We start from the raw sequence: 72089 nt of genomic DNA, 5'->3' as shown, positions 1-72089 counted from the left end.
CTATACAAATACTCACAATAAAGTAGACAAAAGAGATGAAGAAAAGGGGAATGAGGAGCACAATCACAATGAGTATAAGACATCACTAATTTTGAGGAACAAAGCCCCTAATCTAAGGATCTTAACTCACTCAAATGCATGCAAAGGCACACAAAACAAGACAAAAAGGAAACAAAAGACAAACAAAAGGTAACAAAGACAAAAGACAAAAGACACACAAAATATTAAAAAGAAAAAGAAAAGACATCAAGTCAACTAGCCCAAAAGACCTTGATATGAAAATGTCTCAACCACTAATATCATTCCTAAAAAATGCCAACTTAAGAACATTAACGATCACATAAAAGAGCAAGAACACACATCATCCATGAACTACAAATAGAAACACTATGAGCTCATGAGAAGAAAGAGAGAGAAACATGGATGCACATTCTAGATGTGTTTTTCTAGGTAATCTATGAGAAGAAGAGAGAGGGGATGGATACACATTCTAGATGTGTTTTTCTAGGTGATCCATATTGGGGAGGAGAGTAGGAATAGTCTAGCTATGGTTTTCTAGTTCCACTCATCTTCGTGCATGTGTACAAGTGATGTCTAGTTTCAAGTATATAGAATCCCATATAAGAGTTTGTTTTCTCTGTTTTCAAGCATGTTTCAACCTGTTTAAGACATGTAATGAAAAAAATGCAAATATCAAGGGACAAGTCTACTTCCAATAACATCTTGTATAAGAGCTTGTTTTCTCTGGTTTTAAGAATGTGTAACCCCATATAAGACTAATATATGTCTGGTTTCGAGGACATTCCATGTAAGAATTTGTTTTCTTTGGTTTTGGGAATTTGTACCCCATCTAAGACATATATCAATGTTGCATTTGGTTTTGGGCATTAATAATCTCATGTAAGAATTTTTTTCTCTAGCTTCGTGAATGACCACCCCATTTAAGACATGTAAAAATATAGTACAATCTAAAACAAAGAGGATGATATGTATGCCCTCCCCTTAAGATGTCAACATAGCCCTATGCTGATGTCTTTTAGGAAGCTAGAAAAAAGGATACCCACCTTCAACGCCAAGGATATATCCTTCAGGAAACAATGTCATAAATCTAGGATAAAGAGGGAATTCTCTTATAAGTAAGGATAAGATAGTTGAAAACAAGATATCTTACAACAATATAAATATGATCCTTGGAGGAGAAGAGATATTTGCTCAAAAGATGTCTACCTCCAAGAGGATATCCTAAACAAACATATCATCTTCTACTAAAACAAGGGAAGGAGAAATACAATGTATACATTCCCCCTATTGCTAGGTAAAAGGGATTCTTGATGAAGGATGACACACTTTTGACCCAATGTGAGGGGTAAGTTTAAAATAGTTATACATCGCCAAGTGAAAAAGAGGTTGTAGCCAAGGACATACACCTCTTGCATAAGAGAGAATCCTTAAGAAAACAACAACTTCACACAAGGAATGACATCAAATCATTAGCAAACACCACTCAACAAAAGAAAAGTGGATCCTTAGAAAAGGATATAAGAGAGAGATCATTGTCCCCCAAGCGTAAGGACAATGAGAAGAATTACGCATCCTTTAAGGAGAGATTAGACATAAGCCAATTCACAATGTACTCGCATGAAAGAACATTTAATGTAAGAAAAAATATTAATATATGTAAAATGAAACTCTAAAGAAGAGGTAATCTTCAAAGAGAGAAGAGAGAGAAATAAACATAATGAAGGATCACATACTCCCCTAAGGAGATATTAATCATAAGAGACATACCGTTCTATATATAAAAATGCAACCCATAAAGGGAATAGTGAAAGCCCTAGATAGAAACAAAAATGAATAATGTTGCTGCCCCAAAATGTTTGCAATTAAAAAAGAATCACCTCTTAGTATAAATATACCCAAATTAAGTTAATTGCTTGTGTCATAGGGTGACGAGAAACATGAAGGGTGAATAGAATGTTAAGGCACTACTTTCTCACCAAGAAAGAGAGCAAGATCAGTTGTGTGAGATATGTGAGCCTTATCATATAGATCTTGAACAAAGGTTTTAAATGCTTTACACTTTCCAAGAGAATGAGCACAAGTACAATGAAAAGAACAATTTTCATTACCTTCCTCATGTTTATTAGGGAATTTTATGAAAGGAAAAACAATATTATTATCATATTTCAATCTCCTAAAGATTTTAGTAGCTAATTTATCTTGGTCATTAATGGGAATAGGCCTTGTATCTTGATATCTAGGACAAGGATTATTAGAAGAAGAAAGATTGTCATCTATGATTTTAACAGTTCCATTATCAACTTGTTCTTGCATAATTTTGTAAAAATACGGACAATCATTAGCATGATGGTCATGAGTTTGATGATATGAATAAAAATAAATGTTTGAAGAAGAATCACCCTTAGATGGATGACAAGTCTTATGTCTTTCAAGGTAATCCTTAAAATTTTGAATTCTAAGGAGATCATCCATAGGGGATTCATGTCCTAGACCTTTGGTATTATCTTGTGTAGGAGGGTTTATAGGGACTCTTATTCCTTGTTCAAATTTTCCAAGTCCTTGTCTTCTAAAACCTTGTTTTGATATTATGTTATAGCCACTTATATAAGAAGTTTTTAATTGAGAAGAAGGAGGAACATTATAATGTATCTCTTTGAAATTTATAGTGTAAGTGTATTTAGAAGGAGCAAAGGGAAAAGCCGATGAAAAAGGAATATCTTGTGTAGGAATATTTTCCTTTCCATCATCATGCATAGCCTCTTTGATGGGTTGGGAAGGAAGATCCTTTTCATCTAAGGCCTCATATTTAGTTAATGTTATGTTGGGAGATAGATCATGACTGAAATGCATAACAACATCTTCTCTACAAATGTTTTAAGGACTAAGATAGGCTCTAGGAGAATAAGGGGGATCTAGAGAGATTGACACACCGATATCTTGATCCCGCCCCCTTGTGCTAGGGTATGTGTATGTGAAGAATAGGGTTCCATGTTGCTCTTCAATTCTTTCTCTCCATCAGATAGATCATTGATAGGATAATTAGTTTGTTCTTCATTCACATTAAATACCCTAGGAGAGGTACAAGTATTAGATTTTCCATTAGCATCTCTAGGATTGGGATCTACAAAAGCTTTGATGTAATCTATATATATAATGAATTTTCCTAAAAATATCATAATAAAACAACATGCACTATAAATAAAATCTTTGAGATCGAACTCTTTGAAAGGAAGGAATTTGGAAATTGTAAAAATGCAATATGCTAAAGTTATATGAATGAAAAGAAGCAATGTGAAATGAAAGAAACCAACACATGATTATGATAAATATAAGTAAAAAGAAATGTAATCATATGTGAAATAGAAAATAAATCAGATCTATTAAGTGCTATTATAAATAATTAAAATCAGATTTGAAAATGAAAGTGATGAATTATGCAACCCACAAATCCAATTAACCAAAATAAATTAGGATTTTTTGTGAATAAACCTCTAAAGTTATGTAATTTGATTCAAATAAGATCTATGAATGTAAATTTGAAATTTAAAAGATTCTCAAATTGGATCTGAAATGATTAAACCAAATTAGATAACTCACTGTAAGCTCAATTTTAGAATTAAAAATTAGGATTTTTGTTGATTTAACCTCAATTTTTTTTAAAATTCAATTGGAAATTAAACTTGTAAATATAATTTTGAATTTAAATTGCATAAACACTCAGAACTAAGAACATAAATCATAATTAAGGGTGTAATGAGTTGGGTTCACCAAATTGTAATGGTGACAAATTAGGGTTTCCACCCAATTAAGGTAAAAATAGCTAATTTTAGGCTTAGGAACCACTACATTAAAGAGGGGTGAACCCAAGGGATCTAGCCATGAATAAAAAAGGATAGGACTAAGAAACTTTCTTGGATTCACTGGGTTTGGAGATTGATACCCTCTTTTAAGTTGAATTGTTGAAATGCTGAAATTAGAGTAAATGTGTTGGAATTGAAGTAATTATGCACAAACAGTGAGCTACAATTGTCGGATCAAACCACAAACTTGGATTTGAGTAATATAAGAGTATTCAGACCAATTTCTAGAAGGAGCTCCTAATTTGTTGAGACTAGAATTCCTGTTGCTCTGGTCCTTCGCACTTTTCATTGACCAAAGGGGAACTTGTCTGTCTTTGTAAATAAAGCCAATTCTGAAGATCATAGCTCCATACCTGTTCTTGCGCACACTAGAGAAGGGAAATAGGTTGGGAATAGGGGTTTGCCTAAGTCAAACCGTAGTTTAGGAATTAACCTTGAATGAAATATTACAAATACTGAAATAAATAATAGAAAGACATAACTCAGATCTACAATTACTGATAATGATGCTTTTCTTCTTGAATGTAATAAAAAATGTTGTATGAAATGGCATGGACATGACAAAACCCTAATAAAACACACACATGCTTGCATATGAATGATGTAATTTTTACTCCACAATATTTGAATGAATATTATGTAACCTTGAAGATTTCTAAAAATTATTAATGAACACTTCATAGATGCTTTGGGTCAAATGTAGATGAATACTTATAATTCCTGGATGAAATTAGGTTGATCAAAATTGTTTACGTATGAGATCCTAAGTCAATTTATCGATTAGGATGACCTCCAACGGTCATATAGACCCACCAATTTCATTTCCTATAGGAGAGATAGGTCCCATCCTTCTCTTGAAAATTGGGCCCTATTGAGAGGAACCAGGGCACTAGGCACTCTAGTCCCAGAGAGGTGGACACCCCTCCAGAGAATCCCTTGGTACGTGTATATGGAATTAGAACTCTATGTTGGCAAATGCACACTCCAATGAGACATTGTAGGTGATTGAAGGTTTTGTCATTGATGGAAACCTTACAATCCTATGACACCGGCAAGGCATTCCACCGGCACTAGCAAGATCAGAATCTACACCGACACTCAGACTACCAACACCGGCAGTAAAAGGAAGCATACCGGCACAGGAAGCCGACATGAATTTTATTGATCATTTATTTTGTTTACTATTGTAAAAACAATATAAGATGACTTGGCATGATGTAAAATGACTCCTATATAAGAGAGTTCATTATAGAACATTGTAATGAGGTAGGATTATTATGGAAGAATGTAATTAGGTGAAATAAGGCAGACCTATTATGTGAATTATAGGTTAAGGGTTTATGTAAGAAGCACAGTAGAAATTGGTACTAGATCTGGCATTATAGATGCTATTTTGAAGCAGTACAAGACATTGAATTTATATAATCCATTTTGTAAGTCAGTGAGACTTCCCATTTTGTATTTGAGTAGTGAGCTCTAGGCACTTGGCCTTCCTGCATGTGCAGGCCCCTCTTGTAGTAGTAATATTCTCTTATTGGCCAGCAAGTGAATATTGTGGGTCACAAATCCCACTGAGGTTTTTCCCACACCGGGTTTCCTCGTTAAATCATTGTGTTATGGTGTGTTTTTCATGTAGTTGTTTATATCTTTGTTTATTGCATTATTTTCTGCTTACCGGTACACAGTTTAAATTGCTCTACATGTTTTAAGTTAAGAAATTCTAACTACCGATTAGATACTGATTCACCCCCCCCCCCTCTCAGTATCTATGGGAATCCTAACAATTGGTATCATAGCATGGTCCTCTATTTTCAGTAGCCTAATAGCTTGAGGAAGATCTTGACACTGGTAGACATGGAAAATTTGATGAAGCAATTGGAAGCAGCTCTCTCAGATTTTGATATAGAAAAATTGAAAAATATCAAACTTGAAGATGATCTAAAGGCATCTCAGGAAATTATTCAAGCACTTCAAGAAAATTTTACCATTGCAAGAAACAAGAGAAGAGAACTCTGTGAAAAAATGCAAATTGAGGATGATGAAAAAGAAACTCTTAATGATATGATCAACAAGCTAAAGCTAGAGAACATAACAACAAGGAATGAGATGCAGGATATGACTATGAGATTTTGTAAGGAAATTGAAGATAGAAAGAAGAATGAAGAAGATTTGACTAAAAGACTAAGTTATGCAGCAAATGAGAACACAAGACTTTGCTATGAAAATGATTTGTTGAAGACAGATCTGATGCACACACAGAATGATTCAAATGAACTGATGAGGCAAAAAGAAATCCTAGAAAGAGAACTCGATACAAAAAATCAGCACAAAGAAAAATTAAGGAAAAGCTCTGAAGAACTTGGTGACTTGTTGAAGAATCAGAAACCTAAAGGTGACACTTGTGGAATTGGCTTTGAAGTTGGTGAAAGCTCTGGTACTGCAAACACACAAGATCATAGCAAACTGGTAAGACAACCTACTGCTTATAAATTCAATGGAAAATGCTTTAACTATAATAAGTATGGTCATAGAAAAAATCAATGTAGATCTAGAAGTTATCAGAATACCAATACACCCACCGGTCAATGTTCAAAATGCAACAAAGTTGATCATAATTCTGAAAATTATAGAATGAATGTGAGATGTTATATTTGTGGAAGATTTGGACACTTATCTAATCAATGCAGAACACAAACCGGCATAGGTTATGGAAAGGCTATTCAAAAAAATAGTGTGACTTGTTATGCATGTAACAAAATTGGGTATATTGCAAAATTTTGTAGAAGCAAGTCCTCACCGGAAAACAACAAAGGTCCTAGCTTGAAAGGAAAAGAAAAAGTTGAAGAAGTTAAGCATCAATTTTCAAAACAATGGATCAAGAAATCAGAACTGAATGTGGATAGGAATACTCCTCCACCAGTAGAACCAAGTAATACTCCACCGGTAGAACAGAGTAGCACTCCACCAGCAGGAGTCTCTTCATCCAATTGAAGAAATTTCTTTGAGGGTTTGGCAATAAATGTGAAATATGCTATTATTCCCTCGGTTGATGGTGAAAAGTAGTAAATTACTTCTAAACCGGCAAATAGAGTTAAGTGATTACTTAACCGGCATGCATTAAATGAGGTAGTTGGCAAATTAACATTATAAATTAGTGGTTTTGGCTCCATTTTACTTCAGTGAGCATTCAAACATTCGAAGAGTGCGAAATCTCTAGAGCTAAGGCATTTCAAGCAAAGAGGCAAGGCATTTCAGTAATCAATCTTTCAAAGGTAGAAAAAGGTATTTATAATCATGGCATCCTACTCTGTACCTGAATTCATAGCAAACCCTACTATTGTTGAAGTAATCAAGCACCCTAGGCCCGTATTTCAGCTAGTTCCTGAGATAGAAAAAAAGGATGATAATATAGGTGCTTTTTCCCAAATTTCCAAAGGAGTTGTTTATGTAGAAGACCCTAGAATTTATATCCATTGCCATATAGAAGAATTAGGAGATGAAGGAATCAAGAACATGTACAAAACTATTATCTGTGATGATTCCGGTAATGTAAAAACTGAACACCAAATTGTTGAAACCCTAGGATACAGAAATCCTCAGCATTCTGGATTTCCCCAAGGAAGTTATAAGGATAGTGTTGAGTAGAGTACATGGTGAATTCTGTTGGCTTGATTCAGTTCATAAAATTACCAAGGAAGTTGTGAAAGCTATAACAGGGTTACCCTCCACCGGTAACAGACCAGACAAAACAAAGAAGGTCTCAAGTGACCTGGTAATAAATCTAACAGGTGCAATATCCGACAAAAGTGCTCAAGACATGATTAATGAAAATGTGAAAATTGATGTATGTGAGTGGTTAAAAGATGAATTGATTGATAATCTAGGAAAGATCAAGAAGGATAAGAAAGGGACATTTAGGTTTGGAAATTTACTTGTATGTCTAAAGCTACATATAACAAAATAGGTTCCCGGTATAGGCAATAAAAACCTTGGATTTGACATACCGGTAGGAAAATAGTTAACTGACTTATTGAACAATATGGGTGAAAACAAGGAGAAGAATATCAATGAATATTTTCTAGCACTAAAGGCCAAAATAAACACCAGAGTTCTATCACAAAAAATTGTGGATAAATATAAGGATGACATATGTTTTGTGATCAAGAAAGATGAGATTTGGATGGAAGCAGTGATCCCAAGAATAATTTGGGTTACTAAAATGGGCTATGAGACCGATGACCACATCATTGAGACATATGCAAAAGCCCTTCTGGAAGCACCCAAGGAACCTAAGGAAGAAGTATTTGGCAGTGCTAAAACAAATGAAAGCCAAATTCAATACAAAAAGAGAGTGAAAAAAGTAGAAGCAACTATGAGGAGAGGTTTAAGACAGGCAAAGGCTATCAAAGAGGATGTACTAAAACAAACTAGTATCACTGAAGATGAGTTAGAGGCACTACAACCTGAAACTCACCTTTCACCAGTAGCTACTTCATCAGAGAGTGATATGCCTGCAGCATGTAAAAGAGTTGTAAGGAAAAGAGAACCTTCACCGATATCCACTCCTTCACCAAGAAGAACCAAGCAAAAACAATAGGTAGTGAGGTCTCCGGTCAAGAAGACAACCCCTAAGAAGAAGAAGTTGACACCAAAGAAGAAGACTCAACAAAATATTGCTCCAATTGATAGACTGTTAGATGAGATCACAGAAGAAGGAAAATTTAAAAACATAAGCAAATTGTATGACTCACTATCAGCTGATGATAAAGAAAAGGTTGAAAACAATGTTATTTTACACTTGGACATATACAAGAAGTTCTTAATGCAAGTTGTAGATGAACTACCAGATGAACTATTCAAGAGACTGGAAGCAAGAAGACAAGCCATGGTAGAGCTTGACAAGAAAATCAAAATTGAAAAATTACTTGTTGTCTACACAATTAACTCTCCAAAAGAAATTGATGATCTAATTGTTGTGTGGGGGAAAAAGTGACACTAGGCTAACATGTCCTAATCCTACCTTTTGACACACATTGTGGAATACGAAAGAGCCTAGAGGTATCACACAATTGGCTACTTCTTTTGTAGAAGAGAGAGCCACGGGCTACCTATTAGGATTTCTATTCCTTTGTTGTAATTGAAAGATAAAATGATACAAGTTCAATTCCTAATCCCAAAGTGCAAGTATGAACTAGTAACAAGATTGCAAGATTGAGATTAAGTGATGAAAAGCTATAAACACAAGGATAAAAAGAGAACGCAGATGCGTACCTGGAGTTAAAATTTGAGTGAAAATGTTCGGGACAGGGGCACAGGCGCCACTATCCTGATTCTGCTCCTGAAATTGTTGTTTTGCAACCTGAAAAGCTGTCGGAAAGTGCTGAAAACTTGTTGTCTAACAGAAGGACTAGGGCGCCCAGCGCCCCTGTCCCAGGGACCAGGGCGCCTAGCGCCCCTGTCCTGGCAGGACCAGGGCACCCCACGCCCATGTCCTGGTCTTTTGCCCAGAAATTTGGTGTGAAGTTCTATCTCAATCCGCTTTCGTCGGATCTGCAACTTGCGGCGTCGTCCGAATCCCGAAACCTGCACTTATATCTGAAAAGGTACGGTGGGCGGCTATATAGGGTTTTGCCTTAGTCAAACCCTCGCTTTGGTGATTTCCACCTCCATGAATAGCCAAGTTGTATTGTAAAAGTAGTGTGTGTGCAGACCTTGTGTGTGTGCAAGATCCTAAAATGCAAGTAAGCAAACTAGGGCAACCTAGAAAGTAAACCCTAATTGCTTGTAAATGATAATGTAAATACTCCAAATCAAGATGTAAAGAGATATAAAGCATGAATACAAGTAATATAATGAGGCTTATGCAAAGACATGAAAACAACATGAAATCATACCCAACCCCAAGGGAGAGGTACAAGCCAATCCTCAGTCGGTGATCCCTTATTGCTCTTCAATGCCTTCAAAGCCCTAAATGGATGAATGAAATTGATGAATGCTTGATGGATGGATGTTGAATGTTGTTGAAGTCTTCAAAGATCTGCTCTTTCGCTGCATAGAAGGTCCTTGAAACCAAAATTCGGATCCTTTCAAATGAAGAAAGAGAATTCTTATATATGAAACCCTAGGTCTTAATTTCAACTTTTGGCCAGCCTAGAGATTGAATCTCCCGCCAATTTCTTGGGGTTAAGCTTTATTTTATGATTGGATTCCACTCCTCAAATTTTGGGAAAAATGTCCGCGACCATGTGCACGCCGGGCGCCATGGTCCTCTCCGGGCGCCATTGTCCCGACAACTTTTCACCAAATTTTCAGGGTCGTCGGATATGATGATTTTAGAGAGAATCTCGAAGTTACAGGTGATTTCAAGATGTTTTGACCCCCGAAATCAAGCCCCCAAGTTCAAAATAGGACCTAATTAGGGTTTTTGATTAAATGATGTATTGGAGGAATAAAATGAAAGGGGCACACTTTAATGAAAAGGGCCCAACTTTATGATATGGGAGATGATAAAATAGAACCTTAGACCTAATTAATTTAATTAATTAAGTGCTAAAGGGGAAATGCAATGCAAAATGCAAAATGCGCCAAGGCGGGTGCTAAACTAGGTGTGAAATTGTACCACCCTAGCAAGTGCGTACAATTTACGATGCTACATTTAGCCCCCACTTTAGCGGTCATATGAACACTACGTGCATATGCAAGCTAAAGTACAGAAAAGTAAACATTATTTGAAAAAGGATATATCCATAAGTTGTCGAATGAAGCCCCCAGCGGCATCTGCAGTACTCAGTTAAGAACCACAACCTACAAAACCACATTTTAGATCACAAAATCACCTAATGCTTACTAAGGAAGGTGATGAAAATTCGAGGGTAGCTATATGCCCCCCCCCTGTTTTAGCTTGCTAATTTTAGTGAGTTGAAACAGGGTATCATGTTTACCACTTTGAATTGTTAAAGAATATTGATAACAAATGCTCACAAGAAGATTTGATATGAGATCAAAAACTAATGGAGAATCATTTGGTAAGAAAGAGGAATAAATCTCAATTCCAACACAACAAAGAGTGTGAGGGTTTGAGAGTTCTCTAACACAAGATGAAGCATGTAAATGGAAACAAAATGCAAAGAGAAGAAAAGAAAGGAAAAAAGCATGAATACACACATTGGTGATCCATGAGAAGAATAGTGAGAGAGAAAACATGGACTTCTCGCCCCTAGATCTTGTCTAGGTGATCCATGGGAAAAAGGACATGGAAAACTAGCCCCTAGAGTCTGTCTAGGTGATCCATGTAAGGGAGGAGAGTGAGAAAGTCTAGCCTTATGCCGCTAGTTCCACTCAACCTCGTGCATGTGTGTGTAAGTGAGGTTAGAAGCACCTCATAGGAGTCTATGCCCAAGTATGCTACAACCTGTATATGTATAGTACAAAAGCGTGACATCTCGCTCTAAGAGTCTGTGCTCTGGTTCCGAGAATAATCACGTTGTATAAAAGAAAAATGGAGACATCTCGCTCTAAGAGTCTGTGCTCTGGTTCTGAGAATGACCCATTGCTCAAAAAGTGTAATGTTTATGTCATAAGCAAAGTAGAACAAGGATACCTACCTTCATCACAAAAGAAGATACCCCAAAAATGCAACAATGTCATAGATCCAAGCAAGGGAGTTTTTGCACTCTTTAAGAAAGGATAAGATAGTTGAAAAGGGATATCTTGTAGTATGTATAAAGGAGATCCTTAGAGGAGAAGAGATCTTTGTACAAAAGACACTTATCCCCGAGAGGAATTGTCTTAGACAAACATCTTCTAGAATAAGACAAAGAAGAGAATAAGAATGCAATACTTCCTTCTTTTGCGAGGTGAAAGTGATTCTTAATGAAGGATGACGCTCTTTTTAACCCAATTAGGAGAGTGAATTCATTATGGATGTATTTTACCAAGTGCAAAAGAGGTTGTAGTCAAGGACTTACACCTCTTGTAAGAGAGAATCCTTGAACAAACAACAACAAATGCATACAAGGAATAACATCAAGTAATAAAGTTCACACCATCCACGAAAATAGGAAAAAGTGGATCCTTAGATAAAAATAAGAAAAGATCATTGTTTCCCAAGGATAAGGACAATGAGAAGGACTTACACAATCTTCTAGGGAGAGATTTAGACATAAGAAAAATGTACTACATGCTCACATGAGTTCATGCAAGCAAGACATTAGTGTATGTAAAATGCTCCTCACAAGAAGTGGGTAAGGTAAGAAAGAGAATACACATCTTCTCCCATATCTAGGAAAAGAGGATTCTAAAGAAAATATGATCAATATTTCCACATTATTACCCCATAGGAACAAGAGATAACATAGAAAAATTAGGCTATTATGTTGCTTCAAAAATATGATTGCACTTGAAATTGTACCATCATGAATGACAATGAGCCCCCAGTAAATGAGCTACCAATGTCACATAATGATGAGCAACATAATAGCCATTAATGTTATTTAAAGACATGATAGATTGAATGAGGTATTTGAATATGACATGCTGAATGCTCAACTATAAGTGAGATCAAAAACATGTATAAAGTGATAGAAATTGAAGAAGGACAGTTAGGAGAAATCTTAGAAGAAAGATGAGTGTAATTTATTAGAGCCTTAGCCCTGGAGGAAAGGACTTTATGATGAATAGGAGATAAAGATTCATAAGTGGATTTATAAATTTGAGGGGATTCATAAAGAGATTTGTTCATCACCAAGATTTCCTTATGAGGGGAATGAGAGTTGATAGAAGTATAAGATGATTTAGTTGAAGTGAGATCATCATCACTACTAAATATAGCATTCACACTGAGAGATGGTCTTTTAGATGCTTTGGTGGGCTTAGAAAGATTATATCCAAGTCCAAATGAATATTCATGCATGTTATGTTCTAAAGGAACTTTAACTCCTTGTTCATTTGCGCCACAACCATTTCCACTATAGCCACTCTTAGCCAAAATATGAAAACCACGACCATAACGATTAGCCATTTCAAAAAGAAAAGGTGGTTTTTCATAAGACAAAGAATCAAATTCTTCAAAATTAGAGGTGTGAGGAGAAGAAGTTTGAGAAGCAGCCACGAAATTATTGCTCATAGGTTCAGGTAAGACTGATTGATCTCTAGTTTCTTCCTTCTTTTTAAGTTTAAGCTCTCTAGGAGGAACCCTATACTCACCTACGAAGGTGGGATTGAAATCAAGAGATCCCCAATCATCTTCTACGAGAACCTTCTCAGGATCAAAAGCCTTTTCATGTGTAAATTCAAGTTGAGAAGAATCTTCTTCAGGAACTTCAGACTCAACCAAAGAATTTTGATTATCAGAGGGTAATGATTCATCCATAGGTATCTAGTTTAACGAGTCATCACTAGAAGAGGAAGGCTTAGAAGAACTCCCTTTGGAAGTAGATGTTTGCAAACAAACTTGAAAATTAGTATCACCTATCAAGGTATATGTCTTATTATTATAAATAAATTTAACTTGTCTATGCAATGTAGAGGGGATAGCTTGCATACTGTGAATCCAAGGTCTCCCTAATAACAAGTTGTATGTTAGATTTCCCGACATAACATGGATAGGAGTAGGCAAAGTAACAGGTCCCACTGTGATGGGTAAGGTGATAATACCTAATGAAGACTTAGCCACATTATCAAAGCCTCGAATGGGACGAGAGTCAGGCTCAATAAGGGATGTATCCACATTCATCTTATGCAACAGATTAATTCTACACACATTAAGGCCAGAACCATTATCTACCAGTGTTCGTCTTATAGCAATGTCATTTATGATAACCACAATCATCAAGGGATCATATTGATGTTGAATTTCACTAGTAGGCAACTCATCTTGTGTGAACACAATTTGAGCTTTAGGATTCATCACAGAGTTAACCAAAGACACTATATTACTAGATGTATTAGGTGGAGGAACATTCAAATCTTTCAAGGCATCTTGTAACATTCCATGATGAGCGGAAGAAGTTTGGATCAAATCCCAAAGGGATATCTTAGCAGGAGTAGTTTTAAGTTGTTCTATGAGATCATATTCCTTACCAAGAACTTGTGAAATCCGAGGAGCTTGAGGAAGAATAGGTTGGGAAGGAGGAAGTGAAGTTGGGGTAACTGGAGGAGGATTAGGTTGCCTATTATTTCTTGTGTTATAGGTATGAGCAAACGCATTATAACTCTCTCTAGTCAGTTGCTTAGCATACTCATAAGGGCTCTTAGCAGAATAACCTCCTTGCACAGTAATAATAGGTTTCTTAGGAGTGCAAAAAGAATCATTAGCATAACCACCTTGAACCACTAAGATAGGCTTATTTAAAGGTTGAGAATTTTGAGAAGGACAAGCACCTTGGACAGTGAAGAGAGGTTTGTTAGGTGTTTCATTCACACGTATCAAATTGATTGAGGATGGTTTAGAGGAATGAACAAAAGTGTTGGAAGAATTATTGATAGTCTTCTCTTGCACTAAAATCTTATCACGGATTAAATCAATTTTAGGAGAAAGACAAGGGGTAGGCATTGATGTTCCAGTAGGAAGAGTAATACTAGGAAAGGTCATATCATCCTCTATCATCAAAGGATCTACATGGGGAATAAACTCTCTAGGAGAAGGATCAACATTACTCTCTAAAGTCTCACTTTTGAGATGGAGATCTTTGAAAGAGATGTTAACCATCTTGTTTTGAACTAGGGTTTCCTTATGAGTAGAACCAAGTTGAGGAGAGGGAGATGCTTTATTTTTAGAGGGAGAATGATTGAGATTCAAGGAAGGTGAGAAACTATCAAGGGAGTTTTCAATCTTGATTTCATCCCCTTTGGCTAGGGGTAGAGAATAATCTATACCTTCTTCTAATGGTTCATCCCAAATAGTGAGGTTGTTGAAAGGAATGTTTGAAGTATTGTCAATTTCGGGAGAGGAGATAACATTGTTTATTAATTCCTCATCCTTAGGAGGGAGAGCATCAATAAATGTGTTAAAATATCCTCTTTCTTCAAAATATGTTCAATATGATCTTTAGGGGAGAGAGAATTAAGGAAATTGCTTTTTATTTCATCTTCTTTCTCTAAGGGATGCTTATGGGTAAGACAAACTTTAGGAGAAGGGTAAGCATTTATCATTAATTCATCATCTCTAGTGGGAATTTTGTTGGAAAAGGAAATGCCATCACTAGGAAATGTAGGGATAATGTCATTTTCTTGCACAAAAGGATCCTCATGAAGGGAGCGTTTTTTAGGAGCCACAAGGTCATCAAGGGCATCATCCAACAAAGCATGATCATATCTATTAAAAGGTTTATCTTTTGATTCAAAAGGAGATATCTCTTCATAGAGGGGATCATTGAAAACAACCATGTTACTAGATTTAGTGGAAGAGTTGATAGGAATGTACCCTTGAGAGGAATCATTCGACTTATCTTTCTCATCACAACGAAATGGCATAGTAACAATGTTTATGAGTTTTTGGTAAAATGAAGGTTTGGTATCTTTAGGTTTTAAAAACTCATCTAACTCATAATCATCACAAATATGAACATCTTGCAAATAAAAATCTGACATTTTGAAATAAAGATTGCATAAAACTTAAACACACAATGCAAAGAAACCAAAACACACTCTTTCTTTTCCTTCTTTTTTTTTTTTCTTCTTTTTTTTTTTATGAAAATGAAACTTAAATGAAACACGCTAAATATAGATTTAGATCTAACAAATGTAATGCAAGAGAAAGCAATAATAAGATTCACATCGGGTTCACCAAAATGTGTGGGGGAAAAAGTGACACTAAGCAAACATGCCCTAATCTCACTTTCAATCACACACTTGTGGAATACGAAAGAGCCTAGAGGTATCACACAATTGGCTACTTCTTTTTGTAGAAGAGAGAGCCATGAGCTACCTATTAGGATTTCTATTCCTTTGTTGTAACTGAAAGATAAAATGATACAAGTTCAATTCCTAATCCCAAAGTGCAAGTATGAACTAGTAACAAGATTGCAAGATTGAGATTAAGTGATGAAAAGCTGTAAACATAAGGATAAAAGGAGAACGCAGATGCGTACCTGGAGTTAAAATTTGAGTGAAAATGTTTAGGATGGGGGCGCAAGCGCCACTGTCCTGATTCTGCTCCTGAAACTGCTGTTTTGCAACCTGAAAAGCTGTCGGAAAGTGCTGAAAACTTGCTATCTGACAGAAGGACCAGGGCGCCCAGCGCCCTTGTCCCAGGGACCGGGGCGCCTAGCGCCCCTGTCCTGGCAGGACCAGGGCACCCCATGCCCCTGTCCTAGTCTTTTGCCCAAAAATTTGGTGTGAAGTTCTGTCTCAGTCCGCTTTCATCGAATCTGCAACTTGCGGCGTCGTCCGAATCTCGAAACCTGCACTTATATCTGAAAAGGTATGGTGGGCGGCTATATAGGGTTTTGCCTTAGTCAAACCCCCGCTTTGGTGATTTCCACCTCCACGAATAGCCAAGTTGTATTGTAAAAGTAGTGTGTGTGCAGACCTTGTGTGTGTGCAAGATCCTAAAATGCAAGTAAGCAAACTAGGGCAACCTAGAAAGTAAACCCTAATTGCTTGTAAATGATAATGTAAATGCTCCAAATCAAGATGTAAAGAGATCTAAAGCATGAATACAAGTGATATAATGAGGCGTATGCAAAGACATGAAAACAACATGAAATCATACCCAACCCCAAGGGAGAGGTACAAGCCAATCTTTAGTCGATGATCCCTTATTGCTCTTCAATGCCTTCAAAGCCCTAAATGGATGAATGAAATTGATGAATGCTTGATGGATGGATGTTGAATGTTGTTTAAGTCTTCAAAGATCTGCTCTTTCGCTGCATAGAAGGTCCTTGAAACCAAAATTCGGATCCTTTCAAATGAAGAAAGAGAGTTCTTATATATGAAACCCTAGGTCTTAATTTCAACTTTTGGCCGACCAAGAGATTGAATCTCCCACCAATTTCTTGGGGTTAAGCTTTATTTTATGATTGGATTGCACTCCTAAAATTTCGGGAAAAATGTCCGGGACCATGTGCACGCCGGGCGCCATGGTCCTCTCTGAGTGCCATGGTCCCGACAACTTTTCACCAAATTTTCAAGGCCGCCGGATATGATGATTTTAGAGAGAATCTCGAAGTTACAGGTGATTTCAAGATGTTTTGACCCCCGAAATCAAGCCCCCAAGTTCAAAATAGGACCTAATTAGGGTTTTTGATTAAATGATGTATTGGAGGAATAAAATGAAAGGGGCACACTTTAATGAAAAGGGCCCAACTTTATGATATGGGAGATGATAAAATAGAACCTTAGACCTAATTAATTTAATTAATTAAGTGCTAAAGGGGAAATGCAATGCAAAATGCAAAATGCGCCAAGGTGGGTGCTAAACTAGGTGTGAAATTGTACCACCCTAGCAAGTGCGTACAATTTACGATGCTACAATTGCATAAGCTAATCGGTCAGTATTCTCTACTGCACACCAACATATTGCACTAATGGTTGGAAGAATAAATGAGGTTGCAGAGGAAACTGCTAACGGATGGGATATATTCCTTGTGGAGAAAGAAAAACAGGAAGAGTATAGGAATCCCAAGCCTATGAAAGTTTATCAAAAGGACAAGGATAAAGGGAAAGGCAAGATTGGTGGTCCTCCAAGCTTAAAGATAACTGATAATTTACCCCCACCGACTCAAGATACTCCACAGGTACAAACAACCGAAGATCAACCAATAGATGACAGTATGGATGTATCACAAGAGGATACTAATCCTGACTCTAAGGTACTATACACTGTGGATGTTGATACTCAAAAGGTCAATATTGTGGTGCACAAAGACACAACCGGTAAGAAGGATATGGCTAGTGAGCCACCGATAAATGATAAAACTGATAACACACAAGAAAAACTAGCAGATGATAACACAGGACAACAGGCAAAGACACAAATAGAGCAACAAACAGAACAACAGGCTGAGCAACAAGCTCCAAAAGAGCAATAGGTAAATGCAGAATCAGTGCCACCGGCATCTAGTGAACAAGGTAAACCAATGGTTAAGGAAATGGAAACACAGACTGACCTACCAGAGGTCACTACAAGCAAGGATAGTGCTCCCACTGGCGGAATTCAGTATGTTGGTTCCTTTTCTACAACATTTAAATCAACCAATGTAACTAAAGTTCCTTTAGATTCTTTGAAGAAAATAACAGATTGTAGTTCACAGGCTTATAAAGTTATAGATGACACTCCCAATTTTGAAGATGATAGCTCCAAAATGCAATGTAGATAATAAGGATTCATTGATTCAACTTGACACTTTGTCTAAGTATATTACTGACAACACAGTGACAATTGAGCAAATAAAGGAAGATGCATTCAAAGAGAAGTTAGAAAAAGAAAAATAGAAATTCTTTGAGGATCAAATAAAGAAGTGTACAAGGGAATTTGATACACTTCTACCAGAAATATGCAGCACACTTAAGGAATTCAAAACTTTGTATAGAGACACTTGCAAGACAAACGTTTTAACAGTTGACATTGACAGAAAAATAAGCAAGATACAGGAGGAAACTAATAAGCTAGCTGACAATTTTATTAATTCATCTGATTCATTATCCATTTTTGAGAAAAAGATAACAGGTTTTGAGGAAGAGTTACTAAAGTTAGAAAGAGAAAAGGAGAAAATAAAAAGCAAGGCTAAGGATCTGAAATGGAGATTAAGTCCAAAGTTGGACTACTTAGCATGTTTAAGGAAAGAAATATCTGAAGTATTAGTATAGGGACAGAAAACACTGGCAGAGCAAATGCAGCACCTCACCGATACAATTTAAAGAATAGAGGGAGCAATAAAAGATAGTAAGAAGTTTCTTGAAAGCCTAAATTTAATTTTGGTGGATCTTTCTCAAATTGTAACCACCTGGTTACAAGGTTGAGACAGAAAACCACACTCTATTGACACCTTGACAACATTTGTCATTGATGCCAAAGGGGGAGTAGTGGAATGAGAAAATAATCAGCAAAGGACTCGTCTTCTCAGGGGGAGTTCATACATTTTTGGTACACACATTTTTGGTAACATATTTTTGGACACACTTTTGAATTTTCTCATGAGTGTTGCCATCAATGCCAAAGGGGGAGATTGTTGGAAAATGCACACTCCAATGAGACATTGTAGGTGATTGAAGGTTTTGTCATTGATGGCAACCTTACAATCCTATGACATCGGCAAGGCATTCCACCAGCACTAGAAAGATAAGACTCTACACCGGCACTCAGACTACCGGCACCGGCAGTAAAAGGAAGCATACCAGCACAGGAAGCCGACGGGAATTTTATTGATCATGTATTTTGTTTATTATTGTAAAAACATTGTAAGTTGACTTGGCATGATGTAAAATGACTCCTATATAAGAGAGTTCATTATAGAACATTGTAATGAGGTAGGATTATTATGGCACAATGTAATTAGGCGAAATAAGGCCGACCTATTATGTGAATTATAGGTTACGGGTTTATGTAAGAAGCAGAGTAGAAACCGGTACTGGATCTGGCATTATAGATGTTATTTTGAAGCAGTACAAGACACTAGATTTATATAATCCATTTTGTAAGTCAGTGAGACTTCCCATTTTGTATTTGAGTAGTGAGCTCTAGGCACTTGGCCTTCCTGCATTTGTAGGCCCCTCTTGTAGCAGTAATATTCTCTTATTGGATAGTAAGTGAATATTGTGGGTCACAAATCCCACCGAGGTTTTTCCCACGCCGGGTTTCCTCATTAAATCATTGTGTTATGGTGTGTTTTTCATGTGGTTGTTTCTATCTCTGTTTATTGCATTATTTTCTGCTTATCGGTACACAGTTTTAAATTGCTCTACATGTTTTAAGTTAAGAAATTCTAACTATCGGTTAGATACTGACTCACCCCCCCCCCCCCCCCCCCTCTTAGTATCTATGTGAATCCTAACACTCTAGAGTTAAAGCACTAAATGGACCCATATAGGAGATGAGAGAGAGACACACTAAATTTGGGGCACAATCATGAGGTGTAAATTGGTCGGGTGACAATTTATGATGCTACACTATCTATTTAGAGCAACATGTAAGACAATCTTGGAAGAGGAGTTACTCTTCCAATTTCAAAGAGTGTAGTTTAATTAGTTTATTAGAAAAATGGAGTTACTCTTGTTTTCATGAAATTTTTTACTTAGATTCATATGGTCATCTTGACCTTTGATTGTGCCCCCTTTTGATCATATTTTTTTTTCTAAACCACAAGCGGTTTAGAGGATGAAAATACTTGTATATAAGGTTTTCCATAATAGTTTAGTGCTAGTTCACCTTAAATGATATATATTTGTAATTTCAAATGGCTAAGTATCATTATGTTTTCAAAATTTTCACAGTCCTAGGATACATACTTTGTGGTGGTTCTCAATATATTCTAATACTATTTCAAATATTTTATAGTGGGGTGTATGTTTGGTGGTGGTTTTTTAAATAAAATGGTTTAACACACATGTATATTGTGTCATATTCTCCTATATATTAAATGTTTTATCTTGTTATCTTCTTCTTCTAGGTTTATAGATCCATACTTATTTTTAATATGAATAAATATAATTAATTTCATTTAATCCTAATTAAGTGATAACAACTATAAATCCTACTGAGAATTGGGTGATATAAACCTATAGAGTCTTTATAGGACGAGTTTGTCTACAAAATATAATGTTGTGAGCTTTAGGTAATGCAGTTAAACTTACATGTTGGTTTACATATTGCATATTTAGGGAGTTCATGAAATTCCTCCATGTAACGCCTACTTTATAAAGGTAGATATTTAACTCCCAACTTAATAATATCATTATGCATTTGAAATATTGTGCTCATGCAACATGGGGATTTACATGTAACTTTGAATTTTATTGAAATAATTATGTATTTGCAATTCACTTATTAAAAAAACATGTAATAATTATGAAATCCATACTGTAAAGGTATTACTATATCCTAGGAAAGTAGAGAACCATCTTTTTTTTCCTAAGTTTATTTATTTCATGCACTCTAATAGAAAATAATAAATTTAATGCCACATGAAGTAGATGAAATTCTCATAATAATTGCATCTAATCATTAAAAATAATTAGAGAAAGTATAATAAGGATCTAAATACCTCAATAAACTACTAGTTCACAAACTCATAACAATTTTGGAGTCATCTAGTCATAATGTATCTACTTAGAAAATATTGAATTCATCTTAACCTATACCAAGCTCTTGCAAAGGAAAATGGGTTGGTGAGTTCTAACTATTTGGAAAGATTCTTTATAAGCATATACATCTCTATGTTCTAGATGGTTATGTTCTAGATGGTTAACCATATTATAAACTCATCAAGAAGCACATTACACCAAAATATCTTAGAGGCACTTTCATATTACCAAGACATTATAAATTATTTGATAATGCTTACATGTTTATATGTTGAATTCAAATCCTATATTGCAAACCCTAGTTCCAACCACAAAACCCCATATTTACAATTAATTTTTTTTTTAAATCAATGAAGAACCACCAAATATGCAAAATCATAAAATAAACCAAAGGATACCTTAATAAGTTGATAAGAAATTAAAAAAATCATAGTAGAGCTGTAATATGCACCAATAGGTTTAGTAGATACTAACATGTCAATAAAAAATAGAAAATTTCATGACCCTCATCACATGTCATACATTTTAGGCTGCTAACAAAATCTAATTACATATTTAAAATAAATATTTCAATCGCCCACATTGGAAGTATAAGCCTTTGTGTTATGGTCCATACACCATTATTCTTGAATCTAGTGGGAATTCTTTTATTCTCAACCTTCTATAATACTTCAGCTTACACACAATAGTTAACATGGAACTCTAAGTTATGACATATTTTATCTCTCCATTGAAGTGTGTGACTATCTAGCATCTTATGAAATTAGACCTAACACATCTACATACAAGTAGGAATGATGTCATCAACACAACTACCACTAATAATTTACATGGCGCCCATGAAATCATGTTAGGTAGTCAAAGCTCAAAAATATATAGATTAGGCCAAGTGGTACATTATTCAACACTTACATGCATAAATTCTTTATCTTACTATTGATAAAATGGGTCCCACTTCTCCTTGAGGGAATATGAATTATCTAAACATAGCTTCATGCATCCTCTTTAAATTCTTCATTGATGCAGTAAACTTAAGTGAGTATACACAACATAATTTAATTACATACCTACATGCAACATTATCCTTGTCTGGATCCACTATCATGCACAACCATGTAGTACTATTCATGCATATTTTATCCTTGCACATAGGTAAACACATGTTGGTGTCTAATCAAACCATTAATGTATGACACATGGAGAATTTCCATGGACATGGTATTCTTCCACATCGACATGAGCCACTTAGTAGCCTTTGTACCATATAACATGATTAGATAACTAGCTCTCCATATATCTAACACATGATGACATTCATTCCACATATTGCTACATTATATCTAGAGCTCCATAGTTTTGACATCTAACATCACCATCCCTCCTAGGAGACATTTCACCACACACACTTAATAATTTTCAACATATTTGTTAGACCTATTTGATGAACCAATTTTATAAATACCCATTTTATACATTATGAAAATTATAATAGGCATATAAAATTATAATCTCACCTCTCTATATATTTCCCTATTCATTTTATAAGTATAAGTGATATATCTACTATGATCGTTCCACATTTGAATGCCTTAGTTTGCATATATGTTTCTTTTAATGAATTATATGATCTCGTTTCTTTACTGGCTAGTGTATAGGGTCATCCCTATTTTATTTTCAGAATCACATCATGTTTAACTTATATAATTTAAATTAATTTAATGTAATGCTTAGTTGGATTCTAGATGGAGGAACATACTATTAAAATTTCAATGAAATAATTCAATAATGCTCTAAATAAAAGGGTATAATCTAGAATAGTGCCTTGGAATCTATAGATTGTATGTTATTAACTCTAGTGTAGTTTTGCACCTATTAAATTGATCTTTACACCTAAAAAAATGGAATGGCATAAAGAAATAAGTCGAGACCTATAAAATTGAACTAATAAAGAATTAGTAATTATAAGGGTTTGTCAAATCTCATTATACCTATGTCCAAAGTGGCATAGTGTAAAGAGGAACCACTAGGGGACTTTATAAGAAAGAATTCATTCTACTTTATCATATGCCCTAGGTAACTAAGTTAAATGTGGTTAACTAGGGTCAAAGATAGAAAACAAGCATGCAACATACTTGGAATGATTGTGTAAATAGATGATTAAATTATTACTATGATTCTCACAGTGGGAAAAAACATTAACTAAAATAAGATAGAACATAAATCAACATAAATATATGTGAAATTATCTCACAATGGCTAGTAAGAAAAAGTAAAAAAAAAAAAAAAGGTATAAATTTGATTTTTAATTTAAAATTTAAGGGTTTAGATCGATTACTATAAAAATGAATTTATTCAACTTTGCATCTAATACATGGTAGTGAATGGAATATATGTTATCAATATTCTTGATTTGGTAAAGTGTTACCATTGATGTCAACAGTGTATCCCTATTGCAGGCTATCCTAGTTGGACCTATCCGGGTTAGTCTTGATGATCATCTTGGTTTTGGCTATGATTCTGATCTGATATGATTAGATCTCTGGAATCAGTTTTGGATGCTTACTCTGGATGGTTCTCTATTTTCCATATTCTGTTAGTTCATGTTTTGGTGCTCTGGTAACTATCACTTATGTTCCTGGTTGGTATTTCCCGGTACTAGTTATCTTTACCGGTAAGTGATATTTGGTGTTTTGGTCAGACTATTTTGGTCTGGCTTATGGAATTTGTTTCTATCATGTTGAAAGTTCTTCTTGATCAGATTATGAGTGTTTGGTGACTTTTCTTTGGTTGGCATGTTGTTATGGTGGTCCTATTTGGATCCGATTAGACTTTCTGTGTTACTTCACTAAGGGTTTCTACTGGTTGGTGAAGCGTGTTGGATTTTGGTCTTAACGAAATTTTCGGTGGATGAAATTGTTTGGTTACTTGATTTAGGTTCATGCTATGTAATGTAAATCATAATATTGGTTTGGTGATACTGTGTAATGTAATTTTTGTTATTATGGGTTTATGGGTTTAGGCTTTAGCTGACCTTGTCAATAAGGTTGATGATCTGTATTTATAGGTGACTTATTCATGTAATTCATATATTGATCGATGCATGGATGGGATGGATGGTTATGTCTAAATTATCAAAGTAAGGTTTATGTGTGAATAAGAGATATATCATTCGGTGAATGCTTTTGTATTGTATGACAAACATCGGTGCTTAACTGGAACTGTATCAAGCATTATGAGATGCTACTTTCACAATTCATTTTTTCCGGATTGTAGTCCGATGTTTTTGTAAGTCAGTGAGACTTATTTTTGTGATAAGCAGTGAGCTCTAGGTGGTTGGCCTGATTGCAAGAGCAATCCCCATTGTAATTTTGTATACTACTACAAAAGTATTATCTGATTGTGGGTAGGGTTTCCCACCATAGTTTTTCCCTCTATCAGGTTTCCATGTCAAAATATTGGTTTTGTGTGTGCAGTGCTTTCATGTTCTATCCCTAATTGTATTGTTTTCTTTATGCTCTGGTTTAATGGTTTTGATATGCAATAGTTCTGATTTCTGATGGTAAACTGATTTACACCCCCCCTCCTCTCAGTTTACTCCCAGTATCAGATCTATCTAACAATTGGTATTAGAGCAAGGTCCTCTCAGCAGAATCTTAACTTCTTGATGAGATATGATGGCAACTGCATCTAGTTCTACATTACATCCCTATCAAAAGGAGATTCCCATATTTGTTGGTACAAATTACAAAATATGGAAGGAGTGAATGAAGATTCATCTTAGATGTCTTGGAGCTGAAGTCTGGGATATAGCGGAGAAATGGTATATACCTCATGATCCTAATTCTAGAACACCGATACCTATTGATGAATAGAAGAAGGCTGAAAATGATGTCAGAGCTAAATAAGCATTGTTAAGTGCCCTATCTAATGAAAAGCTATTGAATGTCATTGAGTTGGAGAATGCAAAGTTGATTTGGACAAATCTTGAAACACTTTATGAAGGTGACTAGGCTGTAAAAATTGTAAAACTTGAAGGTTTCTGAGTAAGGTATGAAACTTTGAAGATGGAAGAAGATGAGAAGATAAGTTCTTCCATGGATAGAGTAAACGAGATTGTTATGGGAATCAAGTATTGCGGCGGATTAGTTAGTGAGGATGAGATAGTGTGAAAGGTTCTGAGAGTTCTACCCCCAGCTTATAAGATGAAGGCTACTACAATCAATCAACTTCAGACAATGTCAAGTATCCCTATTACAAGAGATACAATGCTTGGGAAATTGATTGTTTTTGGGCTTGAGGAACTTGGAGATCAAAGTGCTACTAAAATTGAGACTGCATTTAAAGCATCTACCTTTGGTAAGAAAAAGATATATTGGAAGGAGATGTATGCTAAAGATATGGAGGACATTGAAAGAGAAGAAAGAGAACTTGAAGAGCTGGAAGCCTTGATTTCTAGAAGAATTCCTAAAGGACTAGGTAGAAGGAAGTATGAAGGGAAAGTCCCTTTTAAATGTTTTTCATGCAATAAGATTGATCATTTTTCTTCTAGATGCTTTGAAAGAGCTGCTAAGAATCATGAAAGATTTGTGAAGAGTTATAAGCCTAATTTGGAATATCAGAACATACCTAGATTCAGAAGGAATAAGGATAAATCGTGCTATTATGTTGGTGGTGATGATTTTGGTATTACTAATGATGATGATGAACCTATGAGTGGAACCGATAAGGACTGGGTTTTTATTTCTATCAAGGATGATTCTCTAGGACCTGTCATTGAAACAACTCATACTGAGGAAAAGGCTTTAGCTGTTAAAATTGAAGAAAATGATGAATGGGTTATAGATAGTAGATGCTCACATCACATGATTGGTGACAAGAGAAAATTTCTATCACTACAAGAATTTGATGGTGGATTAGTCAGATTTGGAGACAACAAGGCATGTAGGATCAAAGGAAAGGGAACAATATCATTGGATGGTAGGACTAACACTGATAATATTTATTATGTTGAATACTTAAAGCATAATCTTTTAAGTGTAGGTCAGATGGTGGATATAGGATTTCATTTACAATTCAAGGATGAAAAATGTAAGATCATCAATCGATCTGGATTGAAAAATGCTTTTGAAACTCAGACCAAAGGAAACATCTTTCATTTGAACTCAAGTGAGAAAGATTGTTTGATTACTCAGATTGATGAAAGTTGGTTATGGCATAAGAGGATGTGTCATGTTTTTTGATTGCATAGTGAATATCAGTTCAACATAAGCTGATAGAGATTTGCCCAAAAATTTTAAACCTCATAATCCGGTATGTAGAGAATGTCAAATGGGTAAGCAAGTCAAAACTTATTTTAGAAGCATGCATGATAAATATAATAAAATTCTTAATCTTATTCATACTGATCTATGTGGACCAGCAAGGACTAAAAGTTTTCAAGGTGATATACACTTTATGTTACCTATTGATGATTATTCTAGAATGATGTGGGTAGCATTTTTGAAAGAAAAATCTAAAGCTTTTGAGAAATTCAAAATCTTTAAAGCTATGGTTGAGACTGAGACAACTTTCAAGACAAAGTGTTGGAGATTGAATCAAGGTGATGAGTTTACATCCGGTTAATTCAACAACTTTTGTGAGAAGAATGGAATCCAAAGACAACCTTTTGTACCTAGGACTCCAAAATAAAATGGATTGGTGGAAAGGAAGAACATAACCATATTGGATGCATCAAGGACTATGATGACAAAAGATAAATTGTTTGATATTTATTGGAGGGAAGTTGTCAATACAACTGTATACACTTTCAATAGAGTACACATAAAAGGTGATACCGATAAGACTCTTTATGAATTGTGGTTTGGTCATACTCCTACTGTTAGATATTTCAGAATTTTTGGAAGTAAATGTTACATTAGAAGAGATGATGCATTGGGAAAATTTGATCCTAGAAGTGATGAAGGGATATTTTTGGGTTATTCTACCAAGAGAAAAGCATATAGATGTTATAAAAAAAAATTGAATAGGATAATAGAGAGAATAAATGTCAATGTGGATGAACATGGTAGTAATCAGATCAGATCAGATCATAACTATGGACCGGAAAATGAATTTATCAGACCTAAATCGGTAATGCATGAAGCTGCTCAGAACATTGAACCTATAAATCTGGTAACATCAGAAAACTCAACTATGACAGAGGAACAACAGAAAGAGTTAGTAAATAAAGAAAATTCAAAGACTCCCAGGTATGTGAAACTAAATCATTGTGAAGATCATATCATTGGAGATAAAAGAAAAGGTGTGATGACTAGGAGAAGGCTAGCTACTGAAGAGGTGTTTTTTATTTCTCAAATTGAACCAGAATCATTTATTCAGGCAAGTAAAGATGAAATTTGGATAAAAGAAATGGAAGAAGAATTAGATTAGATTGAAAAGAATAAGACATGGGAACTAGTTCCTAGACCTAAAGACAAGAACATTATTGGAACTAAATGGGTTTACAGGAATAACTTGAATGAGGAAGGTCAAATTATGATGAACAAGGCTAGATTTGTTTGCAAAGTTTATTCACAGGAAGAAGGAGTTGATTATGGTGAGACTTAGGCCCCGGTTGCAAGAATTGAAGTGGTAAGAATTTTCTTACTTATGTTGCACACAAGAACTACAAAGTATATCAGATGGATGGAAAATGCGCATTTCTGAATGAAGATCTTGAAGAGGAATTCTACATTGAGCAACCTGATGGATTTTATTTATTAGAAGACAAGGACACGATTTGTAGATTGAAGAAAGCTTTATATGAACTAAAACAAGCCCCTAGGGCATGGTATGCTAGATTAGACAAATATCTTTCCAAGCTTGGCTTTAGCAAAGGTAATGTTGATAGTAACCTATATAAAAAAATTGAGCATGATGACATACTGATCATTTAATTCTTTGTGGATGATATCATATTTGGAGGAGAAGATAGTCTATGGATGAAATTTGCTAATGATATGAAGAATGAATTTGAAATGTCTATGATTGGTGAGATGAATTTTTTCTTAGGTTTGCAGATTACTCAGACTGATAAAGTTATTTTCATTTGTCAAACTAAGTATGTGAAGGAGTTATTTAAGAAATTTGAACTTGAGAATTCCAAACTTGTCGGTACTCCTATGATAACTAGTTGCAAATTGTCGAAGGATGATGAATCCCCTAAAATGAATCCAAGTATATGCAAATCAATGATTGGTGCATTGTTGTAATTAACTCAAACTAGACCTGATATTATGGATGATGTTTGTATTGCCTCTAGATCTTAGTCAAATCCTAGAGAAACTCATGACATTGTTGTTAAGAGGATATTCAGGTATTTGACTGGTACAATAGACCTTGGGTTATGGTATCCAAAGAATGATGACTTTATATTATGTGCATATATAGATTCAGAGATGTGGATGATAGGAAGAGCACTTCTGGCAGTGAATTCTTTCTTGGGAAGAATTTAGTTTCATGGCTTAGCAAGAAACAATCATGTACTTCATTATATACTCCTAAAGCAGAATATGTAGCTAGTGCTACCAACTATACTCATATTTTATGGATGAAACAAATGTTAAAAGATATAAGGGTAAGTTGTGATGATCCTATTGTTATTCACTATGATAATACTATTGCTATTGATATGTCAAAGAATCTGGTATTTCATTCCAAATCAAAACACATTTATATAAGGTACAATTTCTTGAAGGAAAAGGTTGAAGCAAAGGAAGTTGGATTGGTTTATGTACCTACTAGGGTGCAGATTGTAGATATTCTAATCAAACCATTGCCTAAAGATACTTTTGAATATCTCAGAGATCAGTTGGGGGTTACCAACCCTCCAGAAGAGACTTAGAGATGCAGGAATGCATCAATCCGGTAAGCTTATCAGATATTTTCTTTGATCCATGTTGATGAGATGATGCTACTACTCAGGGGGAGTAGTTATCTATTTGGCTTAGTATTTTTGACTTCATATTCATCCTTGACTTCATATTCATCCTTTTTCATTGATGTCAAAGGGGGAGAGGTGGTATTCATGTGAAAATCATTCATATCTTTGAGGGAGATTGTTGGCATTCCTTGGCACTTGGATTTTTTTCACATTCAGTGTTGCCATCAATGCCAAAGGGGGAGATTGTTAGAAATATGGTGGATTTGGTTAAGTGTTTTCATTGATGTCAACATTGTATCCCGGTTGGAGGCTATCCTGATTGGACCTATCCCAATTAGTCTTGATGATCATATTGGTTTTGGCTATGATTTTGATCTGGTATGATCAGATTTTTGGAATCAGTTTTGGATGCTTACTCTGGATGGTTATCTATTTTCAATATTATATTGGTTCATTTTTTTGTGCTCCAGTAACTATCGCTTATGTTTGCAATTGGTATTTCTCTATACCAGTTAGCTTTACCGGTAAGTGATATTTGGTGTTTTGGTCAGACGATTTTGGTCCAGCTTATGGAATCAGTTTCTATCATGTTGAAGGTGCTTCTTGATCATATTCTGAGTGTTTAGTGACTTTTCTTTAGCTGGCGTGCTGTTATGGTGGTCCTATTTGGATCCGATTAGACTTTATGTGTTACTTCACTAAGGGTTTCTACCGATTGGTGAAGCGTGTTGGATTTTGGTCTTAGCGGAATTTTTGGTGGATGAAATTGTTTGGTTACTTGATTTAGGTCCATGCTATGTAATGTAAATCATAATATTGGTCCAGTGATACCGTGTAATGTAATTTTTGTTATTATGGATTTATGGGTTAAGGGTTTAGTCGACCTTGTCAATAAGGTTGATGATTTGTATTTATAGGTGACTTATTCATGTAATTAATATATCGATTGATGCATGGATGGGATCGATGTTTATGTCTGCATTATTAGAGGAAGGTTCATGTGCGAACAAGTGATATATCATTTGGTGAAGGTTTTTGTGTTGTAGGGAAGACATATGTGCTTAACCAGAACTGTATCAAGCATTAGGAGATGCTGTTTTCACAGTTCATTCTTTCCGGATTGTAGTCTGATGTTTTTGTAAGTCAGTGAGACTTATTTTTGTAATGAGCATTGAGCTCTAGGTAGTTGGCCTGATTGCAAGTGCAGTCCCCATTGTAATTTTACATATTGCTGCAAAAGTATTATTTGATTGTGGGTAGGGTTTCCCACCATGGTTTTTCCCTTTACCGGGTTTTCCCCGTCAAAATATTGGTGTTGTGTGTACTGTGCTTTCATGTTCTATCCTTCATTGTGTTGATTTCTTTATGCTCCAATTTAATGATTCTGATATGCATTAGTTTTTATTTTTGATGGTAAACTGATTCACCCCCCCCCCCCCCCCCCTCTCAGTTTACTCCTAGTATTAGATCTGTCTAACAATATATAAGGGTTAAATTTTTTTTATAAGAATAATTGATAAAGGGGGAAAGACAAGATGATATCATTGACTAAATTTCATTTCATAATACACCACTTATAGAATATTTGCACCATATAAAAGAAACTCAATTTAAAGTAGGCCTAAAACTTAAGGGAAATGGTATTTCTTTATGGTTTTCAATACTACAAACATAAACTAATAGAATATAAAATATATCTTAATCAATATAATAAATATAATTAATTATTAATTCAAAGTAAAATGATAAAAATTATATATAATAATTATTACATAATTATTTTAAGTAGATAAAATGGGAAACAAGAAGAATCCCAACCCTATTGCATAGTGATCCTAGAGGTTTAGTAAATAAAAGGCCCACACAGAGAATTAAAAGAAAAAATGATAGAAAGACAATACAGTAAAAACATCTAAAATATCACTAGAGAATACTATGAACAAACTTAGACTTACCCTAGGGGTGGAAAAATTATCTAGTAATAAAAAAGGAAATTATATAGCTCATTTTTATTAGTCTTCTCATTTTTGTTTCTCTTCTAGATAGAGCTTTCAACAAAGTGGTCATCAAGCCTTTTCCATTTTTATTTCTCAAAATACTAAAGGAATAAAAGTGTTGTATCAAACATATACATTACCTCTGTGCTAAAATTGAAAACCTAATTTATCTTTCCTTCAAGAGTAGTTATTTTATCTTGTAGGGATGGTAGGGTTTTAATATTGGATTTATAAAGAGAATATATGAGATCTCCTTATTGATAGACATTTCCTTCTTTGAAGTGTCCTTTAAATTTTATATGGATTATATAGTAGTATAAAGTTCATTCATTTTGTTAAAGAAATTCATGCTAGTCTTCTTCACAATAGTCTTTCCTAAGGTGGCATGCTTATAATTAACATCATCAAATTTATCACTCCTACCAACATCAATATTATCATCAAAATATTTGATGAAATCCTACGCATCCTATGAGCTTAATAAATTATCATTAGACACGTTGATTCCTTGATATTGAGACTACTAGGCTGAGTAAAAGTTATAACCATTGTCATCTTACTTGACCTCCTCACTCCTAAACCCTAAGCCTTTTTCTTTTTAGTAAACATTGGTTTCCCACTTTTCTTTTTAAAACTAATTAATATCGCCTCAAGTATTTTCATAAAAATTAGTATAGTTCCACCCTTTTATATCTTGTCAACATTGTTCTTAGAAGTGATAGCACCAAGAAAGACTTTTTCTTATTCTTGTTCATGAGATGAAAATCTTCTTTTTCTTGAGAGAAAATTCCAATAGTTGGACCTACCTTAATGGGTGTAGATATCTCTAGAACCTTGGCCCAACCTTAGGTTTCTCTAAGGGTACAAACAACCTTAGGGATTTTCACAAGAAACCTTTTATAGATTGAAGGACTAACATCCTCTTCTTTCTATTTATTCCGTTCATGAGACTAATAAACTAGCAATAGAAGATCCTTCCTTAGGAGATACAAAATTAAGAAGGGGATTAATGGTAATTTTTATTTATATTTATAATTTTAATAGCTTTATAAATAACAACTAATTCATTTAAATTTTATTATAATTTTATGAAAACATAGTAGTCTTGTATTAATTATCCATAAAATCAATAATAAAGTTTAAGTTATAATTTAAAATAAATATAATATTATATTGGCATATATTATTTTGTAGTTTAAACATATTTGTTTAGATATATCATTCATTTATTTTACATAGTCAAACTTAATTAATAAAAATTTAAGATTATAGTATTTCTATTGTTTTAGATTCACCATTTAATATGAAATTTATTTAAAATAGATAATTAATTTTAGGATATATTTTATTTTATATATTCAAAATCTTCAACATAAGTTGGTGGATTACACCATCCATCCACCAAGTTTGAAATTGGTAATATAAATTCCTAAATAAAATAAAATAAAATAAAGATATGAAAAAGATACACCAGTAATATTGATGTGTTTTGTGTTTTATGTAGGTATGAAAAAAAATAGTCGTGTACATGTTAATTTAGGCAAGAGAACACACAACAAAAGAAGAATAAGGAAATTGTGATTGAGGAGTATGAGGATTCTTTTGTGAATTTTCTACCCTCTTTCCTTAAAGTTTTTGGTTGTGAATTTTCTACCCTCTTTCCTTAAAGTTTTTGGTTGTTTGTTGTTGATTTTGAAACTATTGAATTCTTATATTTTTCTACACAATAGTTCATATGTAATTTTTTGTTATATTATTTATTTATATTTTTTTATTTCTCTCAGCTATAAAAAAATATTCTTTTTATATTTTCTTTTAATTTTTATAATTAATCTATTTAACATAAAAAATAATATTAAAAGAATACTCAAATCTATACATTTGAGTTTTTAGAATCTTAGTTACCTAAAATTAAAAAAATTTCACACAACAATTTATTCATATGTTATTCTCCAATTTATTTAGTTGTTGATACTAATATATGTATTATGTTTTCAAATAGTCCAAAAAAATGTACAATCAAATCATAAGAAACAACTATTTATAATAATAGTACTCACACTTTGATGAGTGCATTGTCCAAATAATTAACACCAACTTATTTAAACTTATCCAATAGATAACATTTAAAAGATGCTCTTTCTTTAACTTATATAGAAATTGATATGCTACATATCTATACATTTTAGACCTGATTTCAAGTTACAACAGCAAAGAAAAGTTAAAATGTAATGTATCACACATGCTAGAAGTTTCTTGGTATGAATCCTAATATTAATACGTGGTTGGTGGCAGGAGATGGATTACAGAGATGAATCAACAAAAAGTAAGCCAAAGAAAGCAAGAGAATTGATATTTAGTATAAATGATGATATGCCATATATGTAAAGGGTGCAGGTTCCAAATTTTACCAGAAATGCAAAGTGGGGACCTCACTCACATGGGTTTACAGGTGGTGTCCTTTTGGTTCTTGTGCAGTGTCATGGAAGTCGATTCAAAGTACTCTAAATTCATTCAAAGTAACTTCATCTCCCACGTAGTATCAATTCTCTTTTCAGGAGTGCCCCTTCACAGTACTCACCCCTCTCCTCTCTGCACTGTCATTTTCTCTTTGCCCATTTTCATCTCCTGTCTTTACTCATTCATGGAACTCTCCAGAGTTTGCTGCTAAATCATTATCACCGTTTAGGAGAGATTATGATGATGTGCAAACTCTGCATTGATACAACTCTTGAAACCAACCACCAACTGTGAAAACCCAAAAAAGGATTTCTGGTTAAACCCATTGAAAGAAAATCTATGCCCAACATGTTTCCACATTGAACCAGAGGCCCCTCACTTTGGTTGAGATTGTTGGATTTGGAGGTGCATAAATGGATAAAAGTCCCCACTTTAGTTTAGCCCCATTTAGCAGATTTTTCTTGTTTCTGCCATGGATTTTGAGTTCTTTGATTCTGGCCAGTTCTGTGGGTCAGTTAGCTTACATAATCATTTTCTTTTGCAGAAGTTTTTTGAATTGTGTGGGGCAGTCAAGCTATAGAATCATGGGCCGGGGAAAGATTGAGGTAAAGAAGATTGAAAACATCACAAACCGTCAGGTGACCTTCTGTAAGCGCAGGAATGGTTTGAAGAAGAAAGCTGAAGAACTTGCCATTCTTTGCGATGCAGAAGTTGCTCTTGTCATTTTCTCCACCCGAGGAAAGCTTTTTGAGTATTCCAGTCACGGGTACCACCGTTTAACCCTTTCTTTTCTCTATGTTTAGCAATAAATCTGAGTAAATTCGAAGTACTTAGCCACCAATTCATTAAAAAGTGTGATAGATTTAGAATACAAGCTTTTGTCAATCGGTTGAGATGTATCAGACTAGTTCTTGAGATGTATATTAGCTTCTAGTTTGATGGCGTGGCTTAGGGAATTTATCAGACTCCTAGACAAAAGCATAATTTGGTGTTAATGGTATTAATGAAGTGAGATGAGATATTCTGCACTAAGTACAGGTAGATTATTAAGTCAGTCAATGCATCTGAACAAGCAGTCCGTCATGCTTGCTGTTGGTTTTGGTTTAGACTCTAGTTTTTAATGTTCTTTTTAGCTCTTTATTACGATGATGATGTTCTTTTTAGCTCTTTATTACTATGATGGATCATTTGTTTCTGGATTAGATTATGTAAGCTCTTAAATTTTTTCTAATTTTCGATTATTTTGATAATGGATCACATGTTTCTGGATTAGACAGTGTAAGTTCTTATATTCTCTTTAGTTTCGATTATCTTGATGATGGATCACTTGATCCTGAATTAGATTGTGAATTTTTTAATGTTTTCTTTAGCTCTCTATTATCTTAATGATGGATTACTTGTTTCTGGATTAGACTCTGTAGTTTTTATTTTCTCATTAGCTTTTTATTATTTTAATGATGGATCTTTTATTTGTTGATTAGCCTGTAGTTTTTATATTCTCTTTAGCTTTCTATTATGGTGATGATGGATCACAGAGTGTGATCCAATACGATAATAAAAAAGTTTGCATGGTGTAACCCAGAAACAATAGTGATCAAGAGTGTGATCTGATGTTGATGAAAAAATTTACAGAGTCTAATCCAAAAACAATAGTGATCAAGAGTGTGACATTGATGAAAAAGCTTACATGCAGTCTAATCGGGAAACAACAGCAATCAAGAGCGTGACATCTATGAAAAAACCTTACACAAAGTCTAATCCAGAAACAACTGTGATGAGGAGCGTGATCCAGAACATTGATTGAAAAACTTAGAGTTAATTTAATCCAGAAAGAACAGTGATCAGGAGTGTGATCCCACATTGATGAAAAAATTTAGACATAATCTAATCCTGAAACAATAGTGCTAGAGCATGACATTAATAAAAAGAACATTGATAAAAAAACTTAGACATGGCCTAATCCTGAAACACAACAATCAAAAACATGATATTAATAAAAAATTAATCCAGATACAACAGCTATAAGAAATGTAATCCTAAACATTGATGAAAAAACTATTTTAATCAAGAAAAACAACTGTATCAGAATTATGAATGGTGAAAATCCTATCTCATTAATTAGTGCATCATTACAACCTAATAACAGACAGATTAGAAGACTTTTTTGGTTCTATTTTTTGTGTCTACTGTTTCACTGCTATGCTGGGCTCCGCTTTGACAGATCATCTCGCAAGTATTCCGGAAAAAACATGCTACTACGATTTACGCCATACTTATTATTAGGTAAAACATTCTCTACATTTCAACAGGAAAAGTTGGCTACAGTGCGGTATCTGAATGTGAAATACCGCTTTTTCTCATTTTACTGTATGCCGTTGAAAACGACTAAACGAAATACCGCTTTTATGGTTTCACTGTACATCGCTGAAACTTCGAACAAAGCTTTTTTCGCTGAAACCGCTTTTTCTCTATTCTTAACTTGATTTGACTGTGCAATTTTTTTCTCTTTCGCTTATATTTCGGATCGTATTTTAGGCTTCATCATAATAATGAGATAATAAGAGAAGAGATAAAAGAATATTCTATTATTTAACATATTCGTTTTATTTCAAGTTTCAGATTATATTTCATGATTATTAAATGAAAAGAGATTAGAGATACGAATATTCTGTCATTTTCATGGGTAGTTGAATCTATTATTCGATCATACTCATCATCAACATTCTGTTCAAATAAATAACTAGGCGGATATATTAATTCCACTCGATAAATATCATCAATAAACTGGAGATGAGGAATCAATAAGGAAGTTGATATGGCTAATGAATCTTCTTTAGAGTTTTGTTCTCTAGGAATAGTTTCAATAGAAAATGCATCAATATTTTTAGGAATTATTTGTTGAGCAGGTGGCCCCATGAATATTTTTCTTTGCTGCTTATTTTTAAACAAAACATTTTAATTTCTTATTAATAGTATTAATACTAATTTGTGCACTTAAAATTTGAAAAACAAATTGTGGAGCCAAGTGGCACTTTTGTTAATAAGCAGTCATGCTTATTTCCAGCCCCACCTTTTCTTCCATGGCTTATTTTTAATTCCTAAACAATAGCTGCTCCACCAAAGTAGGGAAAGATTCTAAATGATCCTTTTTGTCACAATTTTAAAGTTGCATGGGAACACTTAACTGCTTAAATTTAAGCAAAAAATAAAGTTAAACAGCCGCATGAAAACATGAGGTAACTCATTGTAAGTTCATTCTCCCTTTAATAAAAACTCCTATTTAACAGCATAAAGTAGTTGATCTCCAGTTCGAGTCACACAGATCCTAATATTTCAGAAATACTGTAGACGAATTTTTGCTACAACAGATATTTTATTAACCCAGATTGATGATCTATTAGACCGTAAATCTTGTGCTAATCACAGAAAACGTATCAACTTAACCTTAACTACAGTTTCTTGTATGAAACGCTAGAATTTGATATTTAGTAAAAGATTTGGTTGCAAATATTGATTTATGACAGTTTGCAATAATGTTTTTTTTTTTGGTTCAGATTTTAAAAATAAATATTTATAGCTAATAAGTAAAATTAAATTATAATATTTTCACTTTAAGATGATGCTAAGTTTAATGTTATGTTTTAAAATTTAATATTTATAAATATTAAAAAATAATTGTAAAAAAATATTTAACTGAAATTTCTTTATATGATAGATTTTCTAAAGTTATTACTATTAAAATATTAAATTTTTTTAAAATATTTAAAACTTATAAATATTTGTATTGTAGTAAATGCTAGGTTTTTAATATTTATAAAATATTTATCTGATATTAAAGAAATTTAAATTTATTATTTAATGATATACTATATTTTTTGTCTAGGATGAAAAAATGGTTAAAAGTTACAAAGCTCCCCTACTTTGATCTTTTAACTTTCATGAATTATGAAGAGATTTTGATTGTGTGTTCTTAGTCTATATGAGACTAAGGTTGAAATATAATAATAATGTGAAATAATTAAATAAAAATAAATAAACCTAAGTATTTTTATTCCTATGCTAATGTGTAAGAGGAAATGAGGATATAAAATAAATATTTGCTTCCAATGAAGACAAACAAGAATATGTGCATACTAACAATAAATTTAAGAGATCTATTTTTTATTATGAGTAATAAAAGAGTGTGAAAACACAATCTTGGTGTCAAAATGTAAAAATAATAATAATAATGAATTCAAAATAAAATTTAATGAAATATAATAATATTTTGGAATAAATTAGTATGAGAATAAAATAGGAAATTTATGAGTCAACGTAGATTCAAAGAGAGGGTTATCAAATGTGGTCTTCGCTAAATCAAGAGGATTTCAAATGGAGAGAAACTATTTTAAATAAAATGAAGACAAAAGGGAATGTAGTTCACTCGAGAAAGAGAAGAAGAGAAACTACTTACATTATGTTTTCTAAATTAAGAAGAATAATAAGACACTATTTTCTCAAATCAAGATTTTGACTCAAGACAAAAAATCCTTTGAGAAAGAAGGAAAGGAAAATAAAATGAATGAGCTCAAAAAGAGGGGCAACAACACCATTGCTTCTTTTAAGAATAGAAGAGGAAGAAGATTTATTTCCTTTAATTATATTAAAAGCTATGTAAATTTGAATGTACTAAAATGTGAGAGTAATCTTATTGAAAATCTCACGATGATCAAAGTATTATGTAGGAATTAATATATAAAAGGTTATATCCAACAGAGTTTGAAATGGATATGATAAATGATGGAGGGAATCCACCTTGATAACTAACATAAATTAAATAGTTTACCTTCTTCTTCAACTTCTTCAACTGGGTAAACCATCATGAAAACTTCATACTCTAGCTCTGCTATCTTTACTTCTCCAACCATACAACAATGCAAAGATTCCATTTTATCTTCCAAAAGATATATTCGCTCTATGAGCCATAGATTCTCCTCCTTTAACCTCAAAATTCTATTGTTCTGGTAATCTTCCCAATTCTGGGTGTCACCTTCCTTAATTTCACCTTCACTTGCCTCGGTGTCCTCTTTTTCAGTCGAATCTTCATCATTTTTCCACCCATCCCACCAATGTACATGGCACTTCGTTTTATCTTTTTCTTACACCACTTCACTTCCTTGCGAGTCTAAATTTCCAAGAAATTCATGGATGACATAATTAGCTTCATTAACCAAAATCTCACACAAAGGTGAATCAAAGATAGGATAAATGACTCCCACTTCATCATGAAATTATCCATAGTCACAAGACCAAAACATGAGAGCTTGACACCACTCTTCCTATTTTATTCTCTCTTCCATATCACCTTCTTCCATCTTCTTTCATCTCTGCTCAATCACTCACTAAGATCTTATACCAATTGTTAATTTAAACGAGCAAAGAAAAACATAATAAATAGCACAAAAGAGTAGAAAGTAAATTAGACAAAGACAACAAAGACACGAGACACGAAATTATAGTGGTTCACCATAAAGGCTATGTCCACTCAAGCGAAAGTAAATTAGACAAAGACAACAAAGACATGAGACACGAAATTATAGTGGTTCACCATAAAGGCTGTCCACTCAAGCAAGGAATACACTTCTATTAATCAATACCAACAATACAACATATGTGGGCAGCACACAACCATTTATACAATCGTATTCAACTATGAAATGAACAACTAGGAGAAGGCGGATGGTCTTGTGACCGTTGGTCTTCACATTCCCAACATATCTAAAATAGATATATTATATCTTTGTTGGTCAAATAGCTTTTAGTTTGATTTGAGATTTACAAAAGAGGTATGATAAGGAAAGAATTAGAGTAATACCTCTTTAAGTAATATAAATTGTAATGGATAGAGATATACACTTAGTAATATAATAATAAAGCAATACACAAAGAGGAAATTGGACTTAACATGATATTTAAGTATCTTTTGAATTAGAGGGAGTTCGACATAGTATTGCAATATTTATTGAATTCTATAATTTACACATATAATCAAATAGCTGAGGCCTATTATATTTGAAGTCTATTGTGGTAGATTGTAATTCATTCATTACTAATCAATATAAATATTATACCATTATATTTTTGTTTAATTGAGTTTCCAATGTTTAAATTTGAATTAGTTTGCTTTATTGGATGATCAGATAGTACTTAATTAGATTCCCCATCCATGATTTGTTTATATTAGATCCTAACTATGTAATAAAACTCAAAAAATGAATAGAATATAAAAATATACACATATAATTAAAATACTTAAAATGTTGAAGAAGATTAATGGATACTGTACACTAATATTCCAACTACACTATCTTTGAAATATGGTCTAATTACAACAAATAAGTTCCAGACATTATTTTAATTCTTTTTAAAAAAGAAAAACTATTAACTAAAAGAAATGGGAATAGATAGAATAAAAAATGACTCTAACTATAAAATTAAAATTTGATAATACCCCCATACCCCATATTTCAAAGCCTTGCGATTAGGAATGCAGAGTTTGATTACAATATAAATGTGCATGGTATTTCATTTTAAGTTTATATAAGTTGTTTTCTCTGTTATTTTGCATAGAATTCTGAAAGCTAATTTTATATGTGCAGCATGAGGAGAACTATTGAAAAGTTCAAGAGCTTAAACATTCATAACAACAATAATGGGTTCATAAGTCCAGAGGCCAATACACAGGTTCTTCTTTCTAGTTCCTTATTATTTTCTGAACTAAATAATATAAGAACTATGAAAATTGCTGCTTCTATTTTTTCTAATTGGTAGTGATTTTTTAATTTTTAATTTAATTATTTGATATTTAAAGAAATGATATATGATTTATTTAAATTAAAAAATATCATAAAAATAAAAAAGAGTAGTCAATGCAAATTTTAAGATTTAAGTATTAATTTATTTTACTATTCTTTAGAATATTAGAGGTTGAACAACAATTGATTAAAAAATATATAAAATATTTACCAAAATTATATATCTATTTATAGAAGATTAATTCAATAATCCAACAAGAATCAATATAAATTATCCAACAAGAATCAATATAAATTATTGTTAAACAATCCATACATTTAATAGGAAGCAAGTAAGATATATATTTGACACTATCTCTCCTTGTTGAATTAGCTCCTCTCTTAATTAAAGTTAGCTCAATTTCTCTTGAACACTTATCTTTATGATTCATCCATAGAAGATAATATATATTATATTTTATTTTCATTAATAGAATGTGAAGGCAATAAGAATGTTAATTTCTATTTATTTTGGTTTTCAATTTTAACTTTTGTATACAAAATTTTAGTGTTATTAGATTGATTTCCAAAGGTCTTGGGTATACTTCGTAAAATTAGTTATAAAATCTTATATGATTTTCAAATCTAATCTATTCAAACCCTTTATTATATGAGTAGCAATCTTAATTACAAATCTCACACACTATATCCATCAAGGAATCCAAATCCAACCTTTTATAGGAGTATGTAACTAGAGAAAATGTTATAAGCTCTCTATTGTGTTTACACCAATTAAAATTGTGTATTTTTTCATTCATATTCAAATATGGCACCTAATATAGAATATTGCCTTGATATAAGTTTGTGGGTTTTCCATGTGTTTTTATTAAAAAAACTTTATTAAGAATCATGCTAGATAAAATCCAAGACCATAATTTCATTCAAAAGCCCAGGCACGTGAGAATTGATTATCAAATTATTGAAATTTGACCTTTTTTAACCTTCTTTCTCCCCCTGTTGAAAAATAAATAAAAAATAAAGTAAAATCATTGTATAGACTAAACATAATTAAAAAAAAAACAAGTTTAAGGCGCAATACCTAAGTGCTATTTTTTAAAATACATATTTACGATTTTCTATTTTTTCTTGATTTTCAAAATTTACACTTTTATCAATTTTTTGTTGAATATATCTAATTTCTAGAACTTCCAAAGACATTTTGTGACTCATATGAACATTTTTGGTTCCATTTTATAAAATGTATACAAAAATTCTCACTAGAGATTTATGCTTATTCCTATCTAAATCAACTTATTGGATTCATGTCTTTGGACTTCTCACTAACTAAAAGTAATAATGTAAATTTTGAAAATTCATATTAGAAATGATGATATATTGATGAATTAATATATATAAAGTTAAACACTTTCAGATTTTTTTTGTTTTTTTTAAATTGTAATCTAAGAAATTAATTATCACATTAAATCATCAATACTACAAATGTGTTGGTGAAAAGGGAATAAGAATCTTTGCACATTATAGACTATAAATAATTTTATTTTATTTCGATGAAGTGAATTAAAATTAAAAATTTTATATAAGAAGGTTTTTAATTTAAATTTTTTTATAGATATTATAGTTCTAATTAGTTTTATTACCAAGTCTTTTGTTGATGGTTTAGGGCTAATTCTAAAATCATGCAAGCCTTCTTCTATATTTTGCATTATATCAAATCTAACTTGGAAGCACTTTAGAATCATAATAAGTAGTAGAAATTTAATCAAAGGAAAACCAAATCTAGATGGATTATATCCGTATGGTTTCCTTCTTTCACAAAATAATATCCTTAAGGTTGCAATATGATGTTATTTATCTTCTACTTAACCTTCCTATATTGATGTATATTTAGATACAAATTCTTCAAGACAACCAAAAAATTGAGGATCTTGAAAAGAGGGATTCTATCTATTCCATGTCTCATATAGATCTGTATTGATCAAAGTAAATGTGGTTGATTGATTCATCGAATAATATGTAATAATTATTACTTTTTTTTCTATATTTCAAGTTCTAAACCCACACCATTAATTATACTTCTTATTTATTCCATCACCTTCATGTGCATTATTCTTTCAACTATATTTTCTTGTGTGGTGCATATGAAATTAAAATTTATCTTATTGTTTAATAGTTATTGATTCATCAATTATCAGACAACCATAAAAAAATTCCTAGAATTTTCATTCTAAACCTACACTATTGATTATAATCCTTGATTTTTACATCAACCTTTAAAGTTCATTCTTCCTATAACTATTATTTTGTGGCATGTGTATGAAGTTGTTTGTTACATTGTATTTTAATAATGCTTAAAATCTATCAAAATTATACAAATATCTCCATTATTATCTTTCATTAATAGGTTTATATTATCTATTTAGTTTTCTACAAGATCCTTAAATTCCCTGAATTGACTAAAAAAATTTTATAGAATTGGAAAGATAACCATATTTTCTTAAATAAATTATCAAATAAATGTATAAAATAAAATATGAATTTAGTGATGGAATATGGATGATTCCAAACACATCACTATGTAAAAACTACAAATCCTGTTCTCTTGCAATAATAGTGGAGAACTTTTCCCAATTTTGTTTACCATAGACTTAATATTCATGGAAATTAAAACATAAGGATTAATCAAAACTCCTTTAGCATACCTTTTGTGTGCAATTCTTGAACATCTTTCTCTTCTTGATTTTTCACATTATTGCATGTAAAATAATTCTCTTCTTCATATAGAATATATTGGTCCTCTATAAAATCCATATTGTCGATTTGATAGACTCTTGTTGTGACTTCCCACTCTTAAATTTCAAATTCTCATCTCCTACCCAAGGCAACAAGAGTTGACAACTTTCCATTCTACAACCTAGTAGTCGACATCTCCAATATAAGCTTAATTTTCCACTCTATGAAAACCTTACCTATTTTGTTTGGGATATTGTCGTCCCTAAGGCCTCAATGAAATCTCCACTTAAAAAAATACTATTGATTTATTATACAAACCCTCAGTGGGTTGTTCTGTTAAGGTTAAAAAGTGCCTCCCCAGTGCATCATATGTTTTGGAAGTGGTGCTTGGTCGGGAGGAGCTAGATAGTATTTCCTATTTTGAAATGAATGGTTTCATTTGTAGGTTTAATCACTTATGGCCATCACTTACTAATTTGTATTCCTAGTTTTCAAAGCATTGGAACTTTGTGGTTTCTAGTAAGGTTGATATTTTCCTTTGTGCTCAAGATTTCTTCATTATTTTTTTGACTCTACAGAGGATCACGATACTAGTCTTACCATGGGTGATTGGAAATGGGGGTCTCATTTTCTTTCCTTTCATCATTGGTTGCCCTCCTTGAGCCTCTTAGTTGAATCTTCTAAGGTTTCCTTCGTCTAGGTAAGGTTGTCTTACCTCACCCTTCATTTCTATTGTAACCCTATCTACAAAGCTATTGATAATACACTAGGTCTATTTCTCAAGGTGGAACCTAATACTATTTATTTCTTCCATACTTATTACACTCATATTTAGGTGGATTTGGACCTTTTGAAGTATCTTCCTATTGATATCTCAAAAAAGGTAGGGATGTTGTCATGATGAAAAATTCTAGAATATGAAGGGATCCATTTTTTTATGTAGACACTATTTTTCTATGGGCCATTTAGCTTATAGTTGTCCCTGTGGTTCACATCAACACTCTTCTCCCAAATGATGGAAGGATTTTAACCATTGTCATCCCACTGTTTTTCCTATTGCTTCAGCTGTTGAATCCAAGTGTTCAACGGATTTGATGCCCCTTCTCCTATTTGGTTGGGGTTTTCAGTGACTCAAGCCCTTACTCCTACTAATATGGCTCCTCTCGTCACCCATTTGATAGGTCTCTTGAACTTTTTAGCCTCATCCAATCCTTAGTTCCTAACTCTCTATCCCTAGACTATATAGAATTCCCTTTACAAACTTGATAGCCCATCTAGGTGATTCATCTGCTACTTCTTATGGATCCTCAAGACTTGATCTATTGTATTCTCTTGGCAAGGATGTTTCTTCTTGGACTATAGTTCACTACAAAAATGAGCTAGTCTCTTATTGTTAAGAATATATAGATGATCTCATTGGGCCCATTAGTGAGTCCCAACATTAATTTCAATAACAATATTGTTTCTTTATCCTACTTTGTGGACTATTTGATCTGTTTCAGCTCCCGATCATTATTTTGCAATTATTGAGTTCTTGTCATTTTCGTTTGTTCTCCTAGTTTCATTTAACTCTTGGGTAACTCATCTATTATGTCTTTGTAATAGCATGTTGTCTTAATGGTCTCTATTTCTATTTTGTAATGGGTTGGAGGCACTTTCTTCACTTATTTTTATCAAAAACATATTGAATCTATAAGTTTCATTTCTCATCTCATTCAAACAATATATTTATTATGTATATCACTCGAAGGAATTTCTTCAATATGGGATAATGTTCTAGTGCTAACTCCTCTTGCCAAACCATTACTCATAGAGACATCTTGTAGCTATATATTTTTATTATTAGTTGCATGTATTTGACGCTAAATTGAATTGTGGATATAAAATCCATAGCTAACCCAAGAAATATTTATAAACCAATCTATAATTAAATATAATTCTTCATTCCCAAGGTTTTATATGATGATTTATTTCCAAAACATATGTGACCTACATTATAACTATCACAATCTATGAAACCAAATCCTTGTGAGAATTCATATAAAATTAATTACCTAAATTAATCAAATTTATATCATGTCATGTGTGACATACTTGAATATGTCATCTATACAACCCCTTCTTATTTAGTGGATATCTTTATTTTTTGAGTTAAACGGGTCACATATTAATAGTTCTCTACTCTTCTACTATTATACATGGGGGCATCTTTCCTTACATAATGACAAAATTTAATCTATAAGAAAATATTTCCATATTGAGCTTCCATAACTCAGAGTTACTTGCACTATACTTATCTAACTTCATCCTTCACTTTATCTCAATTTTTTTCACACAATAGATTTGCCAATGCAAAATTACATCTTAAAAATGTTAATCACAAAAATTGAAAGAAGTAGACACATCTTATCTTTGATACCAAATGAATTGAAATTAAATATGTATAAATTTGTGCAAGAAAATAAATGCTAATAAAATCTTAAATGTTACACAAATAATGACATACTCATAATTTAACAAGATATATTATTCTATAAAACACTTTTGATGAAAAATGATTTTAAAAAACTCACTCATAGTACTAATCAATTATTCACAATAAGATATTTTCCTTTATACTTAACCCTTATCTATATATAATTATCTATAGGTACATCATCATGGAAAACTAGTAAGTGGTAGTATAATTCAACATTGACTATAAAACCATGATCTATAAAAAGTGTCTCTAAGGGCTATAAAAAATCTAAATTTTACAACACATGACCAATAGATCCACCTATCCTTGAACACAAAGGAGTGGGGATACATGATAAGATATCTAAATCATATTCTTATACTAGTGTTATAGAATGATTATGAAGAGAATCTAATATTGACACTTTTAAGGAAGAAAACGTTAAAAATGAAATAGTGTACAAGAATAATGACTACTTATGAATGTAATATATAACATAAGGGAAAGGAAAAAGATTGGATAGAAGAGAGGAAAAGACGAACCAACTTAGTTTAATTTTGTCTAGGGAATAGTTAAAGTTATCCATGTCATTAATTTTTTTTAAATATTTTAAAAATTAATATTTATTCTTTATACTATTTCTTAAATTTTCTTATTTTAAATTTACAAAAATATATATTTAAATTTTTCTTGAACCAAACTTTGTTTATATTCCTAAATATTTATTTAATGCATCTAAAATATTTAGTGACCTATTTTCTCCAATCCATATTAGTTTGAATTTTAATCTAGAATCATTTATCTCTAGAAAGTTAGTGACCTACCTCAAATTTTGCTAAAACTTCCTATTTGAATTTCTTCACACACACAAAACAAATGTTGGATTCCATGCAACAATATGATCCCCTCCCAAATCCTATCTTAATGCACTCTATCTCACTCTATTCCATTCACAATTACTCTCCCAATCAACAAAACAAATTTCAAAGGAGAGAGGATTTTCTTGCACCATTTTTTTTGAACTAAAAATAAGTTGTGTAAAATAAACTCTATTTCTCTTTAAACACTCTAAAATCAATTGAAAAATAATATTAATGTATTTTAAATTATATTTTTTCCTCAATTTCATCCATCTTCCCAAAATAGACATTCGAACATATTCCTTAACATGCGACATCCAAATCTCTCATTAAAATCCATATAAGACTATTTTAACATTAAATTAAATGGATTGTGTGCTGCCTAAGAATAAGGCTATTTTTTTTATTTAGAGACTATTATTAGTGTTTATTTAATCTAAAATCCTTATGATACTATGACTATCTATTATTATGTGCTATTATTTTAGACGAATAGTCTTTTTTGGGAGGGTTGGGTTTTGGGTATTAGTGTTTTTTATTACTTATTGGTCCCAAGTTATGGTCATGGTTTTTGTTTGGATTCTGGTTGTGTGATGCCAATTTTTGTTCTATTGCTACTCAGTTTTGTTGTTTGAAGTTTTTTCTTTGTGAGGGATTAGGGCCCTTTCCTTACTTAAGTAATCCAAAACAATAAATTATGGAAAGTTGCAATTTAAATTATCAGAGCTCATTTTTACTTTAATATATGAAAATTATAAATTAGCACCAAAACATCCAAACACTTTTTAATTATCATCCACATATGGATTATGGTTTCTAGAGTATTTACCAATCATGATATTCAAGGCACCTCAATAAACATAATAATGGGAAACTATACTCAAACCAAGTAGAATGAGTAGGGATAAACATTTACAACCAATGCTATGTCTCCCATAAAACCACCGTTGGGGTATAAATCAAACCTATGGATACAAGTAAAAAATAACTTGTACCTATAATCACTCCACAAATTTCAAGTGTACCTATGCATATACATAATATTCAAAGCATAGAAAAATCAACACATGAGGTCCAATATCTCATATACAATTTTATTACATTTAAATGATATATATATATATATATATATATATATATATATATATATATATATATATATATATATATATATATATATATATATATATATATATATATCACATTATCATTTCATTTCAACACAAATATTAAAGTCTCAAAACATATCATAAGTTTGTAATCATATTTAATCCATATTTAAGCAATATCTCACATATTATCAAATTGAACCATAATGACAATCAAGTTCATTTCCATCTCACATGATCACATGAAATATCATCACAAAAGAATAGATAAAGTCCTTGTAGGGAGCTTGAAAGAATAGTATACATGTATCTTAATGCAATCAATAACAATGACCAATATGTTGATGAACAAACATGTGGGTGGTCCATACAAATCACGAATCATAAGACACCATTTGTAAAGAACACAATGAAATAGAAACATCAACAAAGAACTTAAAAAAAAAAGGAACAACCACAACCTATGCATTCCTAGATACATAATCAAGTCAGGGCTGAGATCTTGACACAACTCCAAGAAGCAATTAGAAAGGACTTTAAAGTTTGTAAGAACGTCTTTTAACCAAATAGAGTCTAATCTTATAAATATCAATAATATTTTTTTGCTATATTGGTGATAATTCAGTGAAGGGAGACCACTTAACTACAACCACCTTTTACGCATGTGTTAGGGTTTCAATACTTAAGAAAATATTTAAAATTTAAATTAATTTTTATTTTTAATGAGATCTAATAGATATCTTTCAAAATGTAATAAAATAAAAATATCAAGTCTACATTGTGTTGTATAAAAAATAATATAAGCATATTCAAGACATGATTTTAAGTATAAATTGTAGGTCAACTTTTTTTAAAAGATATAATCATTTCTTCTATTGATTTGTTTGAATATTAATTGTCCCAAACAATGAAATTAAATAAAGAAATGCATTCCCACCCATAAATGGACTCAAACATGTCACCAAAAATACTCAAAGTACAACTATGTATTGCTACAACATACCTGTTTATAAAGATTTAGAAAATTAAATCACTACAATAGAATAATTCCATGTGGATATAAATGTAATAATCTTGATCTCATGGTGCCTTGTACCTAATTAATTTCGAGAAATTAAAATGCATATTCCTCTTTCTTTCACATCACATATTTTCTTATTACATCTTGGATTTTTTTGTGATCTCTCATTCATATTTAATTTTCTTCTTAAGCCTAAGAAAATATAGTCTCTAAAATTAGCTTTCATATTATATATATTTTAAATTAGAAAAATATGAAAATAACATATCAAAGTATTAAAACTCAAACTAGTAGGGAGTTTTATTTGTACAAATTGAGAAAACTAACTTTTAATTGATCAAAAGAAACTCTTGGATAGTTAAAAGGAATATATTGCAAGTAAATATATTTTAAAAAATATCTCTAAATTTGGAATATTATGGAAGTGTGATAATTTTTTATTCTTAAAATGTTTTAATAGAATGGTCAATCATTGTAAAATTAAAGTTGAATCTAGTAAGGCAGAATTGGAGGGTCCAACATCTACCAACTTTACTTGATCATTAGGTAAATTCCCATTTCATTATGGCTAGGGTTTTACCTTCTCCACCTTATCTAAAAGTCATCCTTGTAGTCATGCCAGAGCTACCATTCTTTTGCCACCACTAGCAAAAGACAAAAATTTAGCTAGATCCTACCATTACCTCTAGCTTCCAACCACCATAGTGAGTGGTATTTGTCTCTACATCACTATTCTACTTCTTAATAATATTGATTTTCCTCTGCTGGCCAAGGGAAAGTTCCTTGCTTGGCTCTTGTTGTTATGCACACAAATGTACTGAGAGGGAGAGTGAATCACTATATACTAGTTTTACCTTCAAAACTTAGTGCACCATCAATAACATTATCACATTTCAAAATAAAATTAAAAGAAACTATGAAAGAGATGAGAAAATCCACACAAGAGAGTAAAAAATTAATGTGGAAACCCAGAAGGAAAAAATCATGATGAGAATAGTTGCTTGGATCTCCTATCCAAATCAAACCACAAGAAAGAATAGTATATTAAACAACTAATTTGTAGGCACCAAGGTCCCACAACATTTTGAACATAAAGAGGAAACATATCCCTAATATGATTCATAGGCACAAACTCTTTCAATTCAATCTATATCATCTAATGGATTATATTTACTTCATAACACATTCACAATGTGGACAAGATATCACATATTTTCTTGCACTCTTTACAATATATTTTCATTCATACTCTACTTATGCTATATATAAGGACATGGAATCATGATTTTTTCTCAACTAGTAGTGAATTTTGCGAACCCATCTCAATTATTTGTGACAATACAAGTGTAATTAACATCCTCATTTGGTCAAATCTACTACTACTAGACTCTATTAAGATTCTCATTTGGTCAAATCTATTAAATGTTGTTTATATTTTAGTCATCAGTTCTTGAATTTCTTTGAATCTTGAATCCAGATCTTTCATATTTTTTTCTTTCAGTCTTTCTCTCTTTTTTGTCTTTTTTAATATTTCAATTGCACCCACCTCGGCATTCTCAACAACACTCTTATTGGTATGGTCTTCTCTTTTATTTTGTATCTCTTCTCTTTCACTCTCCTTGTCTTTGTTTGCTCCTATATTTCTCTTAAATTTCGGTGTCTTCTATTTCCATGGGTGTTCATGGTCTTCCCTTATGCCTATATTGCATCCGATGGTGGTTATCTGATTCTAGTTTTTCTCAATAGTCATGTCCCTTCATTTTGTTCTAGACTCTTTTTCCCTTTCCATCCCCCATCCCCTTGGATCCTAACATCCTCTCACAACCTATAGACATCAAGAAGATAGAGTTTTACCAATTTATTTTTATTCTATCTTCTTTTTCTAATTTGGTGTTGAATGTATTAAAAAAATGTTCCTAGCAATACCTCAATAAAACCTAACTAGGGTCTCAACAATAGAACCAATGTTAGTAGGAAAATCTAAAGAAAACAGACTAGAGTTCTATTCCCAAAGGATTTATGCTAGTTGTATTCTTTTGACCTTAGAGGTTGTCCTATAAGGGCGATCAATAAGATAAATCCCAAATGTATTTTATCTATTTAGCCCAAAAGAAATAGTGTATGCAATACTAGAGTAGGAATATGGATTATATATGTATTAATATCTTAGTGGGCTATATACATTCCTTATATCCCATTTAGTAAGAATATTCTTCTATCTATTTCCTTAAGCTTATCTAAGTCTTAATCTCTAATCTCTCCTTGACTATCTATCCTATCCCCACTTATATATCCTTCTAGGGCCATAGTCCTTTCAGAATATATTTCTACTATATTTTGGTATCAATGTTGCTAGATTACATCCTTATTTCTCTGGATTGGTGTCTATAGCTTGTTTTTGGGTCAACACCACACCTAAGGAAACTCATGTGAAGGTAGTGAAAATAATTTTTAGATACTTGAAAGCTACCATCGATTATGGTTTGTGGTATTATAAAAGAAATCATTTTAATTTAACAACATATACAGATGCAAATTAGGTTGAGAGTGTTGATGACATGAAGAGTACTAGTGGCATTGCATTATTTCTTGGAGATAGTCTTATGCCATGGTTGAGAAAAAATCATGATTACGTGTCCTTATATGTAGCATAAGCAGAGTATGTTCCAGTAGTGTTAGGTTGTACTTAAGTAATTACTTAAGTTTCCCCTATTTTTTATAATTTTTCATTATGTAAAATGAGCAAGTGGCGATCTACATTTTTCCTATAATTTGAAGGGAAAAATTAGTGCTTCAAGTATGAAAAAATCCTTACCATGCATAGTTATTTCTAAACGGAAAGCATTCAACACTACAAGCAAGGAACCCTATGAATCACAATTTCTTTCATGATTTTTGACAATCTAAATCAAGGAATAAATATAATATGCTATTTAAAATTCTAAATGAACATATATGCATATCCAAGACCAAAAAAAAAGTTAGAAAACATCAATTTTTAAATTCCATGTAAAATCAAATTTCCTACACTAAAATAAAGATTTCCCATTTTAAAGGTTTCATCTCATAGTGTGTTGGTTGAGTGGCGGTATTTTTGTTGTGCCCACCAAGGTTCAAACACACATTGGACCATTGTAATCGCAAGCTTGTGCCTTCGCTAATCTAATGTACTCGTGGGTTTGAGCCTCAACATTGATAAATGGGATGAGGTCCCCCATTGTGACCTCATAAATTCATAGCTCCACATCAAAAGTGTTTCAAGTGGTACAAGAGGGTGTGTCATGCCAACATCACCAGACACATTAAAAAATTTAACCGACACTTTAAACATTAAAAAATTTCCCATTTCAAATTATATTTTTATTTTAAGTACATATTATGAAGAAGATTACAATAACACACCCACAACCACAAAATACAAAGATGAAAATATCTGAATACCATATTCTCACTCAAAAGTGACAATCACACTTTATTTATGAGTTTTCTTAACCATAATAAAATACAATAAAGGAGAAGTAGAATTGAAAACTCCTCAAGCCCCAATTGTGTCTTAACAACTATACTTACAAAAATTAATGATATATAATTCTACCATTCAATCTTGTGAAACCTAGGGGCCACTCCCATATCCCTAGGAAATAGGAAAAAGACAACGAGCACAATCATGACACTCAAGTTAGTTACAAGTATATATACACATGTACATGAATATTTTCTTAAACACAATGATGATCTTCACAAGACTGAAATGAGAAACAGTGAAAGAAATAAATAAGATAGCATTTTGTATTGCCATTCTCCCTAGTTATCAAAGCTTAAGATAATAATAAGGAAACTAACAAAGATAGCTTAAATTGTATACACCCATAAATGGATGTTAAAAATATAAGAGAGAATCCTTCACAAAGATTTCATAAAACCATCATTTCACTTTATTCCTGAACAAGTATATATGTTGGATCCTTCGCATGGATTTTATAATAGTATCCTTCATAAGGATTCCACGACAATCCAATCTCTTTACTTGATGCCTCAATTGTATACAAATGAAATAACAAATTTCACAAAATGTCTCTTAAGAAAGATGTAGGGAGAAAAAACATACTAAAATTCTATTTATAAAAAAAATTATTTTCATTCCACATCTAATTCGGAGTTAGCCACAAAACATACCCTTCCCAGTACTTCCATAATTCAAATTTTATCATTTTATGTTTTTTTATGCAAGTTCCTAAAATATTATGTTAATGAAGTATCCTCAAGTATTTCAACCAAATAGTAAAAATGGACAAAATATTTAATATTCAAAACACACTATTCTCACAGATCCCTTACCATTCCTTAATCATGATTTTTTTAAAATATGTAAAGGAAAAATACCTCTTTCTTACAAATTAGAATCAAGAAAGTTGTTGAGACCAAAAAAAACCCAAATAAGCATTGTTTTAAACCTTCCAAGAAATAAGCCCAAAATGACTTTTTTCCAAACATAAATTTTTTTCGACCCTCAAATACAACATAAGGGCTTCATGAATTTCTTCAAACCCTCATTTTCAATCTAAAAGAAGCATAATAAAAAATGAACTCTCTTTATAAAATATTAAAACTCAAAACTGTTTTTGCAAAAATAACCTTCTTTTCTTTCATTCACACACAACAAGTTTAGGAAATAATATATATTTTCTTTAAAATCAACTATTATGACCCTTAATTTCTCTCTAGGTCACTAAATCGCCATTTTAACATGTCAAAATCATTTTTAATTATATTTTTAAATTTATTTAGCACATTACTTCTTTCAGTCAATTATAGCATATTAATTCATTATCCCACTCATAGGAAACCCTTAATGTATGCAAGGAAGGTAAATACCACATTTTAGTACAAACACAATTATTGTTTCAACATAAGGGTTCCTAATTTTAGTACAAACACAATTATTGTTTCAACATAAGGGTTCCTAATTCATGCGTGATTTAGATATATGGGTTTCAGATCTCTCTCACAATTCACATCTCATTACTCCATCATAGAATGAGATGTAGACACACAAAGATATATCCATGTTACCTTGCCATCATTAACCCCTAACTTTTCTATAAAATCTTGTTAAATCATGTCTAACTAAATTTATTTTCATGGTGAATCTTTATGTTTCTTAAATTATTAAAGGTCTTGGTGAGTTTAATGTGCACATTTCTAAAAATGTGTATATAGCCTTGATGAAGCATAGTGAATACTAGCTAAGTCCATTTATTACCATGGCCAATCCTTCCTTTTTGGGGATAAATTCTTATGAAAAATAAACTATCAACTTGGGCTAATTATAAAATTTATCCAAAGTAGTGGTCCGTCAATATCTACATAGTTATTTAGTGTAATCCCCTCATATTATATTATTTTCTTTTTTGTAATGTTGAAGTATGGTCCTAGTGACCACTACCACCAATGAGGTTAAGAGGCAATGCCCGTTCAAGGGTTGAGAGGGTAATACCCCCTTACAAGTTCCAACACACAATAATGTTCAAGATTTGAGGAAAACTACCCATAGCCAAGAACAAATCTACTATTGGGAAGGTGTTGGAATACATATGGACTAAACATTTCAAAAATATTATGCCAAGAAAATACTCTTCCATATGAATGAATCTACACCTTATATTGACCTAATGATCAAAGTACTCTAATTCATTCTAGAAGTAATAAACATGTGTTATTTAAATTTTTTATACAACCCAAAATTTACTTTGAACTACATGATTATTTCTTGATCAATTATCACTTGATTATTTATTGATCAACAATATATCAACTATTGATCAATAACTAATTAAAAAATCCAAAAGAAATTCTAGGTCGAGTAATGATTTTAAATAACATATATTTATTATATTTAAAAATTGAAGATAAAAAAACTAATTATTTTTATATGCCCTTTCTTGGCCCAATAACAGAGAAGAGGTTGAAAGAGATTTCCAAAATTTCGCATCCTCTTCTGTTGGATACCATAAAAGATATTTTGGGGGTTTAGTTTTTGCTAGCAGACCATAGGTATAGAGTTAACACTGACATTCTAGCTTTCTTCTTGGCCACGGTTCTGAATTTGGAGGAACTTTGTGAACCCTCCGTGAGATAGACCAAAATCTCACCATTTTATTTGGCTCCTTATTATGGAATGGTGAGTCGAAATGGAATCCCAGTACCAAGGCTTCCAACTGGAGATGGAACCCTTACTCCCCCAACTGGAGATGTGAACCCTTACTCCCCCAACTGGAGATGTGATTGATGTTAGTCTTCCTTCTCTTGGACTACTTCAGGAATGGCTACATGAACTTTATGCTACCTATATTCTTCATAATCATGTCATATTTGGGACCCTATATGTCTCAGGTTTTAGAGAGCATTACAATAAATGAGAGAAAAAAGCATGTTGTATGGTTTTGTTGCCACAATAGAACGTTTAACCTCTTCATATATGATTTTTAAGTGGAAATTCCAATCAAATGTTAATTTAAAATAAATATGACCCTAAAAATAAATGATAATTTGATAATAATGATGATATGATCCAAAAAATAAATGAGAATTTGATAATAATGATGATATGATCCAAAAAATAAATGAAAATGTAATACTAATGAAAAAATATAATTAAATTTATTTTTTGTATTATCAAATTTAAGCAATTAAATTCTAATGACACATCATTTACCATAGTGAAACAATTCAATTTAAAAAAAATTTAAAAATTAATAAAATAATAATTGAAGAATTTACCCACCACTAACCTAAATTTTCATAAAAATGTAAATCCCTTTATAACTTATCTTATTAGCAAAAATAAAAACCCTAATTTCAACTATTCTTCATTTTATAAAAAATTGCCACTAAAGAAGTCCTTGTGATTTACCTTGTAATCCTAAGCTTCTTTATGATGTTCTAATCTTCTTTTCCACGACTACTTCCCAGTTCTTAGTTTATGTTGTTTTAAGGATATCCATGGGCTTATTAATGCAATCAGCTTTATCCACCATCTTGTGACATTTTATCTTGTAAGGGTAAAAGATAACAGATTTGTATTCTGATCAACTTCAGATTCTCTAGTGTAAGTTGGAATAATGCATCCTTTTAAAATCCTCCAGTTTTTACAATTTATGCATGCAGCCATTTCTAACTTGTGAGGTAGAAAATAATGGTAAAATTGTGTTATACATTGGCGCAGCAATTGAAACAGCAGGCAATAAAGCTGAGACAAGATATTGATATTCTGAGTGAAAAACGCAAGTATGTTTTGCAAGTTTTAGCTGTTTTGTATTTGTTGTTCAACTTCTTTTTAAAGGCAAGTGACTGATCTGAGCCAGTCCTGGCTTTGTACAAGCCATATGCTGGGGCAAGGAATATCATCTCTGAAGCATAAGGATCTCAAACAGCTTGAGCAAAAGCTTGATAAGGGCTACGCCAGAGTGCGAAAGAGAAAGGTAATATGCACAACTTTCTTACTTTACACCATGCCATGGTTGTTGAGCTTAATCACACAGATTGTTTATGGGAGGCATTATCTTATGGTTCAGGAAGAGGCGTTATTTGAGGAAATTGAGAAAATTCGAAAAAAGGTATGTAAATAATTTTGGATCAAACAGTACATTCTAAGCATTGATTTGTTTAGGTGGTTTATCTGAAATTGGACTACTTTTTTCAGTAAGATCTAGCTATTAATATAATCTCAGATGAGTCACTTAAGCAAATCATCTGAAATCTTAGTAGCTTCTCCAATAGACCCCATTTATTAGCATAATTTCAAATGAAATGAGTCACTTAAGCAAATCATCTGAAATCTTACTAGCTTCTCCAATAGGCCCCATTTATTAGCATAATTTCAAATGAACCATAACATCAGATGAACCATTTAAGCAAGTTATCTAAAATGGCACAAACTTCTCTAATAAGACCCACTTATTAGTGTAATTTCAAATGAAACACTGTCATTTCTTACTGGTTAAACTTTAGTAGAACCCACCTACTAATAGAATATCATATGAACCATCTAAGCAAGTCATCTGAAATTGCACAAGCTTCTCCAATAATACCCACTTATTAATATAATATAAATGAGTCACATGTCATTTTTTTTACTGGTTAAACTTCAGTAGCACTCACCTATTAATATAATGTCAAATGAGTCACCTAAGCAAGTCATTATGTACAATTTGACATGCAAATGACAGGTAAATGCAGTGTTATTTTATTACTCCAAATAAAATAAAACCCTCACCACTTGTCTCCAACTAGATTCACAACTTTTTGCATGCAAGACTTTAATGGATTTGCATTATTCATATATTTTTTAAATATAGGTATACTAGTCTAATATCCAACTAAAGCAAGTCATCTCATAAGACCCATGTACTAGTGTATTTTTAAAAGAGCCACATGCCATTTTCTACTGGTTGAATTTCAATAAGGCCCACCTATTAATATAATGTCAGATGAACCACCTTTAAGCAAATCATCAAAAATAACACTAGCTTCTCTAATAAAACTCATCTATTAGTGTAATTTCAAATAAACCACATGTCTTTTTTTTCTAGTTAAACTTTAATTGGACCCACCTATTAATATAATGTCAAATGAACCACCTAAGCAAGTCATCTGAACCACGTGTTATTTTTTATTGGTTAAACTTCCGTAGAACCCACCTATTATTATAATGTCTGATAATGTCAGAAGCAAGTCATCCAAAACTACACTAGCTTCTCCAATAAGACCTATTTACTAGTGTAATTTCAAATGAACCTACATGTCATTTTTAATTGGTTGAATTTCAGTAGGACCCACCTATTAATATAATGTTAGATGAAACGCCATCTATTATCTCACTAGCTTCTTCCATAAGATCCATTTATTAGTGTATTTTCAAATGAACCATGTCATCTTTTACTGGTTGAATTTCAACAGGACCCACTTATTAATATATTGTAAGATGAGGCACCTAAACAAGTCATCTGATATCCAACTAGCTTCTCCAATAAGAGTCATTTATTAATATAATTTCAAATGAATTACATGTCATTTTTACTGGTTAAGCCTCAGTGTTACCCACCTATTAGTATAACGTCAAATGAGCTACTTAAGCAAGTCATCTGAAATCATCCGACCTTCTTCAATAAAACCCATTTATTGGTGTAAATTTTAAATGAACAGTGTCTTTTTTGACTGGTTAAACTTCAACGGAACCCACCTATTATTATAACATTAGATGAGCCATCTAAGCAAGTCATATGAAATTGTACTAGCTTTTCCAGAAAGATTTATCTATTAATATAATTTCAAATGAACCATCTCTTTATAGATTAAACTTGATTACAGCGGTAATTTATCTGAAATCACACTACCTTTACAAATAAAACCATCTCTTAATGTAATTTCAAATGAACTGCATTATTTTTAAATGATTAAACTTCATACCATTACAACAGTTGCAGTTTTATAATGTCAATGGAATGGTTGCATTGTTCAGGAAGCCTACATACAGCAGATAAATGAGCATTATAGTGCAATGGTATGATTTCTTGAGGCCATTTGACCATATTTTAATGATAATGGTTACTATATATCACATTACCAACCTGTGCACATTTTCTTTGTTGGCCAGATAATGGAAAGCCAGTGCAACCAGAACATAAAGATAATGGAAAGCCATTGCAACCAGAACATAAAGATAATGGAAAGCCATTGTAACCAGAACATAAACATGGCATTATCCCATCCTGAATATGATGGATTGCAAACTTTTGACAACCCAAATTTCATCCATCCTAATCTCATAAATGTTGCTCACCACTTTTCAAATCACCAGCAAACAGCACTTCAACTGCGGTAAATTTATTTTGATGCCTTCTCTTCTTTGTTTTTTTCTTTTCAGTCCACCCTTGATGTTGTTTTCTCTGTATTTTCAGCTGAAGTTTGAAGCGAAGGACATATCAAGTTTCTTAATGGAAATGTTCTTTTAGTGTGAATATGAAATGCCAATATAAGTTGTTTCTCTGAACATGGGATTCTGGTCTGCCTTTTCAGCTTTGATATTCTCACTTGGAGAAGACATATTTATTTACTTCATTTCTCATCACATCTTATAACTGTAAGATCATCATGCAAACTTGGGCCTATAATTTCACTGTTAGAATATTTCATGTTTATTATTAAGTTACATTAGGGAGTTGGACATGTAATTGGATTATTGTTTTCAGTTATTAGTATTTTGTAATGTGAAATTTGTATATATATGTTATTTTCTATTTAATTTTATTGTTTTAAGAAAATATTTTGATGTATGTATATTTTGTTAGATGGCAAAAAGTTGAGTTCATTTTTCTAAATTTTTATTCATCTATGTACACATGCATTGCTATATATATTACTCATATCATATTCTTTTACACATTGTTATGCATTTATCTTATATGATCATTCATTACACTTTTTTATGTACCTACTTTCATTTCGTTGTGTGTCATTAGGATCTAACTATTATCCTATTTTAGGATCTAGTTCCATAGTCATGACAAGGGCCTTACAGTTAAAAACTTGCTCCCCTTTTAATTTAAAAATTAAACTTAAAATTTGGTTGATCCGCTCTATTTATCCTTTGATCTTGAGTAATTTAAATGTATGTTTGACTCAAGTTGATTATATATGCTAGTACATAAAATCATTCAATTCATTTATTTGAATAATCATATAAACACGTACTCTCTCATCATAGAGCATTAGAGCAATTAATAGCAACACATTTTGATTTAGTGCAATAAAAGAAGTGATGATATACTTAAGTTGCTTTCCTATTATTTTTTATCATTAATCTTTTTTGAGATTTATCTAGGGTAATTTGCCTCCTTTTAATGAATCAATGACCCTTAAGGTACTTATAATGCCATTAAGTCCTTAGATATTCACGAACAGTAAGGTAAACATCTATCTATAGATGTATGTGTCATGGTCAACTTAGATTAAATTCACATTGAACTTCACAATTTTCTAAAGAAAATTAAATTTTGGAATAGAAGTGAATGATCTCAAGGCTTCAATTAAATTTTGGAATAGAATTACATGATCCCAAGGCTTCAAATGAAATGTCTTGCCTTGTTTTTTGACTTAATTGTGAAATTGTGAAATTGTTTGTGCAAAAAGAAAGTTATGTTCTTATAAACTATAAAACACAGTTAGATTAAGAAACAACAATGTAACTAAATTTGATATACAATATGTTTTGAATTAATTTAGTATTGATTCCATGACTAAAAGAAATGCATGAACAACAATAAAGAAAGCCAACACAACTAGAACAAATGGAGTATTGTTTGTTATATCTAAGCTAAACAAATAAATACAAGACTATTGCAGGCTAAGGCAACCAAATAATCAATCATACCAAAAATTGTACCTCTCTTTGGACTTTGCTACTCAATTTGAGTAAATTAGTTGAAAGTCAAACAATGAATATGGAAGAAATCAATGAAGAAGATCCATGGATACAAATAAAATGAGATCTAAAGGACTTTGTTGTGACAAAGTACAAGATTAAATATTGCCCCAATGTGATTTTTTTTTATTTTTTTTTATATTTTAGATGATTTGCTTCTTTAAATAAGATAGATTTTGTATACCACAGGTTGATGATGAAAATGTTCAATAAAGTAATGTTGATATGTAGGAAAGTAAGAAAGATGTCAAAATATTTATTTAGGATTAAGGTTAAGTCACCATAGAAAATAAAGATCTTAAGAATACTTCAACAAAATTAGAGCTTGAAGAAGAGTCAATTTAGGGTGCTATTGAAATCAATTGTGGAAACTTGAGAAAATACATGTCGATTGACTCTTATTATATCATGATGAATTTGAAAAAAAAAAAAGTGTTTCCTATGTTTTAAAAGTTAAAAATGTTAAATCTAAATGTTACCATGGATTATTAATTCATGGAGTAATTATGATTTGGATATACCTAATGTAAGAAGAAAGATACATCATAAATTGTAACATCCTAAGAATGGTAGAGGACTAGATGATGAATCAATTGATTGTGAACACACTTTCAAACAAGAAAAACTCAAATAATATTCTATTTCCCCCTTTTTATTAATTATGATACTTATGATTTTTATTATGAAGATTTAATAAATTAAATGGGTGTGTGGATTAATCATGAAGTTAATGAATTGCCTCAAATACTAATTTTCTATAACTTTTGCATTGTGTATGAGTATAAAGTGATCGAAATGTATTATTTCAATATAAGGATGGATTTATAAAACTCAAGATTGTGATAAATAACATCCTAATATTCTTACACATCTTGAAGAGTTGAACAAACACAAGTATTGATGCTTATGGTCATGAAATCTACCCTTGTACATAGGTTTTCTTTATTTTAATATTTTCTTTATTTTAGGTTAGTTGTTTGTTGTGTTCACTCTAATTCTTGTTTGTGTTTTGTGTTAGCCTAGGGGTATTTATTTTTTTGAAATGTCTTGAAAGGAAAAATGGAAAGTTCTCAAGATGATATATTTCATTTAATTATTATTTTAAAGTAAGGTTAGTCTTAATTTAGCTTTTACAAGTATTTTATTCACATAAGTTCATTTGTTGTGTTGGATAACGAATATGGTCACAAAGTGTAATTTAAAATACTATATGGAACCTCATACTTCTTATGTCATATTAATATTTCTTGATTTGTTGAGACTATTGGTTGTTTGTATATTAAGTGAAAAAATTGCATTTTCCACCACTATGATTCCCAACCCAACAATGAGCTTCATTTCTTACAAGTTGAAATTAATTACTTGAAAGTACTATATAAAAAAAAAGAAAACAAAAATTAAAATTGAATCTAAAATAATTCAACTTATTGGGGAACTCAAAGAACTCTATTGATGTTATGTATGCTTGGACTAGAATAGAAGATCAATATCTTTCAATTTAATAAAAAATAAAGCCTCATCAAGGTTATGGATGCTTGACTGGTAGGGGATAATGTCTTAGTAGTTAATAAGGTTAAATTAACTCAATTGTAATCTTAATTCTTAATTTATTAAAAAAAAAGGAATGAATTATTTGCACACACGTTAGTTGTGCCTTGATTAATAACCATGTGGTTTTATGTCTTTACTTAGTATGTAAAGATGGAAATTCTATAGTTATTATTTTCATTTTTGGAAGTTGTAAGTGAAGTGAAGCCTTACTACTAAATTGAATTCTACTTCAATTACATATCAAATTTTTGCCTATTTGGATCATTACTACTCAAGAGAAGTGAAGTCTTATATAAAGTGAAGACCAATAGAGACTCAAAATTATGCCTTTTGAATTTTTCAGTGTTGAGAGAGAATTGAAAGTAGAGTGAATTATTTTAATGTTTTTACGTAGGTTTAGTAAGGAATCAAATTTCCATGTAACCTAGCACAATCCATTTTAATTTTATTTATCCTTTGTGGGATCGATTAACTCATTTAGATATTGCAAATGAATTGAACATTAGGTTAACTAGGATAGTGTTGATCCCTAAGAGGCTTGATGACCTAAATAAGGGCAGTCAGGAAGCTTCATGGGGGTGGAACCTAGTGCAACCTGTGAAGCAATCTCTAAGATTTTAGGAGTCAGCTCTTTGTTCTTCTTGGGGGTTTTGAAAAGGGGAGAGAAAAACTCAAATCACCTAAACCTAGACGATCATTTAATAATCGTGAAGCATATAAGGAATGTAGACTATTTACAACTCTTTAATCCTTGCATTGATGAGACATCTAGGCTCTACCTATTTTTTAAGAGGGGAATAGTATGCCATAGACCCTTCATTATTGGGAAGAGAATAAAACACACAAAGTGACAAAGACATAGGATAAAGTATTCAAATTATTACTGTGGGAAGCATTCGTAAAGGCCAAATAAAATTAAACAAATCCTTTAAATTTCTATGATGGTTCATTATCCTATAGATGTTGTGATTAATGGTATAATTTTGTGTTTATCTCTACGAAAAAAGGAAGAGTGAAATTCTTTACATGATTCATTATCCATTGGAAATTTAGATGACGAGAAAAACCTAAATAGAAAAGTATTCATTCATTCAATTTAAAAGAATAGAACACTTCGCATAATAGAAACAAGGAAGGTGATTAAGGCATAATCTAGTATAAATTATTAAGGGAAAACATGTTAAGGCCCAAACATAGATTATGTTTTACAAAATTTAAAACCATGATACATTTCAATATCCTTTAGAGCCTTTTATATTTGATCCTCTACCTCAAAAGCATCTTCATTCAGTTACAAAGAATATCTTTGTGGTGGCAGAATCATAATTATGGAGATAACCATTTTTGCACTGGAAAGTTTTGTGTCATAAATCTTCCTTGATTACCAGCATGACCACCATCTATATCCTCACAATATTTTAGCCATGATTTGAGGGAACAAAACACCTAGTTCTTCTTGCATGATCATTCTTTTTCCCTTTTCTTTGATCCATTCACTAGCACCCATGTAATTTTGCTAAATAAGATTGTCTACAACTATTGCATGACCACCACATAATTCTTGACCTCCAAGCAACATTTCCCAATTGTCTAACCAAAATGGGACACATAAAGGACACACATCAGAAAAGTAGAGAAGCTCTTAGAACCTTTGTTTGATTATTTCTAGATCTTTTGTAATACTAACACATGGCATGATAGCAGGGTTCTTCCGACTTTGTTCTCCAGACTAATTCCATCTACCTACAGTGTTGACACACTACCTACCTGCAAGGAATTATCTTAAGGTAGGATGCTTTACTTCGAAAAGAAGCACAAGACTCCCATGTGTCCCTTGTGCAATTAAAATTGCATGGGTGAAGGGGAAAAGAGGTTGATATCCTTAGGCATGGAAACCATTTACTATAGATAAAGGCTATAGTTCTAGTAACTCATAAGGGACTTTGTCTTGTAGAAGAAAACTCAAGATCTATGGTTTTGTAGATCGTGGCATTTGAAAAGATTCCTCCTTGCAGGTTCATGTAAGGTGTATCTGATCTGATCTCAATGATGAACTAGGTGAATAAGGTCCTTTGAGGTTTTGATAGATAATGCACCTTCTATCTGTTAGACAATTCAAATAACCGAAAGACAACTAAGAGGGGGGGGTGAATCAGTTGTCATAGATTACCGGAACCTTAAGAAATTAAAACTTTAATACCAAAACCCATAACATTAATACTGGAATGCTTAAACCAAATACCAGAATATAAGTTAAAACCAATTAAGCATAAAAAATAATCAGAGAATAAATACCATCCACGTAACACCAAGATTTATATGTGGAAAACCCAGTAAAGGGAAAAACCATGGTGGGAAGCCTACTCATAGTCAGATAATACTTTTGCAGTAAGTATGTGAATTACAATTGAGGGGCCTGCACTTGCAAGAAGGCCAACATCTTAGAGTGCACTGCTCATCACAAAAGGAGTCTCACTAACTACATAGAAATCCAGACTACAATCCAAAGAAGTGATTGAACTACAAAGATAGCATCTCCTATGCCTAAGTATAGTTCTGATTAAGCTCAATATCGAAGGACTAAATCCTCTTACATAAACCCAATTCAATCTCCAATGATCGACCAAATCCTCTGCCTGAATGATATTACATTATTTGCACATTACATATCCATTTCCCATTCCCATATCTGATCTACAATGAGATCTTACATCTATATATACAAACCCTCGACCATAAACAATCAGGTCAGCCACCAGACAACAAATCAAATACATAATTACAAAACATGTGATCCTTAGACCAAACAAATAATATCCAACACATAAGACATCCCGGAAACACATCAAGAGACCCAATCCACACGTTTCATTAAACCTGTCTATAACCTAGATCAACCGGGACCCAATATAGGTCCACACACTAATGAAATGATCTACATCCGCTAAGTCTCAAACATGATCATCAACAACATCCTGAATCTCCACCAGAAGCTGCACCAACACCACTTATGCATATCATCAAAGATCTTCATCAAAAGCTTTGCTAGTGAAACCCTCGCCGAAACCACAAGTCAAGCTTCCAAGCAAACAGGATAGCATCTGATCATCAGAGCAAAGCCAACTGACTGAATATGAACATGAGTATCATGAATAAGCCAATTCCATAACCAAATCATACCGGATCATGCCGGATCCAAACCAACCAAAAGGGTGTCGGTAAGGCATCCAAACAGCTAGTATTGACATCAATGACAGAACATCAATGCAACACATAATCAATTCATCCAAATGGCCAACAGTATCTTGATAATATCCAATCTTCCTACAATCACAAATGGTTTGAGTGTTAGGAGTTGATAAAGATGTAAAATATTAGAAAACCCTTCTCTTTTATAAAATATACAGCGTCTTGTCCTTTGGATAACTCTAAGTGAATTGCAGTTTGAAGAAAGGCTAAATGAAATGTGTTGAGAAAAAAGAATCAACAATCCATTAGAAGTGGTCAATCAAAAATAAAACACACAACACTCTAATAGAAGAAGGACAATACAAAAGGAAAACCTACCAGAGGGGAAGAAGGAAATCATCATATTAAAATACCATATTTTATCATATAAGATTTAAGTGTCGTTATTTGAGTCTCTTGGTTTTATAACCAGAATGCCTCTATACTCAAAATATAGTATTATTCGGATGGAAAATCCAAAAATTCAAATGTGTGTGCATCACGATCATTTTCCCTCTTCCCATGATTAGAATAGTAAAAAAAGTATGTCTTTGGATTAAGGTAGATAGTTGAGTCTAATCTACCATAGCCAACCGGATTAAACCTTGCTACCAGACAAACATCTATAGCCCCAACAAGGTTATCACTTTGGAAACTGCATGGCATAGCCCCATTGTCAACTAGGCATCTATAGCTCTGGTTGAGTTACCAACAACACCTAATTTATTACCCTTTGAGAAATAATTATTTCTTCTTTTTTTTTTGTTTAAAACATTCTAACAATATTTAATATTTAGTTACTAGCAACACCTAATTTATTACCCTTTGAGAGATAATAATTACTTTTCTTTTTCTTTTTTTAAAACATTATGAAAATAGTTTCAAACCAAATGCTTAAAGATATGCATACATAAATGAACCAATTAGGGAAAATGTGTAAAGTTAAATTAAAAACTTCCTATATGGTTTCTAAGAAAACCCTAATTCAAATCTTGTAAACACTTTCACTTACAGCTTCTTCTAAAAAATTGTGCCCTAGGAAAAACCCTTGTAGAATACGAGCTTTACCACATCTATCAAAGTTGTCCTTTCCCTTTGAAGTGTCATTTTTTAATAAAGGGGTGGATAAATTTTGTATGAAGCACCTTATTACAAGTTTCATAAAATTTGGAATGACATATACATCACATATATTATATCAATTGATTACTTGAGGTTCCCATCAAGATACCAATGTAGCTATTTCGTTAGGAATTAATGATCTTTTAGAAACACCATCTAAAGGATGGCTTATCCAAGATGCGCAACAACAAGGGTTTTGTTTAGAAAGATATTATGATTATGGGAATGTACATGCAATGGAAAAATTGTGTCAATTGATTGAAATATGGCATGTTACTAGTGAATTTTTGAGATGAGAAATGAATCAAAGTACATCTTAGGTTCACCAATTAGTAGGAATGAGAAGATTAATGTCAAATCCTTTGGCAAATATTGTATTGACATCTTGTTGGTAAATATATTTGTCACCAGATTTTGGTCTTGAGAAATGACCTAGAATTAACCAGTCAAGCGAACCAACAATTGGAGAGGTCGCTATTAGATTATGATAAAATTTGAATTTTCATGAATATGATTCTAACTAGAAACTGGAAAAGGTACGCAAATTAAAATACAAACAAGAAACATAACTATACAAAAAAAGAGGAAGGATGCACAAATCCATCCCTTAAATACAGAAAGAACGCATAAAAGAAAATAACTATAGCTAAATATATGGCAAACATTAAAAAAAAAATTGCAAATTCAACAACAACAAAAAAAAAATCTATATCATGAAAAAACACATATTACACATTCAACAGTAGAAAAAACTATATTATGAAGAAACACATATGCATGATTCAGAGGCCAACTAAATATTCTTCAAATATTTCTCTAACTATGATTTCATAGACTCTTTCCTATGTACAAATGAAAAACTTGATCCATTCCTTTAGAAATTAAAAAGGAGAAAAGTTTTCTTCTTCTTTAATTGACTCTGTTAACTTTTGAAGGTTTATAAAAGTTTAGAATAAATTATTTTATACAATATTAAAGCTAAGATTCATAATAAAATTTTGGATCTTCTTTGGAATGGTAGAATCCTATCTTCTTCAGTGCTGCTACCATCATCTGACTTTGAATCTCCAGCAATGGTACATGAAGGGATATCGAAAAATTTACGTTGCCAAATTATACTTTAAACTATTAATTCTAGGAATAAATCCAACTGTTGAAATGGTAATATGCCCTCTATCCAAAAGCATTATCTTATCATTGAACGAATAGTTTCCACGACAGAATCATAATTATTGAGAGGTTCTCCCATTCCCATAAATATACCGTGTGGTTCTATAATGATCGAGATGCATGGACTAGCTATTCCACCTCAACGCTTGTGATGTTACTCATGTTAATTTAATTCAATATTCTCATTGTAACCAGAAAGGCCATATAAAGGATAAATGTTGGGATTTTCATCCTTGTACCTTGTGTGGATTGACAAATCATTGTGAAAAGACATGTTGGAACAAAGCATTGCGGAATAAATCTATGTCAGGATGCATGGAACTGGATTGTAGATGGAGTTATCGAGTTGGCAAAAGATAACAGGTATGATCAAAAAGTTATTTAAGCATAATTGTTCATATATGAAAAATAAATTGTTGTTTTGTCAAACATTTACCAAACTTGAAATTGGAAGTAGTGATTTCTTTGATTTGTTGTGATGATACATTGGTGCAATTGTTTTTACAGAGGAGTTGTTTATTGGTATGTGTATAACAGATTCAAGTGGAAATTTCACATATATGAATGGTGTATGATTCAAATGTTTTGTAGATGTGTTGATCTTTTGGCATTAATGGTGATGGATTTGGACTTTGTTTGGTCCTAAAACTTGTAGATTTGTGGTTGGTCCCATGAATATTGATATTCGGTTTGATGAAGATTTTGAGATTGCAAGTTCTCAAGTTTGGAAATTGCAGATAAGAGGAGAGATGACCATGTATGGTTCTAATTGGAGTGAGCATTAGAAGAGTGACTCTTGATTGAATTTATTGATGATTAATGAATGTCGATAATGTTGCAGCACATATTTTGGAGGTTTTATTCAAAATGATCATTATGGGGGAGAAATGATAGAATAATGACCTTTTTTTCCCTTAATGTGCGTTATGGGGGAGAATGTAGGATAATGAAAATTAGTAACTCAATTAGTTATTTGTTTATGATCAATTATAGATTTTAGTTATGAAAATGTAATCTATATATACGGAAATGTATTTATGAGAATGTAATGAAGAATGATTACAATGACAACTTTATGTTTGATATATTCTATCATATACATTATATAGTTTGTCATTTCTTTATTCTTTCTATTTTCCTTTAACTTGGATATGATTCACGTTCCTTTCTTTCACTATCAACTGTTGATAAGGGATGGAAAATTTATTGCAAATAATTTTGTGTAAAGATCCAAAGAAATGGATATCATTGTCAACTTCAAAATCCCAAACATAGATTGGGGTTCATTTCATAGTGTATTGATTAAGTTGTGGCATTGTTGCTATCCACCAAGGTTCAAACATCTATTGGGCTATTGTGATCGTAAGCTTGTACCTTTGTTGATCCAATGTGCTCATAGGTTGTGAACCATTGCAACATTCATATCAATGATCCTACAGCTATTCATGCCTATGTCAAACCCTCACTAAGTTGGTGTTCTCATAGGCTATGTTCCATGTTGAGCTACCATGCTTGCAGTTCTAGGATATTATTCATTCATGTTGAGGATGAGGTCCCCCATTTATGGAATCACTCATAGCTCTAGTTTAAAAGCATTAACTGATAACAAAAAAGTCTAAAAATTGATTAGCTACCTCAAAAACACTTTTAAAACTTAGTTTTAACATAACGCACTCCAAAGGAGAGTTTTCCTTCCAAGAGTGGCATGTTAGTGTAGGTTTTTTAATTTTTCCTTATGTTAGGGGTTATTTATTTTCCTACACATATTATTTAAGCTTGCTTAGGTTATTAGGAGTGTTTAATATGAGGGCAAGTGGAAAAATACTTCAACTATATGTGTAGCTCCCACCTACTCATAGGTAGTTGAGTTACAGGCCCTCTTTTGGCTTGTTGTGCCACCTCACATAACCACTATTTTATCATTTCCCAAGTGGGTTATGCAGTAGTTGGGCTACACACCCTCTTTTGGCTTTATGTGTCACCTTTATAACTCCTTTTTTATTTTCAAATAAGGAGGTTATGCCACATGTTTTGGCATTTACCAAGTAGGTTAAACCTCCCACTTTTTATGCAAAGTGGGAGTTAATGAACCTCTTGGATGTATATGCTATTATATTTCTATATAATAAACACTATACTCTCACCTTCACTAGTTAAGTGATAGCTCGGTGAGAGTCTTCTAAAAATTATTTTCTTTGTCTCTATTTTTCTCTCATTTCAAGTTTCTCTTCATTCAACTATTTTGACCTTTAATTGTCTTTTGCTTGGAGTTTCATGTGATCTATGACCGACATCAAATCCTAGCTTGGTTCTCACTTCTCATAGAATCCAACATGGCATAAAATTGAATGACACATTCAAAGAAACCCCACAAACAACCTTAATGTGTTTGGTAAAGAGATCATATTTCTACAAGTTGTCAAACAAAAAATCAAACTATATTGTTGACTATATTTATTCTACATATGTTAATTAATTGAAAATAAAAAACCAATTGTATTCTAATTTTTAATTGATTAATAAATATAGAATAAATATGAAATGTGGTGGATTTTGAACCCTAGCTAGACATCACCACATTTTTAGGCACTTGCCAAACAATCACGTACTTTATCACAACCATCACTGGCCCAACAAGGTTTTAAAACCTCCCAAAATCTCTAAAACATTATTATTCCCTTCTCTTTTTTCCCTTTTGAAGTGGTTGTTGGGTTTTTTACTTGGTTCTTATAATCATACTGGGCTCCAACAAGATTATGAGAACCTTGTTGGGTTTCATTAACATTTTCTAATCTTTTCAAATTTCCCAAAAAAAAATTTGAATTTTTGGAACATTTAAAGCTTCAATTAAAACTTGAAAACTTGATAGCCATGACCTTAGAAAAAATTTGAAAATTTTGCAACTCTCAACTGGAGACTTATTTTTTCATGAAAAATTAACCAAATGATGTATAGCAATTGTAAGGTGGGGGAATAGGATTTCCAAATTTATGTATGCAAACTAGGAATTTATTTTCATGTGTTACCTTACCATTGGAAGGAATATGATCCACTAAGCTCAAGAAGACTCAAGCACAAAATAATTGAAATGATCCTTTATTGTGGGGTACTTGAAGATGACTATGCAATTGTAAATATGTGAAAATAGGATAAAATGAACAACTTTCGGCATGCATAAGGAGATAGAAAACTGGTAGAACGATTCCAGAAAAGGAGACAATAGAGAAGATTGAGACTAACTTGCAGTCCAAACTTGACGCAAAAATGAGAGGATTGGATCGATTTTCTTGGCAGAGTCATGAGACTAGGTCAATCCAATCGATGGAGTCTCAATAGTTTCGGCTCTGACGAATTGCATATTGTAGCTCTCCTCTTGATTAGCCTGAAAATGTTTCCATAGGTGCGCCACATATTCCTGGACACACAAAAGAGATAAAATATTTTTTAGAAAGGGGATTGCCTAGGTCAAACCCCAATTTTGGAATCAACCTTGAAATTGAATTCAATTGAACATGAAAGGAAAGCATGTTGATATATAGAAGAGGCTAGATCTAAGAATAGAAATTTCTTGTACCTTGATGATGCAAATTCTTCTTTGAAAATGACCACAAATTATAATGCAATGGCATGACTCCACATAAAAAGCCTAAAAGAAAATAAAAAAAGACATGCTTGCATGAAGATTATTGAAGGTTGACACAATGAATGATATGGTTAGATGGAATGCCTTGAATGATTGAATAATGAATTCTTGAATTCTTGATCTCAAGTTCACCTTATTAATTGACATGGACTTACCTAAAATGAGGATGGTAACTTTCTTATATGACTCTCTCAAGCATTTTGGGGTGCAAAACTCAGAGTAGGCTGACAAGGGAAAATATTTACTGTCCAACCACTTTAAGTATTATGTGATTCAAATTTGCAGCTAATCATTGGGGTCTGGGTCGAACTAATTGGCCCAATCCTAGGTGAGTCAATTTGATCGACCTAGTCCCCCAATATGGCCCCAAATTGGGACCTTGGGTCCAATTTGGGAACAAGATGTCAGAAACAAATTTTGAATTGAGTTGTGGAGAAGGGGACTGAATGCATAAGGCCATACAAGCAATAATAGGGCCTAGTTGAGCAATAAATTGCATAGGGATTCAATTTATGATGCTACATTTATCCCCCACTTTAGTAGGAGTATGAGCCTACACACATACTCATGGTAAAGTACAAGAAAGAGAGAGAATGATAGAGGCATTGGGAAAGCATACAAAGAGATAAGATATCACTAAGGTCAAGGGAACAAGCCCCTAAAAGAAGTATCTTAACTCATACAACCATGTGAAAGGACACACAAAAATGAAAACAAAGACAAAATTAAAAATAAAAGACAAACAAAAGGGGTTATTGCTAAAGGCTCCAAGTCAACTAGTCGAAGAGACCTCGATAATCAAAATATCTCAACCACTAATATCATACTCAGAATGCTATTGCAAAAGAACAAGTGATCACCTAGAAAGAGAAAGAGCACACATCAAACTAAAGACAAGACTCCATGGTCCAATCAATTAGAAAAGGTATATTATGGAATCATAGAGGAGAGAAAAAATGGGCATGGATTCCATGGGATAGAAAGTTGAGTTACGCTAGGTGATCCATGAAAGAAGAGAGGAAGAGTAGAAAATAGTCACAAATTGTGTTATTCTAGTTATACTCATCCCAAGAGAGCTCAATGCAAAGAGAGAGTTGAATAGTCTAGCAAGTTATGTTATGCTAGTTAACCCATCTTGAAAATGTATTGGTGCAAAGGAAAAGTCAATAGACTAGCAAGTTGTGTTCTTCTAGTTAACCCATCCCAAGGATAAGCAAGGAAAGAATTGTCTCGAAGGAAATCCACAAAAACAGTGCAAAAAGGATAACAAAGGAAAGCATTGTCTCCAAGGAAATTCACAACTTGAATTTTAAAAGGATAACTAAGCAAGGCATTATGTTAGGAAATCCACAAAAAAATGTACAAAAGCATGACTAAGGAAAGCATGGTCTCCAAGGAAATCCACAACTTGAATTGAAAAG

The 72089-nt window shown here is 32.3% G+C and overlaps 1 protein-coding gene across 3 annotated transcripts; it reads left to right on the top strand.

The window, feature by feature from the left end:
* The first annotated feature begins 33250 nt into the window (after positions 1 to 33250).
* On the top strand, positions 33251 to 58794 carry LOC131066991 (agamous-like MADS-box protein MADS1). 3 transcript variants are annotated; one of them, XM_058001897.2, is made up of 9 exons: positions 33251 to 33366; positions 34045 to 34266; positions 40139 to 40223; positions 55698 to 55759; positions 55854 to 55953; positions 56047 to 56088; positions 57993 to 58034; positions 58128 to 58351; positions 58432 to 58794. In XM_058001897.2, the coding sequence occupies exons 2-9, from the start codon at positions 34085 to 34087 to the stop codon at positions 58433 to 58435; spliced, it is 741 nt and encodes a 246-aa protein (XP_057857880.1). In that variant the 5' UTR covers positions 33251 to 33366; positions 34045 to 34084; the 3' UTR covers positions 58436 to 58794. The 3 variants fall into 3 exon arrangements, with proteins under 3 accessions (XP_057857880.1, XP_057857882.1, XP_057857879.1); XM_058001899.2 differs by lacking the exon at positions 33251 to 33366 and adding an exon at positions 33543 to 33905 and having other exon boundaries at positions 58161 to 58351; XM_058001896.2 differs by lacking the exon at positions 33251 to 33366 and adding an exon at positions 33545 to 33905.
* Positions 58795 to 72089: the final 13295 nt, after the last annotated feature.

Source organism: Cryptomeria japonica, chromosome 3, assembly GCF_030272615.1.
Source record: "Cryptomeria japonica chromosome 3, Sugi_1.0, whole genome shotgun sequence".
Taxonomy (NCBI): domain Eukaryota; kingdom Viridiplantae; phylum Streptophyta; class Pinopsida; order Cupressales; family Cupressaceae; genus Cryptomeria; species Cryptomeria japonica.
Note: the sequence above shows the minus strand (reverse complement) of the source record. Positions and strands in the feature narration are given on the sequence as shown.

Excerpts from the sequence above, each read along its gene's own strand:
- LOC131066991 (XM_058001897.2), top strand. The coding sequence starts at position 34,085 with ATGGGCCGGGGAAAGATTGAGGTAAAGAAGATTGAAAACATCACAAAC. Across the intron at positions 40,224-55,697 it reads GTCCAGAGGCCAATACACAG|CAATTGAAACAGCAGGCAAT; the intron begins GTTCTTCTTTCT and ends ACATTGGCGCAG. Across the intron at positions 58,035-58,127 it reads ATGAGCATTATAGTGCAATG|ATAATGGAAAGCCAGTGCAA; the intron begins GTATGATTTCTT and ends TTTGTTGGCCAG.